Source organism: Pinus tabuliformis, chromosome 6 (assembly GCF_031772625.1).
Source record: "Pinus tabuliformis cultivar Carrire ecotype Pingquan chromosome 6, CPIR1, whole genome shotgun sequence".
NCBI lineage: Eukaryota > Viridiplantae > Streptophyta > Pinopsida > Pinales > Pinaceae > Pinus > Pinus tabuliformis.
In genome coordinates, this window is record NC_142292.1 from 1,848,635,423 (window position 1) to 1,848,707,511 (window position 72,089).

Consider the following 72,089-nt stretch of genomic DNA (forward strand, 5'->3'; position numbering starts at 1 on the left):
CTGTTTATACTACTTTGAACCTGGAAGTCACCTTTGAAGAAAGCTTTTATAGACACTTGATGTACTCAGTCTTTCTGTGGCCTTAATACAAAATAGAGGATTCTGAATATGGTTTTACACAGTTTTGTGTTACACTGTAAGTTTTTTCAGTTATCAATCATTGTGTTATTTCTTCATATGGTTATGATTTGCAGAGAAATCTAGGTAGAAACAATTAGAGTATCAATTGATTCCTATAAGCTCCTGAAGTGATCATCTATTAAGAGATTGGATTAGTGCAACTTTCTGTGTAGCTAATCCCCTCTAAGCAGAAATTCTCAGCATCTTGTGTAAGCTTAAGTATACTTCCTTGAATCTTTTGAACATAGTTCAGAAGGTTTTCTTACTTATGATTATTCTGTTTTATAGTATGGAAACTGTGATAATCATATTTTTGTTGTCTTCTACTCACCACTATTTTGACCTATATCATTGTGTAAAGTCTTATAGCAGCCCTCTGCTGAGATATTAATATATCCCAAAGGATTAATTACATTAATTCTACATCTCTCTTCTTTCATTGGTCTTCCAAAATTAAAACCAAAAACCCCCAAAACAATTATTTTAGATGCTCTGGCATTGGTAGATTGACCAACTACTATCTCAGAGGTAGAACATTGGACTGGCGTCGTTGCCAGGGAGTGAAGTAACAAATATCTTTCTCTCGGGAATGATAAAGTTTAGATTTATTTCTTGCTGGTGAATAAGGAATAAGCATTTCTATTGGTTGCATTATTTTCAACTGCCTTTACTGCTATGCAATGTTCATTGACACTTGAAATCAGCAGTATATGTCTCTTCCTCTCAGCCATGGTCAAGAATCTAAAATGTCTACAAAGGATGCAACTTTTAAAGTACACTTGTGAGTATAAGTTTTCCTCAGGAATTCATGTTCATATTGCATATATTCTTCAGATTTTCAGCTACTAGAAACTTGGTTTGTCAATAAATCTACTTCACACTTGGTTACATTGGAAAGCATATTACACCTAACAATGTAAAGTTTTTCAGTTCACCTAGATAGAGGTGTGGGAGTGATTAGCTACTTTCAGTTTCAGGGTGCAGTAGATTTACAATTGTTTCATTTATATTTCAAGATTACAGTATTAAGTTTGGTTTGGTTGAGTGCAATGACTTCCAAGGGATTAACTGATTAAATCCATAGCCCATGGATTAGGCACTCTTGTGCTTATTTCCTCTTACATTGTCAGTTGTTTCACTTCAGCAGTTTTCAAGTTTCAGATTTCAGTGTGAAAGAGTATTGAATTAGTGCAGGCATATGGTTGCATTTTACAGTTGTAGGTTGCAGTATGAAATAGAAGAGTATTGAAATTACAACATTGATCCATGGGGATTGGTTATATTTTTACATAAGATGACAAACCAATGGTTGGTTGTTTTATGGCATGAATACATGCCCAATACTAAAGGCAACTAGTCTACTAGTTCTCTGCATTCTACAGGAGAAAGCAGTCCCTAGATGGAGCCAATGTTGTAGCATTTTTTGGTTTTGATTAAATAGAATATTTGAAATGTTTCTATGCTCATAAGGAAATTATACAAGGCAAATGAAGGTCTACAGATCTATTAATTATCTTCCTATTAATATCCATTTATTCATTTATTTACTAAATTCCCCTTCATATATCCATATTCATTCATTTTCCATAAAAATCCCTTCTTACCATATAATTCCCCTTTTCACATAAAATTTTCCCATTTTCATTAGAAACTATGCATTATATAAAATATTGCATTGCAAATCGGTGAAGCCGTAGGCCTTTAAAATATGCATATATCATAGTTTTACTTAAAAAACTATGTATTTCATATATATCGCATCGGCGAGATCAATGAACCCTTTGAACGTGTATACACCCCGCATTACGATATGCGATGGCAAACCTGGACTTGATGCATAAATATATATATCACAATCTATTGTAATATCGCGTACGCCCCTCCTTTGCAGTCCCGTTAAAGTGATAAACCTCTACCTCTTGCAATTCCCGACTATGATAGAGATATAGACCTGACCCATATATATATTGCAATTAATGCCACATCACATCTGCCTCATCGCAACTCCCCAATGAAACAATACAACTCCGCCATTTGCGATCACCAATATGCAATAAGGGGCCCAGACCTGACCCAATATATAATACGGTTCAATTCTATGTCATGTCCGGCCCCTATTGCATTCCTTTGTAATAGACCTACCCCTGCCTACTCCGATTTTGATAGCCAATATGCGACATTCAACCGGACCCGATATCATTATCCACCCGATTCCATTAAATTTCAAGTCCTTCTTATTGAGTTTTACATAGGATTTCTTTGTAAAATAGCTCTGCACTGCCTTTTTACTCTACCACTGTGCCTTTTGCCCAATAGTTAAAAAAATTAACTATTTCTCCATCAAACGCATAAAAGGCCATTTTTGCCCTGTTCTGCCTATTTTACACAGTGCAGCCTCCACTTTGCCTCTGCGGCCATTTAAACCATCATTATTCCCTCTGATATGCCCCAGACTCCTCCGATAGCCTTTGAAAGCTAAGCAGAGCCATCACGACCTCCTCTGTTATCATATTTCTCTTAATAAGTTCTGTGTTTTGCATGGAAGACTGCGATTTCAAGCTTACAAAGAAACAAAAGCCTACGTAACAGTTTGAAGACAATATGAAGATATATTATTAAAAACAACAGTAAAACCTGAAATGCGCAGTCAAAATGTTACTCAGCTAGAGTTACAGAGTTTAAAGAAGTCAAATAAAATGGTTAAATGAAGCAATCTGTCAGCGTAGAAGATACAAACAGAAAATTAGCTAAAAGGGAAAAATATCAGACAATAAAAGCAATGCACAACCTGAATAAAAGGGGATAGCAAGAAGCAATTCAATAGTTGCTCCTATCTTCTTGCCATCAAGATCTTTTCCTTTCTTTGAATAAATCTTAAATAGTTTTAAGATATTTGTAGTTTTATTATTGTATAAATAACTCTCTTTTTGAGATGTTATATGTTCGGAGTTGAAGATTCGTAAAAAATTGCTTGTAAAGTTGTGACTGTTCATACTGCCTTGAACTTGGAAGTCACCTTTGAAGGAGGTTTTTGTAAACACCTGATGTACTCAGTCTTTCTGGGGCCTTAATACAAAACAGAAGATTATGAATCTGTGTTTATTTCTTCATATGCTTATGACTTGCAGAGATATCTAGGTAGGAACAATTAGAGTATCAATTGATTCCTATAATCATAAATCCTCAGCATCTTGTGTAGGCTTAAGTATATTGCCTTGAATCTTTTGAATGTAGTTCAGAAGGTTTTCCTACTTATGATTGTTCTGTTTCAAAGTATGGAACCTGTGATAATCATATTTTTTGTTGTCTTCTACTCACCACTATTTTGACCTATATCACTATGTAAAGTCTTATAGCAACCCTCTTGTGAGATATTAGTATATCCCAAAGGATTAATTACATTAATTCTACATTTGTCTTCTTTCATTGGTCTTCCAAAATTAGAACCGAAAACCCCCAAAACAATTATTTTAGATGCTCTAGCATTGGTAGCCTGACCAACTACTATCTCAGAGGTACATCATATACTTGTTTTTGTTTTAGATTTTCTAATTTCTAATTAGATTAAAATGAATTTATATAACATCCTTTTCTTGACTAGACTTCTTATAATATTTTATATTAAATCATAAATTAAATTAAATTTAAATTAATATAATATTACACACATCAAAAAATAAATTTAAACTAAATTTATAAATAAAAATACATAAATTCTTTCTAGTATCATTCCCAAAATACTTAATAATAACATTCCACAAAGTACTTAATAATAAATCATAACTTAAAATCAATGCATGCAACATTATGCAAAGTTGATTCAGAAACATTAAATAACTCGTCTAACCTTTGACTTTAAAAAATCAAAACAAAAGTCACCGTCACTTTAAAATTTAAGTTACTAAACAAGATTCTCTGTCTCTAAAAAAATTGGGAAGATAATGTTTGCGAAGTTAATATAAGGTCATCGTTTTGGCACTCAAACCATCTTAAGCTGGATAAGCAACACAGCCTCAATCATAAAAGCATTTTTTTTTTGCCTATATTGTTCTTATAATCGAAAGACATAACATTATTTCACTGCAGAATATAATTTTTTCTACATTATGAAATAGAACTATATCATAACTACTACATCCTAAATTAACAGTGGCTGCAGTTCCAAATCAAGACCCTAGCACAGAGAGGTACTATGCCATTCCAGGATTATAGACGGTTCATTGATCTTTGTGATTAAAGCACATTGGAGAATAGGGTTAAGATGTTTAAGTTCTACTTGCATAACATGGCCTTAATAGATCTGAATGTATGGGACCCTAATGCAAAACTAGGGGATTTACAGTTAATGGCTTTGGCATCATGAACGAACCATGAGGAAGAAAGGGCTACAGAAATGAAGAAGATAATTGCAAGGGAACAAATAGAGCCTCTCATGATAAGGACTGACCAGTCAAATCCAATTGTTGTCATCATCACAGATAATTTAATTACAAAAGATTCTCAACTTGCACCTAGGTATCTTGATCCCCAAGAGCAAGCAATTACACATTTTGAGGGTATGTTCAGGCTGTTAGGGGATGACAACATGCAATATTTCCAAAGGAGATGGAATACTTTTCCATACAGTTTGAAAATAAGACAATACCATTCTCCTCAAATAATGAGAAAAGCACTGAAGACGACACCCATGTACAAGAAAACCATCCAAAGGCTCAAAGCCAATTAGATTGGCTTGAGACCCTGTCCACGACTACTCTTGGGGATGTTAGAAGGTAGGAAGGAAGAGGAAGAAAGAAAGCAATGGGAGGAGATACAAAGGAAGACAGGATTCTATGCACAAGAAGAGGAAACCACAGCAAAATCATGGGATGTCAGGGAGGCCACAAGGGCAATGAAAAATATGGATATTGATTGAGTTGCTCAGAGGATGAGAAACACTTTCGGTAGGGGTGATGATGAGCCTCATCATTTGGTAACTATATGGACCTTAATTCACCTCCTTTCTTAGTCAAATCAACTCTTCTCACAATTTATTACATGTTTTGATTATATTTTGTTTAATGAGATGAGTCAAAGTGAGATATTATGCCTAGTGGACTAATGTGCATTGAATGCAAGTTTGTGAGAGAAAATCAAGGAATTTTGGCAATATTAAAGGTTGAAACTCGAATGGGACAAAGAAGAGAGATTGTAGGAAGTAAATCCTCCTCATTTATTCCTCTCTCATTCAAATATTCCTCCATCAATCACATTAGCTTATAAGAAACCAAGTCATGAAGATCAAAAGGTAGCCAAGCAAGTGACAGTTAAAGAGTTAGTTTATCTCGCGTTTGGGAGTCGAGCCTACCTAGACTTAAGGAATTCATTAGAGACTTCAATGTATAAATAAAGGGGCCTAGAGCCTCATTATCATTCGAATTTTTGCTGTAAAAACACTAGTTATTTTTGAGCTCCAAACTTGTGGAAGACATTACTATGTAATTTTCTTTTTTGATAATGAGAATAAGCTTTTTCTTGATCTAGTACTAAGTTAACTCAGAGGGCTGAAGCTCTTGGGTTACGGCCCAAACCTAACAACAAAGGCTCATCTTCTTGTATCTCTATGCTTAGATTAATTTCATAGATTCATGGTTAACTTTTCCTTAGAAGTATTTCATTGCAAGTAGTATAGATTTAATTAGTTGTTTATTAGTTTGCTTCCATTTGTGCTTTACTTCAATAGTAGTTTAGAAGGGATAAAGAACCATCAAAAAGCTGTCAATAAGTTTTTTGGCCTCACTTATCCCTTCACGGATCATGATTTGAGGAAAATACTCCTATGCAGCCCCAAAAAGACAAAGTTCTACTTTCTCATAGAATTTAGAGTTTTTTGTACTTAAGCTATCATTTGATCAAGTTGCAAGAGTAGAACCTAGTCATCATTTCTTCCATCTTCAGCCTTACAGTAGATCTCATCAATGATTCCATCTTATTCTGCAAGTTTTCCTCATGCATGAAATAGATAGCTAACTCATTAAACTTTGTTTTCCTAGCTTATTGAAATTCTCCTTTTTTTCATGATTTTTGGGCAAATATCAATGTTTGATGTAGTCCAGGTGTTTCAGAAGTAAAGAGAGATCTCATAGCCAACAACCTCCTTAAAAATTCATCCATCCATGATCATTCCTTGCTTTCACTAAGACCCTCACCAATTTCATCATTTTACAAGGAAACTTCTCTAAGCATGTTGAGAAAATCCAACCATCTCCGAACCTTGGTTTTGAGTTCTGAGTGGTCCTAGGAATTTTCTTGCTTCATTCCATCCACCAATCACCTTCCCTGAGCCTTCCATCAACTTCAGCACCCATCATTTTTCTCTCGACTGTATCCTGTAGAAATACAGGGAATCCTATAGGTTTTTAGGACATCCTGTAGGTTTTCCTGTAGTGGCCTGTTTTGAGGCCGAAATGAGGGAAAACCTCTAGGAAGGCAAACAAGGTCACCTAAGGGTCTCCCAAACCTTCCAACCATCTACCAGGATCCCTAAGACACCTGCCACATCGTCAAGAGAGATTGGCTTTCACTCTTCTCCATAAAAAGGAAAAAAGAAAAAAGAAAAAAACAGATTTATTTTCACCATTTACATGCACAGTAGTAGAATGTTGATTTTTTGAATTTACATGCTTAAGACAGTAACATTTCATACATGTTAATCTAGATTTCTTTCTAAAACATAGTCTCTTAGTAGTTAGGTAGGAAATGGTGTGTTTTAGCATTGGATTTCAGTCTTTTTGCTTATTGCAGTAGACAAGTTTTCTCTTTCCCTCATCAGTAATAAAACTTCTTCTGAATATATAGAAGTCTAGCTTGAAAAACCCTAGTGCTCTCTCGCTAGCTAAATAGTGACAAAAGGCATAACCATCATTGTTACTTGTGTATACAACACTGTCACCTCCAAGCTTGTACGAACCCCAGGTTTATAAAGTAAAGTTGGTAGCCCAAGAGTTGCAACATTCTTGCTGCAATACTGGTGCTCATCACCATGCAATCCTCGTTGAGATTTGTTGGTGTGAGCTATTCTTTAATGTCAGATGTGTCCAACAATGGTGGAAAGTATGGTCAAAGGCAATCTACAATGAACATTGGGTGCAGACCAAGGAATGGTGGGATGATGAGATCGAACACATTGTCACCGACAGCCTTGGTGATGATGTATGGCCCATATCAGAGTGGGCAAAGTTTTTGGTGGGATCCAGCCAGGTGCTCCTTTTGCAAATGTAGCCAAGCTTTTTCGCCCACCTGGAACTTGTGCGACACTCGATGCTGATCATGGCATTACTTGTACTTAGAATTGGCTCTGTCTAGTATATCATGGACCTGTTGGCAGATGTGATGAATGCACTCAATGAAGCTATCATCCCTTTAAGCTTTGGACTACACGTGAGCCGAATCACCTGAGTGGTTGCAAATGGTATGGCCACATCAGTGGTGCATAATGGTTGAAATCTGAGCCCTACCTAAAGGTGTTGTGGTCTCTTGCACTATGGATAGCTTTGTTGTAGTTGTGTTGGACATAGGGGATAATTCCATCCCATGTGCATGGATGCTTCGAGTTGTACATGTGCAAAATGTGTATGATCATCCTATTCACAACCTCTATTTGTTCATCAGTTTGGCGATGGAAAGTCATGGACTTAGTAAGTTTTGTATCCAACATCGACCAAAGACTTGACCAAAATGCACTCAGGAATATGTTGTCTTGATCCAAGATAATGGGCTGTGGGATTCCAAAGTGTACCCACACTCACTCAAAGAAGAGATTAGCAGTGGCCTCTATTGTGATAATATTCTTATAGGCCGCCATGATGGCCATCTTAGGTAATTTTTTGATGACCATGAAAACGCAATCATTGTCGTACTTAGTAGAAGGAAGGCCCAACATATAATCCATGGAGACAAATTCCCAAGGCAAACTAGTAGTAGGTAGAGGAGTATACATGCCTTTCTTCTTGATGGTTGGTTTCACTATGGCACAGGCGGTGCAGGATCCAATGTACTTCCCAACATCATGACGAAGTTTTGGCCAATAAAAATACTTTTGCAATATCAGCACTATTTTCTCTACTCCGAAATGTCCAGTGACCCGACTGTAGTGCGCCTCCCAAATCATCTTGGCGAGATCACTTGAAGGAAAGTAGATGTTGTTGGTCAATAATTTTCATTCATGAAATATATATATTGTTGAGCTCTCCTAGTAAATGTCACCATGAAGCTTTACATTTTCAAATGGGCTTATTCTCCATGAAGCCATTCTATCCTACCTCCAATTCTGCATTAATTTATGACCAGTCACATTAAAAGTGTTTCTCACTACTTTAGAGGCCACCTATCAATATGAGACCTTCACCATCTTAACGTGCATAATTTTTCCTTTCCAACGAGCTATTACTCAACCCGAAACTCCAAACGGCTTGTGATTTATGCATTTTACAAGTTAAAGTTATAAATTTGTCCTAGAGACGACCTTACCATGTCCTTCATGTCAGCGTGCCTATAGGGGACGTGTCCCTTTATTTTGAAAATGAAAATCACTATAAATATAGGACGCTTGACTTATTTTTGACACAAAGCTTGGACTCATAATCATAGAAAAGGTGAAGGAGGTTCACATCTCATGAACACTAATTATTAAGGGTTAAAAAGAGCATATAAATATAAATTTCAAACTAGGCTATTCTTCTACTCCTCAGACCTAAAAGTAATTGAAATAAACAGGGTCCTACACCTGAATAGAAGCTCATATTGAGGAAGCATCAGACTATAGTTTTTTTAATTTCCTAAATAGTGGTGCGAATCCCTTATTGTGTGGCTTTTAATTCACTAAACAGTGCTCAGACTTAGATGCCTGAAGTTTATGGTGATTGTGGCTCCTGTTTACCTCTGATCCCTGGGTCGGTGACTATGGCTTAACCTGGACACTTCTATGCAGTAGTTTGATGATAAACCTTCAAACATAATTGTGGATTCTTGACTATGCTAAAAACTCTATGGGTCAGATTAAGAGACAGAACTTCGGATTGTGGACCATCAGCTTACTTCTGTGATAAAATGACTTGGTTTCTAACTTGGATTGCTATATCTCGGGTTCCTTTCTAGATAGTGGACAATGGAACAGTGCCTTAGCTGGACAGTGGACATAAATAGTTAGTAGTAGACATAGACAGTGGAATAATGCCATTGCTAGATAATACATTAATGGAGTAAGTGAACTGAAGATTCCTCCACCTTAGTAAGTAGCCAAAAATGGCATAAGGAGTGATGGATTAAGTGAAGTAAAGTAAGAGTACACGTGAAGCTAATGTTAAAGATTGAAATCAACAAATAGAGTAAGGTGATCTCATTTATGTCAGTCAAGTAAGTACATTTTAAATTTTCAATTAAAAGAAGAAAATACAAACAGGATTGGTGTCCTTGGGGTAGGTGCCCCTAAAATCAAGGTTGAATCCTTGGTGAAGATAGGGTCGAAGCCCTAGAGGTTAGAGCCTCATCAAAACCAAGTTGGTGCTTGGGAATAATTATCATAGATTGTATTTATTCTTTTATACTCAATAAAATTATTCTTATATGTTTCTCTGATTAAATTGTGAAGAATCTAACTGGTAATAATAAAAATTGAAAGAAAATATTGATTCACCACCCTCTTTGTATTTCCAAGAATTGGTATTAGAGCCAACTTCTTCATAATCAGCCTAACAGCTGGAAGAAGGATTCTTACTCACAATGAAAAATCAAGAAGTGTTAGGAAGGCTTCCTTTGCTCGATGGCACAAATTTTGGTTTTTGGAAAAAAAGAATGTCCTATTACTTAATGTCCCATAGACCTGAAGTTTGGCATTCATTTTTGAATGGGTACACTACTCCTTCCACTCTTCCAACTCATCAAGATGAAAGGAAAGCTTATATTTCAAACGCAAAAGCCTTAAATTCCATCACTAGTGGAATCACTGATTCTGAATTTACAAAAGTCATGAATTGTGACTCGGCCAAAGAAGTATGGGATAAGCTAGTTAGCTTATATGATGGGGACTCCAAAGTTAAGAAGGAAAATCTTAAAACTCATAAAAGGAAATTCAAAAGTCTGAAAATGGATGATGAAGAAGACATTGCATCATACTTTCTCCGAGTAGCTGAAGTAGTCAACTCTCTTAAAGGATTGGGAGAAAAGATTGAAGAAAGTATTGTTGTTCAAAAGATATTAAGATCTCTCCCTAATAGATTTGACTCCAAAGTAAGTGCTATAGAAGAAATGAAGGACCTAGATACTCTCAACATGGATGAAATTCATGGAATCCTCATTGCCTATGAGATGAGAAAAGGAATCCCAAGTTCCAAAGATGAAACATTCAAGGCCTTAAAGTCAAAAAAAGGGAAAGGATGGAATACCAGTAGTGATGACTCCGTTGTTGAATCTGAATTGGTGCAATTTGTATGAATACTAAAGAAAGGATCCAAGCTAAAAGGTAAGTACCCCCTTATTTTTTTCAAATGTGGAAGAATAGGTCATTATGCTGCAAAATGTCTTCTTAAGCATGATAGTGATGATGAGGAGGATTCTAAATGTAGAAATTTTGAATAATATAACACTTATTCACAGAGATTATCTCAATTATACACTATTTGTAGAATGCATGCATAATACATAACCTCCTCTACATTGATCATCAATTTGCAGAATCAAAACATTCGCATGCACACATTGAAACACATCAATAACACATATCAACAAAGTATGTGACTGGGGAAAGCACGCAGCTGAAAAACCCCAACTATCTGTATATTATAATGATAGAGAACATGTAACAATACATAGTACAATACTCCTCACAAGTACTCAGTACTATCTCCACCTGCTACACATAAACTAGCTCAGATCTGAATCAAGTCACAGGTTCAAATCTCCTCCGTTGTCTACCTGCGTCTACTACACAATCTAAAGTAAGAATAGGAATGATCCAAGCTCATTTTCCTTGGCTTTTACTGCGCAATATTCATTGGCAATATCAATCACTGATTGTGCGAATCTCATGCACAACTATAGTCACAACTGATAGTAGTCTCCACCTCTAACACCTGTCTCTACTGAACTGTCCATGCACTGAGTTAACTAATGTATTCTTTAGTTGCTTTATGAGTTCATAATTAGTGAATTAATTAATAATTAATTCACATCACTCATCACTAGTGTATTCTACTATTAGACTAAATACAACTAGTTCAACTAAGTCAAACTGAACACAACTCGATCAACTCTTCAATCAACTCCACCAAACTCAAACTCTTGAGTTCTAACTGAAGTCCATCATGCAATAGCTCAACTGACCCATAAGAAAAGTGTATTTCCTTCTAGAAGTTGCATGTGCCACATCTGTAGCTCGAACTGAAGTGCTCCAAGAGGATAAGATAGTGTTTATAGCCCAAATATTATTAAGAGCTAATAATATTCGATTGTTCTATTTTTAGCCTGGCAGTCTAAAAATAGACTCCGCCCATATGTCTAAAAATAGAAGTCCATCTATCTTTACCAACATGACCAATCATCCACAAATAACATCCTGCAACTCATAGACCATGATCCATATGTCTAAAAATAGACTTTGCGCCAAAAATAGCCTGCAGGCCCACTTGGTGAAGGCGACTCCTTTCCACTAAGCTCCATCATCTTGTTGCATTTTCAACACTCCCTCTCAACAAGATATGGATTATCTGCAACCCCTATCCTGCCTCGGTGGTATTCGAATTTGCTCCTGGTGAGCACCTTCGTTAAGATATCAGCATCCTGATCCTTCGTTGGAATGTATAAAAGTAACATGATTATCTGTTGCACACAATCTCTGATATGATGATACCTAATCTTGATTTTCTTGGATCTATCATGAAATATTGGATTAGCCGAGAGTTTAATGCAACTCTGGTTATCAAAATAAATCACTGTAGGCTCCAAGTGTGACTCGAACAACCCAACCAGGATCTTTCTCATCCATATAGCCTCGCATGCAACCAAACTTACTGCCATATACTCGGCCTCTGCTGAACTAAGTGCCACAGATCTCTACTTCATGTTGTACCAAGAAACTGTTGTCGACCCGATACTGAAAATCCCACCAGATGTGCTCTTTCTGTCCGTTGGGCTACCTGCCCAATTTGCATCCGTGAAGCCACATAGCTTCACCTCATCCTCCTGTCTGTACCACAATCCATATCCCGATGTGCCTCTGAGATAATGCAATACATGCTTGCCTTCCTTCCAGAAGAGATTGGTTGGCTTAACCATAGCTTGTGAAAGTTGGTTAACAGCATAGCATAAATCGGGTCGTGTATTGACCAGATAGATAAGCGACCCCACCAACTGTCGATAGACAGTGGCATCCACTACCTCTGCTGAAGTAGCATCCTCCTTACTCCAACCACCAGGAAGAGGAGTATCAACAGGCTTGCAGCCATGCATGTTTAACTTCTCCAGTATCTCCCAGGCATACTTACCCTAAGAAACAAATAGTCCATCACTGCACTGCCAAATTTCCAATCCCAGGAAATAATGAAGGAGGCCCAAGTCCTTCATCTCAAACTCCCTAGCAAGATCATCCTTGCCTGAAAATATCAACAGCTCATCTCCTGTCAAAATCAAATCATCTACATAAAGTACAATGATAAGCAACTTACCCTCCACCACAATCTAGTATAGGTTAGGATCCACCTCACTCTTGGAGAATCCAGGTCTGATGAAATAACTGTCTATCTATGTGTACCAAGCACGTGGTACTTGTTTCAACCCATACAACGCTCTCTTGAGCCTGCACACATGCGACTCGCTGCTGAAGATCTTGAAACCTTCGGGCTACTCTATGTACACCTCCTCCTCAATGACTCCATTGAGGAACACAGTCTTCACATCCATCTGATGAATGTGCCACCCCATCTGCACTGAGAGAGCAAGAATCATCCGTATGGAAGAATACCTTGCGACAGGTGCAAAGGTCTCCTCATAATCGATCCCCTTTATCTGTGAAAAGCCTCAGGAAACAAATCTTGCCTTGTACTTCTCCACACTCCTGTCAGCTACCTGCTTCACTTTATAGATCCATCTCGAACCCACCATTGATTTCCCCTCCGGTCTTGGGACAATCTCCCATGCACTGTTTCTGACAATCGAATCATAATATTCCACCATGGCATTGACCCATGTGGGATCCTCCACAGCTTCCTCGAAAGAGGATGGCTCAGTCACAACACATTTTCTCACAAGAGCCATGTATCCAGTGTACCAATCAGGTGACTGTCTTTGTCTCAACTTCTATAGTGCGCTTTCGCCCTCTAATGGTTGGCGTTGCATGAGTGGTCTCTTCCACTCCATGAACTTCATCTTGTGGTTGATCCATGTCCTGAAGCTCATCCTTAGGAACTAATAACTCCTCATCTGCATGCAAGTGTGGCTCCCTCTCAAGCGAACACTTCATGGCTTTCTCGTCCTCAAATTTGATATCCCATCGCACAACAGTCTTGTGACTGTCTAGCAAATACACATGATAGTTGTGGGGCGTATCAGTGTACCCCAAAAATATCCCAACCTCTGTAGTCAGCTCCAGCTTCTTCTTGGCATCCTTCGTCACATGCATGTAAATGTTAGAACAAAAAATCCTCAAATGGGAAATATCAGGCCTCTTACCAGAATAAGCCTCCTCAAGTGTACTCATGCCAAGTATCTTGTGAGGACAATGGTTCCGCACATATACTGCAGTATTGCATGCCTCTGCCCACAAGTGAAGGGGTAGGCCCTAATCATGCAACATCACCCGTGCAACACCCATGATCGTTCTATTCTTCTGCTCAACAACCTCGTTCTGCTATGGGTTATGGGGAGCTATGAGCTCTCTTTGAATCCCTTCTGCGCTACAGAAATCCTTGAACTCACCAGAGATGAATTCACCACCATTGTCGCTCCTAATAGCCTTCACCTTCTTCCCCGATTCCTTCTCGACCAGTGCTTTGAACTCACGAAACTTTGAGTATGTCTCGCTCTTCTTCTGCATGAAGAAGATCCAGCACTTTCGAGAGAAATCATCAATAAAGATCACATAGTACCTGTGATTTGCTGTCGAAGCTACTGAGAAAGGTCCACACACGTCTGTGTGAATTCTCTCAAGGATCGTCGTGGTGTGACTATCCTTCTCGTGAAAGGTGGATTTCACAAATTTTCCCAAAGTACACCCCTTGCACTGATCTGACTGCACAAGAGTGCCTTTAAGAAGCCCAGTAGAAATCTGTTGCAGTATCTTCAAGGCTCCATGGTGAAGGTGGCCCAATCTCCTGTGCCACAGCTCGCCATCATCCTGGCTCACCAATCCTTCTACCTTGCATGCCATTGCTGTGCAGCCATCTACATGCAACTGATAAAGGTTCCTGACTTGAAACCCTATCTTCCGGGTTTCTACTGTTCTCTTACTGCGCAGGAAAGCCTTTCCCTCGCTGAAAACAACATCATATCCCTTGTCTTCTAACATCGCCACAGAGATAAGATTATTCTTCAATCCTGGAACTTGAATCACTTCCTTCAATACGAAGGGTTTACCAGACTCCCTCTCAAAGGAAATGGTAACGGTACCGATCACACTGTACCTACCATCATCGCCCATCTCAATGTGCACTCCAAGATCTTTCTCCTCCAGATCAGAAAACAAATCTTGATCTCCTGTCATGTGAAAAGACACACCACTGTCCAAGAACCATACTGATCCCATCACACTTGATACCAAACATGCGATCAACGAAAAATCCAGCTCAAGCTGTGAGGCTAAGGCCTCTCCTGCTACAGATCTAGCAGCTTGCTTATTTTTCTTCTTCTGTGGATAGTTTGTGGCATAATGTCCGTGCTGGTGACAGTGAAAGCACTTCACCTTGGACATGTCCTACGTCTTTCCTTTCACACCGGAATGAGAATTTTCTTGTTCTTCCCCTTCTTTGCTTTAGCAGCCAAAGCGCAATTTTCTCCATCAGGTGCCTTTGATGAAGATTCGTCCTTGGTATTTCGCTTGATCTCCTCCTGCACAAGATCTAACAAAATTCTCTCCCATCCTGCCAATTTCTACCGACCATTGACAGAGTCCTGATAGGAATGCCAACTCTTCGGAAGACCAAGTAGAACCAAGCTCACCAAGTCCTCATCATCGACATTCACCCCCACACTTCCCAGCTCATCCCGGCATTGAGTGAAATTCGTGAGATACTTAGGCATACTGTCTCCTTTCTCACACTTAATGTTTCTGAGTTTATCCTTGAGCACCAACTTCCTCCGGTCGATCTTGCTTTGGAATAAATCTATCAATTCTTTCCACATCAAGTATGGAGAAGCCTTTCCATGTAGGCTCGATACAATGTGATCCATCACGCTCTCCAACAGAATCCTTCGACACTTTGCTATCTTCTTTTGCCAAACCTCAAAGTGAGCAGCATCAGTAGGCTTTGGGACCTCAACCTCTATGAACTCCTTCAGCCCATTGTCATCTAACACCACCTCCATCTTATCTTTCCATGCAATATAATTCGAGCTGCCCTCAAGAGCATACTCCAATCGCAATCCGTTGAAAGACATTTCAACTTTGACACCAAGAAAACACTGCTGCAAATTCAAATTCCACCAGCTCAAAACTTAACCGCTTCTGATCTAAAATTCGTGAGAACAAAGTATTTCTCATACAGAGATTGACTATATGGGCTTTTACCGAATATCTCACCTTCCAAAGGAAGGATGAATCCAGAGGCTACCTGGCCCGATTACAAACTTTGCCTGAAGAAATAAAATGTAACCACTTTCTAAATAATAGATCTGATGATCAACTGTGCTCTGATACCATGTAGAAATTTTGAATAATATAACACTTATTCACAAATATTATCCTGATTATACACTATTTGCGGAATGCATGCATAATACATAACCTCCTCTACGTTGATCATCAATTTGCAGAATCAAAACATTCGCATGCGCACATTGAAACACATCAATAACACATATCAACAGAGTATGTAACCGGGGAAAGCATGCAGCTGAAAACCCCCAACTTTCTGTATATTATAATGATATAGAACATGTAACAATACATAGTACAATACTCCTCACAAGTACTCAGTACTATCTCCACCTGCTACACACAAACTAGCTCAGATCTGAATCAAGTCACAGGTTCAAATCTCCTCCGCTGTCTGCTTGCCTCTACTGCACAATCCAAAGTAAGAATAGGAATGATCCAAGCTCGTTTTCCTTGGCTTGTACTGCGCAATCCTCATTGGCAATCTCAATCACTGATTGTGCAAATCTCATGCACAGCTATAGTCACAACTGATAGTAGTCTCCACCTCTAACACCTGTCTCCACTGAACAGTCCATGCAATGATTTAACTGATGTATTCTTTAGTTGCTTTATGAGTTAATAATTATTGAATTAATTAATAATTAATTCACATCACTCATCACTAGTGTATTCTGCAATCAGATTAAATACAACTAGTTCAACTGAGTCAAATTAAACACAACTCCATGAACTCCTCAATCAACTCCATCAAACTCAAACTCTTGAGTTCTAACTGAAGTCCATCATCCAATAGCTCAACTGACCCATAAGAAAAGCTTATTTCCTTCTGGCAGTTGCATGTGCCACATCTGTAGCTCGAACTGAAGTGCTCCAAGAGGATAAGATAATGTTTATAGTCCAAATATTATTAAGAGCTAATAATATTCGACTGTTCTATTTTTAGCCTGGCAGTCTAAAAATAGACTCCGCCCATATGTCTAAAAATAGAAGTCTATCTATTTCTACCAACATGACCAAACATCCACAAATAGCATCCTGCAACTCATAGACCATGATCCATATGTCTAAAAATAGACATAGTCTAAAAATAGACTCTGCACCAAAAATAGCCTGCGGGCCCACTTAGTGAAGGCGACTCCTTTCCACTAAGCTCCATCATCTTTTTGCATTTTCAACACTAAAAGGATGGTATACAAAAAGAAAGGGTTCAATAAGAATAATTTCTTCTCTAATCAAGAAGAGTCTGATGAAGATGAATTTGTACTCAACTAAAAGAAAATCAACTAATCATTTCCCTCATCGCAAAGGAGGTAATGATGAATCAGATGAAGAAAGTGACTATCCTGGAAGCCAAGAAGTATTATTCATGGCATTCACAGATGATGATGATTCAGGGCTAGAAGGAAATGTAGATGAATTGTTAATGAGTGCCATTGAAGAAAATGAGAAATTACGAAATAAAATCATTTCTCTCAAGGTAGAAAAGGAGGAAGCAAAAAGAAGGGAATATCTCTTGAAAAATAAGCTAAAAGAAAAAGAAGAAATATGTGAAAATCATGAAGTTGAAATGATATCTTTGAAGAAGGAATTTGACCAAGTCAAAAAGAGCTGCGAAAGCTCTCAAAAACATGACATTATCCTAAATTCCCAAAAACCTCAATATGACAAATCTAGGATAGGATTTAAAGGAGAATCATCAAGTACTAAGGATAATGAGAAAATCTATGGCAACATACTTTCCAGCAACCCAAAAGAAGAAAAATCATTTCATCAAAGGCCCATCTCAAATCCAAAGAATGAAGAGAGAGTAACTCCAAGGAAGAATGTTGATTCAAATCATGGCTATTACAACAGGTACAAAACTATCTTTTTTGGGCATTGTTATTATTGTAAAAATTTTGGTCATCAAGCTAAACATTGCATGGCTCGTAAGAATGAAACACCAAAATTGAAGAATCAAATAGACAAACCATATGGTCTCAAAGGACAAGGACAAATCAAGACCTACAACTCTTTTGATCCCTTATCCAAATTTGATCCAATTTTCCCATTATGCAATGATAATGGACATAATGAAAAAAAATTCCCCCTCAAAAGAAGAGAAGAAAAAATGAGAATCCCAACATGGATAAATGTGGCCTAGCCCTATGTGCTCCTAGTGATGAAAATCATTGGTTTGTGGATAGTGGGTGCTCCACACATATGACAGGTGACAAAAGGAAGTTTGTCTCATTGAAAAAAGAAGAAGGAAATGTATCCTTTGGAAGTGGATCTGCCAAAATTGTTGGAAAAGGAACGATTACCCTTATTAATGGAAAAGGAAAGGCTCAAAATGCTTTGTTGGTAGACGGGCTCAAACACAATCTCTTGAGTGTTAGCCAAATCTGTGATCAACGACATAATGTTGTCTTTAGCACTAAAGATTGTGAAATAAGGAACTCTTCCTTAGGAGAACTTGTGGAAAAGGAGTTAGAACATCATATAACGTATACATTCTGAACAAAATTCAAGAAGATAAATGTTATCTAAGTCAAACAGATGAAATTTTGTTGTGGCACAAGTGACTGGGACATACAAGTTTCGATAACTTGATCAATATCAGCAAGATCAATGCAGTGTGAGACATCCCGAAGTTGCTCAAGCCAAATCGAGGTGTATGTGGTCCATGTCAACATGGAAAGCAAACTAGAACTAGCCACAAGACCAAGGAGTTCTTTACATCAAAACCTTTGGATATCATTCATGCTGATTTATGTGTACCAACTAGAACTCCAGTGCTCCAAGGAGAAAGGTACTTTGCGTTATTTTTTGATGACTATACTAGAATGGTGTGGGTATATTTCTTAAAATATAAATCTGAAGCATTTGAATGTCTTAAGAATCTTAAATCTCTTGTAGAAAATGAAAAGGATTCTAAGATTAAATGTCTTAGAATGGATAGAGGGGGAGAATTCACATCAAAAGAATTTGATGAATTCTGTGAAGTACATGGAATCGAAAGAGAACCCTCTGCTTCTATAACACCCAAGTGGAATGGGGTAGTTGAAACAAGAAACTGAACTTTTCAAGAAATGGCAAGAACAATGTCACTAGCAGCTGACTTGCAGCCAAAATTTTGGAGAGAAGCAATGAGGAGAGTTGTTTATACCTTGAATCGAACTCAACTAAGACCAAATAATGAGAAGACTCCTTATGAATTCTGGAAAGGAAGACCTTCTCTAGTAAAATACTTCAAGATTTTTGGAAGCAAGTGCTTCATAAAAATCAATGATGACTCACAAGGAAAATTTGATTCTAGGGATGATGAAGGAATATTCCTTGGATATTCTACAAGGAGCAAAGCCTACAAGTGCTACAATAATCAACTACGGAAAATAGTGGAAAGCATTGATGTGAAGATTGATGAAGACCTTCCAAAAAAATAAATTGAAGATCATGAATTTGACCCTCCCATTGAAGAAAACGAAGAAGAACCTGAAAAAGTGGAAAAATATCATGAAAAACAAAAGGAAAAAGAACCATATCAAACCCCTTCAAAGGTGAAGTTCCTCCAAAAACATCACTGGGAAGAGTAGATTATTGGCAATCTAGACGAGGGGATGCAAACCCGAAGAAGGATGACAAGTACACCAAGGAAAAAAGATGTTGCTCTCCTATCTATGATAGAACTAGAAACATTTACTCAAGCAAGTAAGCATCCTCATTGGGTAAAATCCATGGAAGAAGAAATGTCTCAAATCAAGAAGAATGAGACATGGGAGCTGGTACCTCGACCAAAGGATAAAAATATAATTGGAACCAAGTGGGTGTTCAAGTTAAAATGAATGAAGATGGACAAATCATGAGAAATAAGGCAAGGCTTGTATGTAAAGGTTATTCACAAATTGAAGGAATCGACTTTGAGGAAACCTTTGCACCAGTAGCTCGCATGGAAGCTATAAGGATGTTCTTGGCATTTTCTTGCTCAAAAGGATTCAAAATCTATCAAATGGACATAAAATCAACATTTATGAATGGGGAACTAAAGGAAGAAGTCTACATGGAGAAGCCAGGAGAGTTTAATCTAGCAGAAGGAAAGGACTTTGTTTGTAAGTTGAAAAGGGCATTATATGGGTTGAAATAAGCTCCTAGAGCCTGGTACGCAAGATTGGATCACTATCTACAACAACAAGGCTTCAAGAAGGTGGTGGAAGGAAGTAATCTCTACATGAACATGGATAAGGATAGGTTACTAGTCACTCTTCTCTATGCTGATGATCTGATTTTTTGCTAGCAATAATGATGAGATGAGCCATATGTTTTCTCAAAATATGTCAAAAGAGTTCGAATTGTCAATGATAGGAGAATTGTCTTACTTCCTTGGACTACAAGTATCTCAAACCACAACAGAGATGTTGATATCTCAAGCAAAATATCTTAAAGACATGCTTAAAAAATATGGAATGGAAGATTGTGCACCCATGAGCACATGTATGGCCACAGATTGCAAATTAAGCAAAGATGATGACTCTCCGCCAATAGATGCAACTCATTACAGGTCAATAATTGAAGCCCTCCTATACTTAACTTCTATGAGACCTGACATTATGCAAGCAGTAGGAATGGTGGGAAGATTTCAATCATCTCCTAAACAATCCCATTTGTTAGCTGTAAAAAGAATTCTCAGATACTTGAAAGGAACTCCTCATTTTGGACTTTGGTACCCTAAGAGCTCAACTCTTACTGTGACTGCATACACCGATGATGATTGGGCTGGAAGTGTCAATGATCAAAAAAGTACTAGTGGAAATGCATTATTCTTGGGAGATTCGATAGTATCTTGGCTCAGCCAAAAAGCAAACATCTATATCACTATCTATAGCTGAAGCTGAGTATATAGCTGTTGCAGATTGTTGTACTCAAATATTATGGATGAAGGAAGCTTTGAAGGATGTCAACTTAGATACCAATCAACCAATCACCATATATTGTGATAACACAAGTGCTATCAGTCTCAACAAAAATCTAGTGATGCACTCAAAGACCAAACATATACCAATCAAGTATCATTTTCTCTGTGAATAGGGGGTTGAACAAAACATCAAGTTAGAGTATATTAATGCAAAGGAACAAATTGCAAATATCTTCACAAATCCTCTTCCACGAGAAGCATTTGAACATCTTCGCCAAAAGATGGGGGTTATTGCTCTTGCATCACATTAAATAATAATCTTCACAAGAGTAGGAGCAACATGTCAGGGGGAGTAGCATGACAAAGGAAACAATATGATAGGGGGAGTACCTGGGCACCCCATTTTCCATTGATGACAAAGGGGGAGAGAATGGTTAAATATTTCCACCGATGACAAAGGGGGAGATTGTTGTTCAATAATTGTCATTGATGAAATATATATATATATATATATGGTTGATCTCTCCTAGTAAATGTCACCATGAAGCTTTACTTTTTCAAATGGCGTTATTCTCCATGAAGCCATTCTGTCCTACCTCCAATTCTGCATTAATTGATGACCAGTCATATTAAAAAAGAATTTCACTATCTTAGAGGCAGCCTCTCAATCTGAGACCTTCAGTGTCTTAAAGTGCATAATTTTTCCTTTCCAATGAGCTATTACTCAGCCCAAAACTCGAAACGTTTTGGGAGATATGAATTTTACAAGTTAAAGTTATAAATCTATCCTAGAGCCGACCTTACCTTGTCCTTCATGTTAGCCTACCTATAGGGGACTTGTCCCTTCATTTGGAAAATTAAAATCACTATAAATATAGGATGCTTGACCTCATTTTTTACACATAACTTGGACACACAATCACAAAACAGGTGGAGGTTCACATCTCGTAAACACTAATTATTAAGGGTTAAAAAGAGCACAGAAATATAAATTTTGGATTGGGCTATTCTTCTACACCCCGAAACTCAAAATAACTAAAATAAACAAGGTCCTACACCTAAACAGAAGCTCGGATTGAGGAGGCATCGCACTATAGTTTTTTTAATTTACTAAATAGTGGTGTGGATCCCTTACTATGTGGCTTTTAATTCACTAAATAGTGCTCAGACTTAGATACCTGAAGATTACAGTGATTGTGGCTCCTGTTTACCTCTGATCTTTGGCTCGATGACTGTGGCTTAACCTGTACACTTCTATGCAGTAGTTTGATGATAAACATTCAAACATAATTGTGGATTCTTGACTGTGCTAAAAACTCTGTGGGTCAGATTAAGAGATAGAACCATCAGCTTACTTCTATGATAAAAGGACTTGGTTTCTAACTCAGATTTCTATATCTCAGGTTCCTTTCTAGACAGTGGAGAGTGGAATAGTGCCTTAGTTGGACAATGGACATAAACAATGAACAGTGGACATGGACAATGGAATAATGCCATTGTTGGATAGCACATTAATGGAGTAAGTGAAATGAAGATTCCTCCACCTCAGTACGCAACCAACAGTGGCATAAGCAGTGATGGATTAAGTGAAGTAAAGTAAGAGGACAAGTGAAGTTGATCTTGAAGATTGAATACAACAAACAGAGTAAAGTGATCTCATTTATCTCAGTCAAGTAAGAACATTTTGAATTTTCAATTAAAAGAAGAAAAGACAAACATGATTGGTGTCCTTGGGGTAGGTGCCCCTAAACTCAAGGTTGGAACCTTGGTGAAGATAGGGTTGAAGCCCTAGAGGTAGGAGCCTCATCAAAACCAAGTTGGTGCTTGGGAATAATTATCATACATTGTATTTATTCTTTTATACTCAATAAAATTATTCTTATATGTTTCTCTGATTAAATTGTGAAGAATCTAACTGGTAATAATAACAATTGAAAGAAAATACTGATTCACCCCCCTCTCAGTATTTCCAACAGATGTGTCCCAAGTGGCATAACAATGCATCCTAAAGGTGAAAATTTGGAACTTGCTTCCCTTCCAAGAGTGTATGGTATATCCTGTCGAATTCTGAATCGCTCTTGTAAAGATGTCTCCACCCCGATGTTTCGTTCCCACAGGAGATGAGCACAGTGGTTAGCACCATGACCAGTGGTTGTTTAAGGCCATCAGTGACATTATTGGTTCTGCCCTACTTATACTTAATGTTAAAATGTAATTGTTGCATATAGGTGCACCATTTCTGATGGCGATCGTTCTGCAACTGACCTTATGTCTGTATGAACTGTAGAGGTCGGTGGTCTATGTGGATGACCAATTCCTTCCCTAGAATATAATGCTTCCATTGACCATTTTCTTTGGCGTAAGTGGGGTACATTCAGACTGTGTCTGAAAGTGTCTCACTGTGGTAAGTCACTAGATATCCATGCTGAGTAAGAAAAACACCAATAGTATAGTCCAAGGAGTCTACCTCAATCTCAAATGGTTATTGCAGGTCTAGTAATGAGAATTGGTGAAGAACAAAGGTGATTCTTCAACTCGAAGAAAGCTCGTTGTTGGGTTTCTGACCAAAAGAAATTTTCTTTCGCTCCACCCTTGGTGACTTGACTTAAAATCCAAGTGATATGAGAGAACCCCAACACGAACCTACGGTAGAAATTGGCAAGACCCAAAAAGCTAGGTAGATCTGTTAGAGTAGTTGGGGCTGGCCAATCCCGAATGGCTTGTATCTTATATGGTTCCATATGTACACCCTTCTCATCAATGATGTACTCCGGATATTGAACCTGGGTCAGGCCAAAGGTGCATTTCTCTAGGTTAGCACTCAACTTGTGTTGTCGAAGAGTTTGAAGGACCTGTCGAATACGGTGGAGGTGATCTTCCCAAGTCTGGATGAAGATCAAGATGTCATCTAAGTACACCATGAATGCATTGGTGAAAGGTCGCAAGATGTCGTCCATCAGTCTCATGAAGGTTGCAGGGGCATTCATCAATTTGAATGACATGACCAACCATTCGAAAAGGCCCTCCTTGGATTTGAAGGAAATTTTCCACACATCGGAGGGTTCGATAGGCACTAGTGATAACCGGACTTCAAGTCAATATTACTGAAATATTTGGCCCCCTTGAGATGGTCCAGAAAATCATCAATCCGAAAGATTGGGTAAGTATTCCAGACATTGATCTTGTTCAGCACTCAATAGTGAATACAGAGCCTCCAGGTCCCATCCTTGTTCTGTACCAATATAATCAGGCTCCCACAGGGTGATAAGGTTGGCCTAATGTGCCCTTTCTAGAGTAGTTCCTGAATTTGCCTCTTGTTCTCATCGTTCTCGAGATTAGAGCGTCGATAGATCATTCCATTGGGCAGTGGCATGCCCGGGGTCAAATCGATGGAGTGCTTGACCTGACAGTGTATAGGTACCCTTGTGGGTGAGGCGAAAATATCATTGTACTCTGCCATGACCTTGTCCATTGTTGCTGCTGTGCAAAGGAGCCCTACCTGGAAGTCGTTTCTACAACCTTCTTCTTTCCTTGGGGGAAAATCATAAGGAAAACAAATTTCCTGGTCTAGGAAATGATCTTACTGCATTTCTTTGTAGTAATCAAAGAGATGGTGGTAGGAGAGGCTACCTCCAGTATCCTGTAAACTTATTAACCAAAGTAATAATCACAGAGCAAGATCTAGACTCATACACAACATGTTGCTTCCACAAGTATGATTGTCTTAAGAATACATCAGAAACTTTAAGAGGAGCAATGTCACACAATACCTCAACTATGAAGGGCTTGATGCTGTAGGGAAGGTGACACCACTGGTTGAAGTGTAGATCTCGTCCGTGGTGAAGCCACCCAATGGTGTATGGTTGTGGATGTGTTGTAGTCTTTAGGCTCAATCGCTTCACGACCTCTACTAAAATAAGGTTCTTTTGGCTCTTGTTGTCGACAATTAATTGTAGGATAGAACCCTTCACCCACATCTGAGTGGAAGAGGCGTTCCCCCTCCTGTGGATCTTTAGGCTCAATTTTCTAGATCATTGTGGTGGCCATGGTGGTACTGGGCTCCGCATCAATGATCTGCTGCCCTTTGTCAGTTTCCTTATCTAGTTCTGATTCAAAGTCAGAATCTGCGTGTAATTCGAAAGCCTTCAGCTCAGCCACCAGTGACTGCCTAGCTTAACACTCACTTTTATTGTGAGTGGAGATCTTATGGAACTCACACCATTTTTCTATCTTGTTCTCAGTCTTCGTGGTGTTGTTCTTTTCTTGTAGCTTCAGCGCGTTGTCCTGGGTAGCCCCATCTTGGCTTGGTCCTTTGTTCTGTGGTTTGGGGGTGCATTTTCCTTGCTTTGGATTCGCAGATCCGAAGTCCTCCTTCTTCTTTTTAAACTTCTTCTCAATATTTACAACGTATCGATACACCATGCCCAGTGAGGAAATGTGCAGGAACTCCATCTTGTCCTAGATATACTTGTGTAGATAACCATAGTACTTGAGCACCAAACTCCTCTTAGTATCCTTGATACCCAACTTCGTGCGAAGGGTATGAAAGGTATTTGTGAACTCTGGCACATCTTGGTCCCTTCCCTATCGTAGAGTGGTCCACTTTATGTATTTATCTTCATATCTCCCAACATGGTAATAATGTTCCTTGATAACGTCTCGAAAGAATTCCAAGTGGGTGTGGCTGAAAACAATGAGGGTTCACTCTCATCCTTTTGTTCACAGTAGGTTTCCCACCAGTCCTTGACGTGTGGGGCGAATTTGAGAAGTGAAAAAGTAATATTTTCTTGATTGGAAAAAGCATGAACTGAAAAATATCCTTCCCATGTATTTAACCATTTATCTATGACGTCTGCATCTATTAGGCCTTCGAATGTGGGAAGATCGAAGTTAACGTGTACCTTAAAAGGAGTGGCGCCTCTAGAGTGGCTATTGGATGAAGATGCATTGCTTGTGGGTAGTCGTTGAAGGATCTCGACAAAGTTATCCACCATCACATACCTCTATTGCTCGAGGGCTTTCTTGAGCAACATTTTGAAAGGATCTCTTACCCCCTCATCTTTCTTTTCTTCCGCCATGGGAGGTCATAGGGTTTTGTGAGTAAATCCTACAATGGTTCAACTAGATCGAGCTCTAACTCCTTATACCCTAACCTCGTTGGAGACATGCAAATAAAAACAAAGAAAGAGAAGACCGTTCTAATATCACTAATCCGAACTTAATTAGGAACACAAAAAATTATAGATATAATCATAAACACAGAGATACAGCAAAAAACACTTCATTTAATTAATAGAAAAACACTGAACTATGCTTACAAATAGAATGGAAATAAGATAGCTCAAGAGATGGTAGCTTATCCCTGGGAAGAGATGTGGTCGCTACATGCCTCTGAATTGTTTTACAATGAGGCTCAAGGGCCTATTTATTATTGGAAACATGAGAAATCCCTAAACAACCAAAACCCTAACCCAAGAGATGTAACACCAAAAGTTTGTGGGTCGTGTTGGGGTTAGTTGGGCATCCAACTTCCCGGGTCGTAGCTTGGTCATATTATCTTCATCTGGTGCATAGGATACCTTGTTGGAAAGGTCTCGCCGAGTACTACATGTTTCCCTTCATGTTGCTGCCTATGACAACGGGCCTACCATAGACCCCAAAAAGCATTGTTTAGGGGGTCAAAACTCCTTCGAAAGCCTAAGACTCGAAAAATTGCTAAAAATAGTAAATGCTGAAATGAACAAGGAAACAAACGAAACTGACTAGGGGATCTAGGTGGAATAGGCGGGTGGACACCAATATCCACCTGGATCAAGCTGTCAAATGCTTATGAGGTTATGCTTCAAAGTAGGAACAAAGTAAACATTTGAGATGTACTTCTTATCCCCCTTCTTTGTTAGGATATTAAATCTTCCTTTGCCCATGACAGATACTTTGCGATCAGTCCCTAATGTCACTTCAGATTTGACACTTTCATCTAGATTGGAAAACATTTCTATGTTCTCTGACATGTGGTTGCTGCACCTTGAATCTAGATACCATACATCACTTTTTTTTCTTGTGCTACATTATAAGCTAAAAGTATGCTATCATGGTTCTAATTTTCCTTTGTGAAATTAACACTTGGTTTCTTACTAATGTCATATTTCTTCTTTATACATTCATTTGCATAATGACCATACTTCTTATAGTAATGACATTGGACTTTAGATTTATCATACCTCTGACCTTATGCTTGATTTTGGCTTGGCCTTGACTTGGATTTTGATTGTTGCCTCTTCCACTTCAGCTTCAACGACTTCTTCTTCCACCTCTGTGTGGGCTTCTTCTTCTTCGTCTAGCATATGATCTTCCTCTGCCTCCACCTTGCCCAAATGAAACTTGTGTCTTAAAGGCATGCTCCAATGACGAGCATGTTTCTCTATTCAATCTATGTTCATGAGAAATCAATGATGCATGAAGATCATCCACTGAGAACTATGAGAAATCCTTTGTCTCTTCTATGACCACAAAAATGGCATCAAAACTTACTAGCAAACTTCTTAAAACTTTCTCAACTATTATCCTTTCCTCAAGTGTCTCACTGTGAGACATGATTTGAGTAACCAGTCCAATTACATGTGTAGAAAACGAGTCTACGTTCTCACACTCTTTCATAAAATTGTTTCAAAGTCTCTTCTCAACATTTATAGTTTTGTTGTCTTGACTTTTTCCATGCCTTTGTAGGTTTTTTGGAGGGTGTCCCATGCTTGCTTGGACTTCGTTGTTGTTGTAATCCTTGGGAAAATACTTTTATCAACTGCTTGAAAAATGTATAAGAGGGATTTTGCATCCTTCTTCCAGTGTCCCTCAACAAATCCCTTTCTTCTTGAGACAAGGAATTGTATGTTGATGCATCTGCTGGTTCTTGAAAACCATTTTCCACCAAATCGCAAATATCTTGAGAAGAAAAAAGAGTCTTCATTGTTATAGCCCACTAGTCATAATTTTTGCCATTAAAGTGACGTATCTGAGGATTATTCAAGCTTTTGCTTGATGTTTTCATTTCTGAGTGTAAAAAAATTCTTTCTACCTACTGGTAGATACAATTAAAAAATTTGCCCTCAAAACAATTTGTAATTTGCTAGTAAAAGCATCGTTTTTACATTAACAAAGTTTATACCATGTTAGAAAATTTTACATGGGAAAAGGAGAGGAATTTGCTTCAAAAATCCATTGCTACAAGCAAATACCATGTTAGAAAATTTTACAGGGCAGACGAGAGGAGACAGAGGCTTAAATAAAACACATGAATTTACTCACGGCAAAATAGAGTAAAAGCAAAATGGTTGGGGTAAAGCTAGTCGTGAAAGTTTAAGACCATATCCCAACAAAACATACTTTGGATTATGTTTCAAAACATAGGAAAATACATTCGCATGATATTATATTTCGAAACATAGGAAAATACATTCACATGATAAATTAGAAGTTCCATGTAAAACAAAAATATCTTACTTAGGTTTATCGAAAACATACAACTCTGACTCATTAATGCATGACACGGAAAATACACACGGAAGGGGCGATTATACAAAATGAGGGATTTCAAAGGTACATCCACCAATGTGTAAAATCAAGACAGTGTATTTTCCATTGGAGAATAAACCTCACTATGAAACCCATAAGCTATAGCTGCAGCGGTGGGTTCATTAATAATTTTCACGGCGTAATACTGGCAACAGTAGCTGCGTCTCTAGGAGCCCTCCTCTGAGAATCGCTAAAGTAGGTTGTCACTGTGATCACAACATTCTTGACATCAGAGTTTAAGGTTGCTTCGGTTGTCGCTAAAGTAGGTTGTCACTGTGATCACAACATTCTTGACATCAGAGTTTAAGGTTGCTTCGGTTGTCGCCTTCGTTACTAATACCATAGAAGAGATCTACGATGGATATAATATGACCTAAGTAGATTGGATGACTAAGGCAAAGTCATACGTTCTTTATTTTCACCAGTTTAAGGGAATAATTTTCATCCACCACTTCGTCCAAATTACGACAATATGGAAAGCATGCCTTACGGTTGGGTTCAATGATCCATCTCATATAACAGGAAAGAAAGCATAGTAACTTGGGTATTGCTCTAGAGAGTTTGGATCCTATGTCGTCGTATCCCTGCTCCTGAAAGCTTTGGAGCTTGTCCAAAAATGATCCATTTTTGTCAGGAGATTCTTAAGGAGTTAGGGAACCTTTTGTGAACTTGAAACGATCAATTTCTGTTAGGAGATTCTTAAGGAATTTGGAAATCTTTTGTGAGTTTGTGGAAGCCTCATAATTATTTTAATATCTTGAATATGTTGAGAAATTTAACACTTGGTTATGTGAGGTTTAAGATAAAGTGTTAAAATCAATTATGCTATCATTTTTTTTATACCAAAATGTTAAAGCAGAAATCAATTAAACCTATCAATCATGTTATTTTTAACTACTTTAAGGCCATGTAAACAAAGAGAGCTCGCGTCCTCTGAATTAAGATACACAAGATTTGAAAACATCTAAATATTTCCAAAATGGGAAATGTGGCCTCCTTCAAAAGGAAATATAATCTGTCTGCATTCATAATTAATCTGTTAATATATATATATATATATATATATATATATATATATATTATATATATATATATAACATTTTAGAAGTAAAAACATGTTTAAATATTAGTTTTCATAAATGGTTTTATGATATAGAATTAAAAATTAGTCTTTACCAATGAAACAGTTATTCATACATGAATTTATATATACTGAAAATGAAATAAAATATGAGCTAAAACCAAGTATAATTATTTATGTGAATACAATTCACTTTTATCAACAAAAATAAAACAAAATACTTTGTTCAGAAAAACTAAAGCGCGAATGGGAAGAAAATGAACCTCCACTTCGGTTGCATCACTATCTATGTCAAAAATCCGCGAAAAAGGAATTTTTTTTTCAAATAAATAAAAAGTAACTTAATTAAATACCTGAAGTGAATAGAGATATATTGATTAGTGGTTATTTATGTGGCTTTTTCCATTTAAGGGTCCCATGCCTTTCTTGAGCACTTGGATGGGCCAATGGGCTCATATAGAGAAAAGAAAAAACACCAAAACAGAGTGTATTTGCATTGAAATGGAATGGATACACCACCAGTTGTACCATACAACATTTTCAAAAAGGGAAATGCGATACAATGTAACTAGTGGCATTTTCAAGTCATTTTGTACATATTACAATGATTCTGACTGTTTCAAAGTCATTTTGTACATATTACAATGATTCTGACTGTTTTAAGTACTGGTAAATGGGTTGGGGAATGTTTCCTGCAACCTAGGCTTTTAGTTATTTAGATTTATTCACACTCTAGGTATAAGATACCAATTTACTTATGTCAGTAAACTTGGTGAGTTTAAGGGGTTTTTGGTTGTTGCCAATATTACAAGGGATTTGGCCAGCTTTGTGTCAATAGAGTTTTTGTCAAATCACCTTAAATAAAACACTAATCTATATCAATATAAACAACATTCTTAAATTTAATCTCAGAATTTTTTGAAATTTGAAATGATTTATACATCTATAAATACTCAAATCACTTTAACAAAATTATACATGTCACAGAAATCTATCTATTAACTTAAATTAGAATTCATCTTCACTATAGTCATAGTTAAGTACAATAATCCATATACTTTTAAATATAATTATGTTAATGTTCATGCAAATGTATTTTGTTTAATAAAAATAACATAAATTCATTTTAATTCTAGATTTATAAAACATCCCCATATATATATACTTGTTTTTGTTTTAGCTTTTCTAATTAAATTAAAATGAATTTATACAACATCCCTTTATTGACTAGGCTTCTCATAATATTTGATATTAAATCATAAATTAAATTAAATTTAAATTAATATAATATTACACACATCAAACAAAATAAATTGAACTAAATTTATAAATAAAAATACATAAAAAGCTTTATAATATTATTCCCAAAATACTTAATAATAACATTCCACAAAGTACTTAATAATAAATCATAAGTTAAAATCAATGCCTGCAACATTATGCAAAGTTGATTCAGAAACATTAAACAACTCGTCTAACCTTTCACTTTAAAAATCAAAACAAAAGTCACTGTCACTTTAAAATTCAAGTTACTAAACATGATTCCCTGTCTCTAAAAAAATTCAGGAAAATAATGTTTGCCGAGTCAATATAAGGTCATTGTTCTGGCACTCAAACCATCTTAATTTGGATAAATAACACAGCCTCAATCATAAAAGCGAATTTTTTTTTGCCTATGTTCTAAAAAACGAAAGACATAGCATTATTTCACAGTGGAAGATAATGTTTACTGCATTATGAGATAGAACTATATCATAACTACTACATCCTAAATCAACCTGCAATGTAATTTTCAAAGCATTTCATTGTCAAATCTGTCAATTTCTCTTCCAACTCATAAAGATGTGCACACCGGTTCAAATTTAACCATTCTTCTACACCATTCAGCATTTGGACAATATCTTCTGCCATTCTGGCGTTCATCTTTCCCTGGATCTGGGCCTCTTTCACTCTGCTTCTCATGTTATAAACATAATTCTCCAATTTCGCTTTGGCAATACTCTTCTTCTTTACCTCTTCATCCTCCCTTCTGAATCTCTCGGCATCACCCATCATTCTCTCGATCTCCTCTTTGCTCAGCCGACCACCATCGTTCGTTATAGTAATGAAATTGCTTACCCCACTTCCCATCTCCCATGCTGACACCTTCAGAATTCCATCTGCGTCCACTTCAAAGACAACTGCAAGGCATGGCACTCCACAACGGGCTGCCGGAATTCCCCTCAACTGAAATCTACCCAGCAAATTGTTGTCCGCAGCCATTGCTCTCTCGCCTTCATAGACACTAAAAGGGACTTGTGTCTGATTGTCACGCGCCATAGAGTAATAAAGCGCCGTTCGAGCTGGAATAGGAGTATTTCTCGGAATGACTACAGACATGACACCCCCTGTAAGTTCGATTCCAAGGCTCAAAGGTGTGACGTCCTGAAGGACTAAGTAGATTCCTTCATTATTCAAGACAGCTGCCTGAACTGCAGCGCCATATGCAACAGCTTCATCAGGATTTATGCTTTTGCAAAGTTTCTTTCCATGGAAGAAATGTTGGAGGAGTTCCTGTACCTTTGGAATGCGAGTAGAACCTCCTACTAATACCACTTCGTTAATTTGCTCTTTGCTCATCCTGGCGTCTTGCAGACATTGGTGGAGGATTAGCATGCACTTATCGAAGAAATCAGTATTGAGCTCTTCGAACTTGGGTCTCGTAATCTGCATGTGAAAATCTAGACCTTCATAGAGACAGTCGATATCAATCACAGTCTCTACCACTGAAGACAAATTTCTTTTTGCCCTTTCGCATTCTGAGCGGAGTCTCCGAAGGGCTTTGGCGCTTGTGGTCATGTCCTTTTTGTATTTTCTGTTGAAATTATCAACACAGTATTTGAGCATCCGATTGTCAAAATCTTCGCCACCCAAATGCGTGTCCCCTCCGACAGCCTTCACCTCAAATTTACCTCTCTCAACAGTAACAATGGAAACATCAAAGGTACCTCCACCAAGGTCGAAAATCAAGATCGTCTTTCTTCCATGGGAGGAATAAACCTCCTTATGAAACCCATAAGCTATAGCTGCAGCGGTTGGTTCATTAATGATTTTCATGACGTTAAGACCGGCAATGGTAGCCGCGTCTCTAGTAGCCTTCCTCTGAGAATCGCTAAAATAGGCCGGCACTGTGATCACGGCATTCTTGACATCAGAGTTTAGGTATGCTTCGGCTGTCGTCTTCATTTTTACTAATACCATCGAAGAGATCTCTTCGGCTGCAAACATCCTCCTCTCGCCCTTGTATTCAACTTGGATAACAGGCTTTCCATTGTCTCCAGCGACAACAGTGAAGGGCCATAGATGAGCGTCACTCTGCACAGAGGAATCAGTGAATCGCCTTCCAATAAGTCTCTTGGCATCGAAGACGGTGTTGTGGGGATTATTTGCAATCTGATATTTGGCGGCATCTCCAACAAATCTCTCAGAGGGAGTGAAGGCAACAACGGAAGGAGTGGTTCGGTTTCCCTGATCATTAACAATAACCTCCACTCTATCATGCTGCCAAACTGCTACGCAGCTGTAAGTTGTTCCAAGATCAATGCCGATTGCCTTGCCTTTACTCATTGCACGCACCTATGGGATTCAGAGGTTTGTATTATACCGAAGAACAAGTAATAATGACAGTGTTATCCCAAGAAAGAAAAAATAGCAATTCTTCAAACTAAGTCCCTACACATTGGCAAAACAAAACCATGAATAACAGATTTAAGATGTTGATGAAGAAACCCTACCTAATAACTTCAGTGAAGATGTTTAACAGGGATATGAAGAAATCTCACGGAAGATATAGCAATCGGATCCCGGCCGGTTCCACTCCAATGAAGTCACCTGTTCCCTCTGGTGCCAACTCTAACTGAATCTGGAACGGGTATCGGGTTTACTGGTATCGGGTAATCATAGGAGTAAAACGTTTGAGCCAGAGACCTTACCGATTCCCCTTCTCTTTTACGAACCGAAAAAATACAAAAATAAAACTCCGAACCAACTTCATTGACAAATCATGGCCTCTATTATTTTTTTTTTAACAATTACCAGCGTTCACAAGAGGGCCAGCGATAAACACTCCGCAGAAACCTATAAGTCCCTGCCTGGCCCCAATAAATACCCGTGATTCCAAAAGCAGTTGTCTATAACGCGACTTTTGGAAAGTCTTTCCGACGGTTTTTCCGGTCGAAATCCGGCAGGAATTTATTGGAATCGCAAGTTTGATCGCTAGTTTATGCACAAAGAAAGCGTCACAGGGGTTTTCCAGGGTGTTGAATCCAAATATGCAGTTAAAAAACCATTTTAACTGCAACAAATCAAGATTTAACCTCAATTTCTTCCGCCGGATTCCGTCACCGGAATCTCTAAAAAATCACATTATAGACAACTCCATTCCAAAATGCTATTACAGATTTATGCATCATTCGCAGGGCAGGTGCTCCATATTCCATCGCGTATATACAATGATTGGGCGTTGTCCAGGTTGGAAATATTCATCTCAACCATCGCACGTTGACAAACACCATGCTTTTCGAGTCAGGTGAAAGCACTGAAGTCAGGAGGCAGAAGTACAGCCTAGTGCTGACCATTCTGCAACACAGCACAGCAGAAAGTTTAACGTAGTTAATGAAGTTTAGTAAATAAATATCGATTAACGTATTTAATGACGTTTAGTAAATAAATATCGATTAACGTACTTGATAAAGTTTAGTAAATAAATATGGGTAAAGCATTCAGTCCACTACCGTTCCCACACCAAATTCAGAGAACTATTTACTATGTAAAATTACCGCTCCATAACGCGTGCAAGTTCAGAAAACTATTTATTATGTAAAATCAACCACACTCCATAACACGTGCAAGTTCAGAAAACCATTTGCTATGTAAAATCACCCATGCTGCTTATTGCTATGTCATGTATTAATGTCAAATTTGTAGATTGAAATAATTAGCATTTGCACCAGATGTTTCAAAGAAAACGCCTTAAGGCAAAGTACGGAAATCCATTATCCATGTAGTGTGTGCATTATTCAACAAGGTGGATCTCTCTAAATTTGTTGCAAACATTTATGTTGTTGCATTGCTAATTTATTTAGAATCTACTAGTACCTCCTCTTCTTCTAATATTAAATTTCTTATCACCCCATGATGACAGAAGTAATTTGCCTTCATCTCTGAAACCTTCCAAGCATAGAGTGACTATTAGGTTATTTTTTCCTCAAAGTTGTTGTACTGAAGCCCACTAGCAAAGACAAAAAATAGGCTCTCTTACCATAATTGGACAATACTTACCAAGTGGAAAAGAAAATCATGTGACACTCCTTGGAAAAGTTGATATGTTTGTTGTGAATAGCTTTTGCTAGCTTCCATTACAATCTTTGAAGATATTGGACAATCCTAACTCAGAAATTAATCAACAAACAACATGCAGAGTGGGAGACATAGATGGCAAGGTATTTTTTTCAGGCACAAAATTGGACAATCATAGACCCCAGGAGAGAAATGGTAAGTTTAAAAGTCATGATGCAAAACTGAAACACCGGCTACATTGATTTGGAGTTTTGAAGCGTGGCAATGCAAGAAGAATTTGTGTCGAGGAGACACTCATGAAAAAATTGCAAGTGTGCTTGATATTGCAAGTTGAATGCCAAAATTGCAGTACTTCAGTTCTGACCTATGATAAGATTTGCGCCAAGAATCAATGATAGACACAATAGGAACCCACTCTAGCATGGAAATTAAACATGTGGTATTCAAGGTTGTGAAGAGTACTGTGATTGTACAAAATGTATGGAAAACCGTGGAAAAATGGATAAAGAAGCTTGAGTGGGAAGGTGTTGCATGCATGTCTATTGACCTGCTAATAGGAGAAGAGAAAAATTCATGTGCTATGGATTCCTAGAGTAGCTTGGAGGTGAGATTTTGAGGATAATTCTGAATAAAAGGGACACCAAGGAAGCTGGATGATCCGGATTTAGATAGGAACGCAACAAATTATAGAGATAACCATAAATACAGAGATGAGATAACCATAAATACTGAGATGCAGCAGAAATAATACTTCATTTCATTACTGTAAAATACTGAAATATGCTTACAAACAGAAATGGGAAGAAACCAGCTAGGGCGATGGTAGCTTATCTCTGAGAAGAGATGTGGCAGCTACATGCCTCTGAACTGTTCCGAACTGTATTACAATGAGGCTCGAAGGCCTATTTATTGTTGAGAAACAATGGAAAACCCTTCACATCCCGAAACCTAACCCTAGAAGATGAAATGCCAAATTGTGGGCCCCGTTTGGGTAAATTGGTACATCAATTTCCCGGGGTCGTAACTTTGGCATACAATCTCCGTTTGACGCGTACGATAGCTCGTTAGAAAGATCTATCCGAGTACTACCACTTTGGGAGCCAACATCGATCCATGGACCCATGTTGCCCCAAAATCCCAAAAAAACATCGTTTAGTACCTGAAAACGGCTCCGGAAGTTCAGGACCCGAAAAACTGCTAAAAATAGTAAACTATGCTACAATTTAGGAAACTAAAAACACTGAAAGAGACAGTTGTGGGGGTCCAAATGGGATAGGTGGGTGGCCACCAACATCCACCTGGATCATTCCTCCCCCCTTAGGAAGCAATGGTCCCCATTGCGTTGAGTTCCTCCATCTGCTGAACTTGTCCTGCAATCTTTGATGTGTCCAGTGATGTTGGGAAGCATGGTCGACGACGGTCCACATTGAACACTCGGTGCAAGCCAAGGAATGGAGGAATGTTGTGCTTCAAAGCATTGTTGCCCGTAGCCTTGGTAATGGTGTAAGGACCATGTTGGAGTTGCCTGAGTTTCTGATGGGTTCTGGTAAGGCGTTCTCTCTGCAGATGTAACCAAACTTTGTCGCCCACCTGAAACTTGTGTGGTACCCCTGTGGGTGAGGAGAAGGTGTTCCTATGTTCTGTCATGACCGTATCCCTTTGCTGCTGCTGCTGCATGGAGGAACCCTTTGCAGGGGTCATGGATGTAGCAACAATCTTCCCCTTACTTTGGGAGTGAACCAGACAAATGAATTTCCTGGTCTGTGATATGAGCTTGCTGCCTTTTTTAGTAGTGATCAAAGATGTGGCGGTAGGTGGGGCTACCTCCGGTATCCTGTATAATGAATTATTCAAAGAAATAATGACAGCACGAGGCCTGGACTCATACACAGCATGTCGCCTCCACAAGTATGGCTGGCCTAATAATACATCACAAACATCCAGAGGTGTAACATCACACAATACCTCGTCTGTGAAGGGTTTGATGTTGTAGGGAAGGTGGCACTGCTGGCGAACTTTCAGATCTCATCCTTCATGAAGCCACCCGATACTGTATGGCTGCGGGTGTGGTGTAGTCGGTAGGCCCAACCGCTTCACGACCTCTGCTGAAATGAGGTTCTTTTGGCTGCCACTGTCGACAATGAATTGCAGCGGCGAACCCTTCACCCACATCTGTGAGTGGAAAAGATGCTCCCCCTCTTCTGGATTTTCGGGCTCATCTTTATGGATCTTGGCGGTGGCAACAGTGGCGCTAGGATCCGCATCAATGATCTGCTTCCCTTTGCCATTCCCCTTGTCGGGTTCTGGCTCAGGGTCAGAACATGCATCTGATTCGGAAGCCTTCAACTCAGCCACCAGTGACTGCTTGGTCCGACACTCACTTGTGTTATGAGTGGGACTCTTGTGGAACTCACACCACTTCCCTGTGTCCTTCTTCGGCTTCATGGTGTTGTTCTTTTCTTGCGGCTTCGACGGGTTGTCTTGGGTCACCCCACCTTGGCTTTGTCCTTTGGGCTTCGGATTTGCAGATCCAAAGTCTCGCTTCTTCTGTTTGAACTTTTGCTCGATTTTGACAGCGTATCGGTATGCTGTGCCGAGTGAGGAGATGTTCAAGAACCCCATCTCTTCCTGGATGTATCTGTGTAGGCAGCCGCGGTATTTGAGTACCAGATGCAGCTCAGAATCTTTGATACCCAACTGTGTGCGAAGGGTATGAAAAATGTTTGTGAACTCCGGCACATCTTGGTCTCGTCCCTGCCACAGTGTGGTCCATTTGATGTATTTGTCCTCATAGCTTCCGACAAGGTAGTACTGCTCCTTGATGGCATCCCGAAAGTCATTCCAAGTGGGTGCGGCCGAAAATAGTGAGCCTGTACTTTCATCCTTCTGCTCGCAGTAGGTTTCCCACCAGTCCTTGACGTGGGGGGCTGCTTTGAGAAGAGCAAAAACAATCTTTTCCCGACTTGAAAATTCGTGAACAGAAAAATACCCATCTAGCAGATTTAACCATTTATCTACGGCATCTGCGTCTATTTGACCCTCGAAGATGGGGATTTCAAAATTAACTTGTACCTTGAAGGGTGTGGCATTTCCAAAGTCGCTGTTGGAAGCCGATGCGTCACCTCTGGGTAGCCGCTGAAGGATCTGCGCAAAGCTATCCATCATCGCGTTCCTTTGCCGCTCGAGCGCTTCTTCGAGCAAGATTTTGATAGGATCTCCTGCCCCCTTGTCTTTCTTCTCATCCGCCATGGGAGGCCGTCAGGATTTGCGAGGCTGGTCTTGCAAAGGTTCGACTAGTTCAAGCCCTAACTCCTTATATCCTGACCTCGTTGGGGACATGCAAAGAAAAACAGAGAAAAAACAGACCGCTCTGATACCACTGATCCGAATTTAGACAGGAACGCAACAAATTATAGAGATAACCATAAATACAGAGATGAGATAACCATAAATACTGAGATGCAACAGAAATAATACTTCATTTCATTACTGTAAAATACTGAAATATGCTTACAAACAGAAATGGGAAGAAACCAGCTAGGGCGATGGTAGCTTATCTCTGAGAAGAGATGTGGCGGCTACATGCCTCTGAACTGTTCCGAACTGTATTACAATGAGGCTCGAAGGCCTATTTATTGTTGAGAAACAATGGAAAACCCTTCACATCCCGAAACCTAACCCTAGAAGATGAAACGCCAAATTGTGGGCCCCGTTTGGGTAAATTGGTACATCAATTTCCCGGGGTCGTAACTTTGGCATACAATCTCCGTTTGACGCGTACGATAGCTCATTAGAAAGATCTATCCGAGTACTACCACTTTTGGAGGCAACATCGGTCCATGGACCCATGTTGCCCTAGAATCCCAAAAAAACGTCGTTTAGGGCCTCAAAACGGCTCCAGAAGTTCAGGACCCGAAAAACTGCTAAAAATAGTAAACTGTGCTACAATTTAGGAAACTAAAAAGACTGAAAGAGACAGTTGTGGGGGTCCAAATGGGATAGGTGGGTGGCCACCAACATCCACCTGGATCACTGGAATTGCAGAACTCCCAAAGTAGTTAATCTGAGGTTTTGATACTAACTGATATTAGTACAGTCAACAACAATGCAAAATACTTACAAATGTGAAAAAAAGAATGTGAGTTATAAAAGAATATCGTTGTAACTATGCATGATGTACACTCTATATTGTATTAGGTATTTATGAAAGCACAAAATTGGTGGAGAGTGATCATCTTTGGCCAAGATTCTCAGGGTCACAAAATAAAAATTATAGAGTTAGGTGAGTGATCATTGTTGACCAAGTCATACATGATATATTCACAATGAGGTGGGCGGGATACAAAATATAAAAATCCATTTCTATACATATTTGGTTTAAGTACACTGGGAATTAGTGACCAAGTCTCATCAGTACCCCCTTCTCTCTTTCCATTCAGGATTACCTCCAACAATAAGTTAAACATAGTGGAGATTAAGTTAAAAAATAATGGCATATGTGTGTCATGGATGTTATTAAAAATTATCCATAACAAAACTTAACAACTTCTGGTTCAAAGGGCAGGAATTCTTTAGTCTCATTCACCTTAATTTAACTAACACTCGGAAGTGTGAATTGGCTGTAACAACTCCACACATTTTCAGAGTCATGGGGAGATGTTTTATGTTGATTAATTTTTCTTGTGATTACAGTCATAAAGTTGGTGAAAAAATAGATATGGGAGTTGAAGGTACATCTTTTTCAAATGACTATGTATTAGCTGAAGGTACAGTAGCTAAACAAGGGAGATTGTGGAATCCATAAGAAACTCATAATATGCAAGCAATTGAAGGGCTATCTTTGTAAAAAAAATAAAAAACAACCATGCAGAAACAAATTGAACCATTTGACATCCTGATCACAAACTCAAACTAAACAATTTTTAGACCCGTGCCTTTTGTTAGTGGATATCACAATGAGACTTTTCAGAACATTAGACACCTCAGTGTCAGTGTCATAAACTTCTGTACTACAGTGTATTGCACTTGCAATCTTTGCAACCCTATCAATGACCTTAGGAGTATCCTGGAAAACAACAGTTCCTTCAGGCCAAGAATTCTATCCATTTCAATCATCAAATCAACAAGACTACATCTGTAAGCATAAAATCCAAAACCAATGAGTAAGTAACACATGAACTTTAACATGGAACTAAAAATGATGATTGAAGAATGCCTATCACAGAGGAGGAGAGATATCATTCTTTAGACCAAGGTTCATGAATATAAACAATATAAAGTGATAGGTTCAGGAATCTGAAGAAAACCCAAAAGACAAATGGAGGATCAGAAAGGCACCTATTTCCACCTCTACTCATATCTCTTATTAGAGATTTAATGCCAATTGCATGAATAAAATCATATGTTCGAGGGTAAGAAGAGAAGGCCTCACACCTGCCAAATCACATTTCTAGTCATAGAATATTCAATGATATTTCCATCATCACCATCCTATTAAACTTGTGCCCAGAGTCCCCTGATCTCTCTAGAAAATAGTTAAATATCATGTAAATCTGAAGATGCCCTAGTTCCCGGAGCACCTTGATAACGAGAGAGAATTCACCATAATGAAAGTGCACACTATTCAAATTGTATAGACGTGTTCTTGCTTGCACTCTCCCATCAAAAGATGAAACAAACCAAGGAAATCCATGGGCAGCAAATATTCCCATTTATGGTACTTGGATGTTGTTCCAAGAGCCAACCAAACTTAACTAGAACCTTGGTTTGAAATTAATCGTCACTTTTTGCAAAGGGTGAACTAGAGTATATTAATTAAAGCACTAAATTTTCCTCTTTTATGTAGGGAATCTCATTTCCATATTAAATTCCAGAGTATCTTCGACAGTTTATTGACTAAAAGCTAATATGAAATTTGATTTTAAGTCTAAGCAAATAGTAAGACAGAAAATGCAACATTAAAATCTCAGAAAACTGATAAGGATTTTCTTGGACAAGCTCCATAGGATAAGGAGCTTTGGGTGAAGCAAGATAAATATCAGAATTGCCATAAATTGACTTAACCAATTTAGGTGACAAACTATCACTGCATGTACATTCTAGTCTGTAACATCACTATCTGGTGTCATTGAAAAAGTTTGGAATATATTTGATCAAATTGCTACTCCCAGCATGACACATCCCATCTACTTCAAGCCACCAACTCTTGTTTCTCCTTAACATCATTACCTTGTTATGACTTTTAAAAGCCAACCACACATTGAAATCATAATCAAACAAGTAATCTTCACCTATTTCTTTCAGGTCAATTTCCCCGACTTTGTAATTACTTGCACCATCACCAACACTGGCCAACTAAGGCCAATTATTATTTCAATACCAATGCACATCATTTCATATTGGTTACTCTCCCTGTGATTCTACCAACATATAGAGAAACCAACAAGAATGCAGCAAAAAAGTTACCTTGGATCGAATTCAATTTGGTTTCTGTAACACTGTACTTTAATCACTACAACAGTGAGAGTCAACATTTGGTATTCTGCAACACATTAAATCATTATTACCATTAGCCATAAAATGTTGAGTGCCCCATCATTCATGTCAATAACAAAAGTAGTAGTTGAATAACATATTACATGCCACTCCTAACTTGGTTCATCATCCTCCATGCATCTGCATTTTCCTATCATTTTTTTAAAAACACTAATATCAGTGCTTCATTAGACTTCTCATCCTAAATTGTTCCTTAATAACCTTTTGACATTAATCATCTCTTGTCCAGAATGGTTATCCAAGGCATATTAATCCAAGCACTGAAATTTCTGATTTTATGTGGTAAATTTCACTTTGGAGGAATTGAAATTTCATATTCTCTTCCATTGCTAGAGAATATTCAGCATTTTAAAGACAAAAAGTTGGCATGCAAAGGAAAACAACAAAAATTGCAGTTAACAACATATTAAACACCAGTCCAAGTTTGTTCATCATCATCCATGCATTTGAATTTTCCTAATGTATTCTCAAACCCATTAATGTCAGTACTTCACTTAACTATTCCTCACACATTGTTTTGTTTTTCCATTAATCTAATGACCACTTCTCCACCAACTAGCTCAGAAATTTGTAAAATAATTTAGTCTTCTCCATTCAATATTACAGTATCCTAATATGCCAACATATCCATGTCAATAACAAAAGTGCTAATTAACAACATTTAACACACCACTCACTTTTTTTCATCATCCTCCATGTTTTTCTATTTTCCTATCATATTTTCAAACCCATTAATCAGCATTTCACTGAAATTCTGCTCCTAGCACATTGTTCAGTCATTACATTCTATCAGAATTTCCTATATTTCCATTAATATTCTCTTGTCCAAAACACCATTTGAAAACCAGCTATGCAATTAAAACAGTTAAATATTAATGGAAAGAGATCCTAAAAATTGCATGGGATTGAAGTATGGTCTTAAAAACAAGAACCAGGCTTTGAACTGGCCAACTATCTAACTGGGTTTCAAACAGGAAACGGAATCAATGAACCAGAGTTGCAAAAAATACATAAAATGATTAGTTTTTAATGAAAAAATCACATTAACATTTAATATGGAAAAACACTTGTCCTTGTGTCTGTCCTGAAGGAAAACTCAGACCACTTGTATGCATTCAGAAAATAGTTATTTTGGGTTCAAATTGGGTGTAAGTTTCCCAGGCAGCGTGAATACAGTATTACAGTATACCCCACTACTAAATTTTCAGCATATAAACAGATAAATATACAAATAATGCAAATCTAAATTGTGACATAAATTTCCTTGTGAGTCAATTGCATTAAAAGATGCCTTGGTTTCAGCAAATAAATGACACCTTTTCAAGTGCATGTAGCACAAACAACTGGCTGTAAAATTTCCAAGTCTTTTTGGTGTAAAAGTGATGGTTATGTTCTGAACTTAGAATACCTGTGTAAACAAAGATAGCAACTCAAATCTAAAGCACTATGACCAACATACAAGTACAGACATGAATGTTGTTATGTAGATGCAAAACAATTCTTTTAAGAATTTTGTCAATAGTTTTCATTCGAAGACATAACAACTTCAGAGATATAAATTTTGACTCTCGAGTCATAATTAAGAGAGGATTGTGATTTCCATGCATTAAGAAAACTTCACAACTGTTTACTATGCATCTATAGTCATCATCAAAATAATAAACCTAAGTCTGTTGTGCATGTACAAGAAAATTCATTCAGAAATTTCATAAAAATTTAAGTCTCCTGTCCAGTCAGTTAGGGGCAGTTTGTACTGGTTAGGTACTGGTTTGGTCAGCAGGCTGGTTCAATACCATGTCCAATCCAACAGGGCAATTTGAGCAGTTCCGATTTGGACAGGGCCTACATATGAAAAAGCATTCAAACAATTACATTGCTTTCTGATGTTGAATAATAAGACCCTAGTGCCTATTTCTACTCAGACAAACCAAAAGAACACTTGCACGATAAAGATAGGATTAACACCCAGGGGGGTCTATCAAAAATTCTCCAGACCTAAAGCTAAATTACTGGCACTTTTCGTTGTCTGAGACTGAGAAAGGGAAGCAAAAACACAGACTGGAATTTCAAATTGTAAACAATAAAAAAAATGGAAAGTTTTACTTCTACTGTCATTTCAGTGATCACTAAACAGCCTCCCTCAAGTTTGTCCAAGACTTTTTAGTGATTGTCCTGCCATATCTCTCAACATGGTTCTCAAAGGTAGAGTGCAATACTAATATGAAAATATGCATGGGTGATGAAATTTCTTGAAATAAAGATGCACATTCAGCACCCAAAAGCATTGGAACCCACAATGGCAACCTCACATATAGGGCAGAGATTTCCTTGTATGACTGGAACAAAGCATGCTGTACAATATGGACAGGACACATCCTTCTCACCGACCATGGTATATAGGTGTAAAAGTTGCTGCACCACCAACAAAAGGCTTTCTGAAGTCAAAGTCATAATTCGGTTTTTTGGCATCCTGCAGTTGCTTCTCAAATGCCTGCAGAACTTGTACCTTTGTTGAATGGTTTGCAGGGGTTCACTTTCCAATAGTCATCAAGAAAAGTTAGCTGTTGTACTGAAGCTCCCTCCTTTATAACAAACACCCATGGTATTCAGCAAAGCCAACCTCAAATGGAATTTTTGAAGGTTGCTATGACTAAAATAAACCGTGAGCTCTTTCTGTTGAACAGTATCATCCTTAACTTTCTTTCCCTTGACCTGCATCTGAAGACCTAGAACAAAACTGCAAGCTCACATATAGCAGATAGATTTCCCTTTATGATTGGAATAAAGTGTGGTGCACAATATGAAAAGGACACATACTTCTGACCACAATATGCAGGTGCAAAAGTTGCTGCAAAAACAACAAAAAGATTTCTGAAGTCATAATTTATTGTTTCTAGCATCTTGCAACTGCCTCCCACATGCCTGCAGAACTTCTTGTGCCTTTGTTGCATGGTTTGCAGCAGGCTCATTTGCCAGCAGTTATCAAACCAAGTTAGCAGCTGTACAAGTTCCCTGGAAAACACCTATGGCATTCGGCAAAGCCAACCTCAAATGGACTGTTTGAAGGTTGCAATGAGTAAAATAGGCTACAAGCTCTTGCTGTTCGACAGTATAATCCTTAACTTCCTCTTGACCTCCATTTGAAGACCCAGAACACATTCTTTAGCAATTCCAATCAATTTCTTCACCTTCTCAACTTCCTAAACGAAATCTAGATCAATAACTGGAATTGTGTGCAAGATGGTAAGAAATTTCTCTAAACTTCCCATTTGCTGTGGCTTTGTAAGCTAGTCTAAGTTTCTCATCTAATAATAAAAAGTTTAAATATCAAAGCTCATGGACCTCTGAAATTTGAGCTAGCAGTCTCACTCCAGCCTCCCTTTATTGCTAAGAAGACCACAGGGAAGAAACAAATGCAGGAAGGTACAATGATTGGGCGTTGTCTAGGTTGGAAATATTCATCTCAACCATCACACGTTGATAAACACCATGCTTTTTGAATCAGGTGAAGGCACTGAAGTTAGGAGGCAGAAGTACAGCCTAGCGCTGACCATTCTGCAACACAGCACAACAGAAAGCTTAATGTACTTAGTGAAGTTTAGTAAATAAATATCGATTAACGTACTTAATGAAGTTTAGTAAATAAATATCGATTAATGTACTTAATAAAGTTTAGTAAATAAATATCGGCAAAGCATTCACTCCACTACCGTTCCCACACCAAATTTAGAAAACCATTTACTATGTAAAATTGCCCACTCCATAATGCGTGCAAGTTCAGAAAACTATTTACTACGTAAAATCACCCACACTCCATAACACGTGCAAGTTCAGAAAACCATTTGCTATGTAAAATCACCCATGCTGCTTATTGCTATGTCATGTATTAATGTCAAATTTGTAGATTGAAATAAATATGGATGTAAAAATCATTTGTAAGGTAGGGAAGTTAGAAAGCGAGAGAGAGGTTGAAAGTCTCTGAGGTAGTGAGGAGAAAATGGTAGAGGAAATATTGGTGGGAACGTGAAAGCCAATTTTACCGAGTTTTATAGACATTTACTTTACGACCCAGAAATGCATAAATCGCAGTAAGTCTTGTGTTTTCACTTGGAGTTGTAGCCTCCATTTATCACGAGAATGTATTTTTGTATGTTTTATATAGTAATCAAAAGTATGTTATGTTGCAATGTGGTCTTAAGCCTTCATGAGTAGATTTACCGCAAGCATTTGCTTTTACTCTATTTTACTATGTGTCATGAGTGAATTCTATGCATTATTAAGTCTGTATAATTGCCATTTTCTTGCAGCAAGTGACTTTGCCGCAACCGATTTCTGCGCAAGACTCGTCTCCTTTGCCCCATAAAATAAATTTTTTCCAACATGGTATAAAAACAAGTGTTTTAATCACAAAAATTATGATTATTGGGCTATTACAATGAAGCCTCTATTTTCGTCTCAAGACATTTGGGATTTGGTGGAGAATGGTTTTCAAGAACCAACAGATGTAGCAACATACAATGACTTGTCTCAAGAAGAAAGAGATTTGTTAAGGGACAACAGGAAGAAGGATGCAAAAGCCCTCTTCTACATTTTTCAAGCACTTCATGAAAGTATTTTCCCAAGGATTGCAGCAGCAACGAAGTCTAAGCAAGCAGGGGACACCATCCAGACAGCCTACCAAGGCATGGCAAAAGTCAAGACAACAAAGCTACAAATGTTGAGAAGAGAATTTGAAACACTTTATATGAAAGAGTCTGAGAATGTGGACTCATTTTTTACACATGTAATTAGCTTGGTTACTCAAATCAGGTTTCATGGTGAGACACTTGAGGAAAGGAGAATAGTTGAGAAAGCCTTGAGAAGTTTGCCAGCTAGGTTTGATGCCATAGTTGTGGCCATAGAAGAGACAAAGGATCTCTCACAGTTCTCAGTGGATGAGCTTCATGTATCACTAATTTCTCATTAACATAGACTGAATAGAGCAACAAGATCCTCATTGGAGCATGCCTTCAAGACACAAGTTTCATTTGGTCAAGGTAGAGGTAGAGGAAGATCATATGCTAGAGGAAGAGGAAGAAGCCCACACAGAGGTGGAAGAAACAACCCTTCAAGCTCAAGTGGAAGGGGCAAAAATAAAAATCCAAGTCATGTCCCAAGCCAAAATCAAGCACAAGGTCAGAGGTATGATAAATTGCAAGTTCAATGTCATTACTGTAAGAAGTATAGTCATTATGCAAATGAATGTAGAAATAAGCAATATGACATTAGTGACAAACCAAGTGTAAATTTCACAAAAGAAAATCAAAACCATGATAGGATGTTTTTAGCTTGTAATGTAGCACAAAAAAAACAAAGTGATATATGGTATCTAGATTCAGGCTGTAGCAACCACATGTGAGGGAACATAGAAATGTTTTTCAATCTAGATAAAAGTGTGAAATCTGAAGTGACATTAGGGACTGATAGAAAAGTCTCTGTTATGGGAAAAGGAAGAGTTAATATCCTAAAAAAAGGGAGATAAGAAGTACATCTCAGATGTTTACTTTGTCCCCAGTCTGAAGCATAACCTCATAAGCATTGGACATCTCATGCAAATGGGCTACAATGTATTTTTCAAAAATGATGTGCGCACAATTTTGTATATGCCTCCATGAAGACAGCTGATTGCAAAGGTTTAGATGAAAAATAATAGAATGTTTCCCCTAAATATAAGATCAAATTTGAAAGAAAAAGGTGCACAAGCACAATGATCAATGAACTCACAAGAGGATGGAAGAAAAGATGTAGTTTTCACACAAGTAAACTATCAAGTAGAGGTCAAAGATGAAAATTGGTTACGACATTTGAAATGTGAACATCTCAACTTTGGAGGTTCAAAATTGCTGAATATGAAAGGCATGGTGAAGGGGTTGCCACTCATAGAAAACCGAAAATCCTATGTGAAAGATGTATCTTAGGCAAGCAACATAGAGAGACATTTCCAACAGGAAAGTCAGTAAGGGCAAACGCACCTTTGGAGATTGTCCACTCAGCTTTATGTGGACCAATGCAGACACCATCAATTGGTGGAAGCCACTATCTATTGACCTTCATAGATGACTACACAAGGAAGACATGGGTCTATCTCCTAAAACAAAAAAGTGAAGTGTTTGAGCATTTTCGCCAACACAAGGCTCTTGTTGAGAAGCAAAGCATGCACTACATCAAATTCCTAGGATTGACAGAGGTGGCGAATACATATCAAATGAGTTCCTTCGATTTTGTAGGGAGCATGGAATTCACAAGAAATTTACAACAAGATATACACTTCATCAAAATGGTGTGGAGGAAAGGAAGAATAGGACCATTATGGAATTGGCAAGGAGTATGTTGAAGGCAAAGAATTTGCCAAATGATTATTGGGCCGAAGCTGTCGCATGTGTAGCATATATCTTGAATAGATGTTCAACCAACAATGTCCAGAACTTAGTTCCTGAAGAAGCATGGAGTGGAAGAAAGCATAGTGTCACTCACATGAGATTCTTTGGTTGTGTGGCATATGCACATGTCGTGGATGAGTTGGGGTAGAAGTTGGATAGCAAGGGGGAGAAATGCATATTTATTGGATATAGTCATAAATCCAAAGCATACAATTTTTACAATCCATCAACCAAGAAGTTCATAATCAACAAAGATGTGCAGTTCATAAAAGGAGAAGAATGGGATGGAAGTTTAGAGAAGACAATCAATGTGAAAGCAAGTATACCACATGAGGACAAAGAGGAATTGACAACAACACGCAATTCCTCAACATTGACTCCCTCTATTCTTATTCAAGTGCAACAAAGCAGGCAACAAGTAACACCATCAACAAATAATAGGACAATGTTGCACAGGCAAGCAAGTGCTTCTCCAAGAATGCCGCAAAGCGCAACACCAAGTGACATGTCAAGTCCATCTTTAGCAAGCACAAGAAGACCAAAATTCAGAAATTTAAATGAGATTTATGAGCAAGATGAAGTTGATAGTAGCGTTGGTCTGAATTCCTTATTTGCATTATTTTGTCATGTAGATGGCCCAATCCAGTTTGAAGATGCAGTCAAAGAAGAAAAATATGTTGCGGCAATTGAGGAAGAAATAGAAGCAATAGAAAGGAACGACACATGGGAGTTAGTGAACCTTCCGAGAGGAAAACATGTCATTGGAATGAAGTGGGTCTATAAGACCAAGAGCAATGTCGATGACAAGATTGAAAGGCATAAAGAGAGGCTAGTTGTCAAAGGATACAAGCAATGGCATGGAAGAGATTATGAGGAGACATTCACACCAGTCACGAGGATGGAGATAATGCATATAGTTGTGGTGATTTCCACGCAACATAAATTAAAAGTGTATCAAATGGACGTAAAATCAGTGTTCTTGAATGGAGTGTTGAAAGAGGAAGTGTATGTTGCACAACGGCCTAGTTATGAGGTAGAAGGCCAGGAAGACAAAGTGTATCGGTTGAGGAAAGCTCTTTAAGGGTTGAAGCGAGTACCGCATGCATGGTATAGCAGAATAGATGCTTACTTGTTGGACAACAGTTTCGACAAATGTGATGGTGAACCTACTCTCTACATCAAGGAGAGCAGTGGTAAGATTCTTATTGTCATCCTATATGTAGATGATTTGATTTTTACAGGCAGTGATAATTTTCTCATCGTTGATTTCAAACAAGTCATGAAGAATGAATTTGAAATGAGTGACTTGGGGTTGTTAAGGTATTTTTTGGGCATAGAAATGAAGCAAACAGAAAATGGCATTTTTATCTCTCAAGCAAAGTATGTAGCAGACATTTTGGAGAGGTTTAAAATGCAGAACAATGAGCCCACACCAACTCCAACTGTCATGGGGCTGAAGTTGAACAAAGAAGATTGCAGCAGCAATGTCAATCCGACATTATACGAAAGCATGATACGTAGCTTAATGTATTTGACCACCAGTAGGCCAAATATAATGTATGTAGTGAGTTTGGTGTCAAGGTTCATGGAGACACCCAAGGAAACACATTGGAAAGCAACGAAAAGGATTATAAGGTATTTCAATGGGAAAAAATAGTATGGCATTTTGTACATTGAAACAGGTGATTTCAGGCTGGTTGGTTACACTAACAGTGATTGGGCAAGAATTGTTGATGACAGAAATAGCACATTAGTATATGTTTTTCATTTGGGTTTTGGAGCCATTTCATGAGCTTCCAAGAAGTAGCCAATAGTTTCATTGTCAATATCAGAACCTGAATATGTCACTGCAACAACAATAACGTGTCAGGTAGTTTGGATGAGAAGGATGTTGAGGGATCTTCACCACGACCAAGAGGGAATGACAACTATTTTCTATGACAACACATCAACAATTGCATTATCAAATAATTATGTCTTTCACAAGAGGACCAAGCCTATTGATGCTAAATATCATTTTAGCAGAAAGTTGATTAATAATGATGAAATTGTGCTGTAGCGCTGCAGGTCAGGGGAACAATTTGCTGATATTTTCACAAAGCCATTGGCACGTGAAAGTTTTGTTTATCTTACAGACTGTTTGGGAATTGTCAATGGCAGAAGTTTTGAATAAGGGGGAGTGTTGGAAATATTAATCCTAACCATCGCCTTAAGCACACTGACAAACACCATGCTTGCCCAATCAACTACTACACTGTTGCGATTTTGTTTTCAGGCAAAATGACTGAAGTCAGAGCAGAATTACAATGCTAACCATTCCACAACATAGTAGAGAGTTTAAGGCACTTAATGAAGTTTGGTAAATAAATATGGAAAAACATTCACTCCGCAATTTTTGCCCACACTCCACAACACCTGCAAGTTCAGAAAACCATTTACTATGTAAAATCACCCATGCTGCTTATTAATTATTCGTTTTGTCATGTATTAATGTCAAATTTGTAGGTTGATTGAAATATGGATGTAAAAGTCATTTGTAAGGTAGGGAAAGTTAGAGAGTGAGAGAGAGGGTGAAAGTCTCTGAGGTAGTGAGGAGAAAATCGTGGAGGAAATATTGGTGGGTGCATGAAAACCAGTTTTACTGAGTTTCACAGACATTTTTCCTATGTTTTATATTGTAATCAAAAGTATGTTATGTTGCTATGTGGTCTTAAGCCTTCATGAGTAGATTTACCGCAACCATTTGCTATTTAGCACAACCATTTGCTTTTACTCTTTTTTACTCTATTTTTCCGTAAGTGAATTTTGTGTTTTATTAAGCCTCTTTGTAGTTGTGACCTCTGCCCTCGAAAAACAATTTTTTTTCTAATAGTCCACAAAGCAGCAAATTTCTGCGATCCTTCAAAAATTGATAGTCTAACCAAACTGCGTTTTTCCCTGAAAATCATGGAAATTCATGGAAATTTCCACATTTTTTAAGTATGGGAATATGGCGAATTTTATCACAAAAAAATTTGATACTAAGAGTGATACTAAGAATGTTTGAATGTGGAAATGGTAGTACTATCAAAAGCCCTTCGACCACTTAAAATATTGAAACTAACTTGACACAAACAATTTCCCAAAGTTATTGCCAAATTTTATTAAAATCTTAAATTTTATCATGCACCCTCTAGAATTTCCATTATTTTTCAAGAGCTTAGCTAAACTATACTAATTAATGGTCCACCAATAAATATAAATAATTTTTATAATGTCTTTAAGAGTAATAACATTTTTCCATTATTTTCCGAGACCGTGGCTAAACTATAGTAATGAATAGGCCACCAATAAATATATATAATTTGGATAATGTCTTTAAGATTAATCACATATTTCCATTATTTTCCGAGAGCATGGCTAAACTATAGTAATGGATGAGCCAACCAATAAATATACATAATTTTGGTAATGTCTTAAGATTAATCACATCTTAAATTTCCATTCCACATTTCGAACCAATTAATGTGTTCATCCTCCACGCAAAATATAGATTCAATGACCTATCCATTCTTGAATGTGCAAGTGATCATTGTTTGATTGGTAACTTTTCATCATTTATTATATTAAATTTATACATCATTTATATATACACCAAATTTTTAATACATCTCTCTTTATACACACACACACACACACACACACACACACATATATAGTCTGACTTATAGACAAAATAGTTTTTTTTCACAAAAATTCACCAAAACCCGATAATAAAATTTCAATATTTTTTGTTCTCTAAAACACAATTTTGAATGCATAAATTTATTCAGCACCTGAAAAACCCGAGGCACTCCAATTATGCAGATTAAACAATCTAAACTCAAATCTTAAAAAATCTTCTTCATATTTTGATTAAAATGAACGAGAAAAATGGCCTTAAAGGTCATTTCCTCTATAAGTAAGATTAAAATATATTAATATATCTCTCAGTTCATGTATAAAAAGATTAAAATGTTGTGGATTTTTAATGTTGGTGAATATTTTCAATTTTGTTGTTCATATTGATAAATTTGTCTTATGCAGGTATTATGTAGTAGGGTTTATAAAATTTTAATTTAATTATCAATAATTATTTAGTGGATGTTGGGGATTTACCCTCTGTTGTACCTGTTTCCTGTATGCAGTCCTTGGCTGCAAAAACTATGCCAGGAAACCAACTCAACCAACCTTTAGGTTCAAGCTGGCCCTTGAACCAGAGGGGGTTCCCTCAGTTGTTACGAGGCTTTGTTTAACGCTATTCACCTGTCACTGAACAACAGCCTTTGAAGCACAATGGCCATATTTATGGTTTTAATTGGGGGTGGTTGGCAATCAATGACAATCATAATCATGATTAAAGGCCTCTCTCATAGGGTCCCTTCTGAAAGTTTCAGCTTCCAGCTTGACAAAATGACTTAGCCTTTTCAAGAACTATGGTAGAAGAATGTAAGGGGATTCCTAATAATTGAGCAGTCAAACTGACTACTTAACAACTAGGGAAATTTGGATGCATGTAGAAGATTTCTACATCCCAACAAAACATATTCAGAGTATTCAAGAAGACCAAACTGAAACCAATTCTAAGAGAAGCTATTTCAGATAGACAGTCGAATAAGATAATCTTTTTTAATGACTGTCAGAAAGCACAAAACAAAACTAGTTAAAGAGGAGTTATGATGAAAAAACAATCCAATAAAGAAATCTCTTTCCAAAGATAATGATTTTGCACACCTTCTTATAAACACTTTTATCATGTGTAGAAATAAGATATGAAAAACTAGATAAACATACTCGAAGGACAAAATTCTGTCAGAAATGCTTTCATTAGAAAAACTAAAACAAAAGCCTTATTATAGAGTGAAGAGTCTTGGCATCAAAAGCCAACACCAATTACTTCAATTGATGAACTATTTATACAAATTCTAAACTAAAATATCTTGAAAAAATATCAAGATTTGATTACAAATATCTTAAATTGTTTTATAGAAATAGAAATAAAATATAGGACATTCAAAACTAATGTATCTACTTGGAACTATCATTATGCATTTTTATTTACAAATAAGAGGAATTCGAATTGAATTGCAACTCTTATTTGATGAGGTGGCCTAACTGTCTTTGAGAAATTTCTTCCCAAAATCCTGGAAAATAGGGTCCAGTAATGCCTTTGTATACCTAAATCCGAGAAAGTTTTGTAAAAGGTGAGAGAGGTTATTGTAGATGAATATGTTATTGAGATAAACCACTTTCCGTTTCCCAAAATTTGGCTCCAGTTGTTCACAATACTTTCTACAAAAAGATGTCTAAAAAGGAATTTACTTTATTAGAAATCGAAGAACCCACAGTAAAAACCATTATTTCTATCAACGTTTCAAATCCCAACAGGGATCCATCATCAGGAGAACTATTGAGTGTTGATAGAAGAAGAGCTTGATAGGGAGATATCAATAGTTATGAGGAAAGCTGTTTTGATTTAAGGGAATTTTAAGAAATTGAAGGTCTGCAGCTCTTCTTGCTATCTTCACCCTAAATTTTTCGAGTAAAATGATTTCACTCCATGTATCCCCTCCGCATAGGGAAATGATTCTGGATTTAAGACCTCTGTGGTTAATATTTTCTTTGTTAGAAACCAGAGAACCCACTATTAGAAAATTATATATTATGGAGCAATGGAACACATAAAATATTGCAGAAATATAAACACAGAAAGCGCATAAAATAAGAGAGACACAGATATATGTGGTTCACCCAGTTTGGGCTACGTCCACCCCGAACAACCAGTCCTTCCTTTCTATTGTCTAGCAAAATGAAGAGACACAACCTACAGTAGATCCGCTGTGATATCCTCTGTTTTCTCTTACAGTCTCACCTCTCTATTTCCTGCTCACAGAATACACATCTATCACACAGCCTCAAATACAATGCCCTCATACAAAGAGAGGGGTTGCCTTATAGGGAAAAAACCCTAAATTAAACATAAGTTCTACTGTCAGATCATCTGCCTAATGAATGGCCCAGGTTGACTAGAAATTACTATACTTTTACAAGGCAACTTTACAGCTGTTTTTAGCTTCGGGGGCGCTGCCCCCGAAATCCCCCGCCAGGGGGGGCTCCCAAAGGTCGCAGCCCCCCCCCCCCTGGACCCCCTGCAGCGAATATTTTACGGGCAGTGTTGCCGCCCCCATTTCGAACTGGGGTCCAATGTGGCGATACCTTTGAATATAGAAGATAATCAGGCTCCACACCCAACAATCTCCCACTTGGAGACTGATTGTAGCAACTCCACCGCTGCTCCATTTGCTCGATAATGACTCCTCTTTGGACCTGGCTGTTTCTCATCTTCATCGTCATCCTTGAATACCAATTGAAACTGAGAATATTCTCAGTTTCTCCCCGGTTACAACTTTTGTTAGCATATCTGCAAGATTTTGGCTAGTGTGTATCTTTTCCAGCTTCAACTCTCCATCTTCCAACACTGATCGTATGAAATGGTACTTGAGCTGTATGTGTTTAGTCCTGGAATGAAATGTTGAGTTCTTTGCAACATGAATGACACTTTGTCTATCACTGTATAGCGTTCCCATATCATGCTCCTTACCCAGTTCACCCATAAACCTTTGTAACCAAATCATTTCTTTACTAGCCTCTGTAGTAGCAACATACTCTACTTCTGTTGTTGAAAGCGCAACAACACTTTGGATTTTTGAAACCCAACTGACAGTTGTTCCTCCAACAGTAAATACATATCCTATAGCGCTCCTCCTGTTATCTCTGTCACCTACCATATCTACATCAACATATCCTTGTAGGGAGATGTTTGAACCACCAAAGCATAATGCTTGATTTGTGGTACCTTTCAAATATCTGAGAATCCATTTCACTGCCATCCAATGTTCCTTTCCTGGATTGTTCATGTACCTGCTTATAACTCCCACTGCATGTGCAATATCAGGCCTTGTGCAGATCATTGCATACATTAAGCTTCCAACTACTGATGCATATGGAACTTTAGACATATAATCCATGTCTTCTTGGGTCTTTGGGCACATTTCCTTGCTAAGTTTGAAATGGCTAGCAAAAGGTGTACTAACTGGTTTTGCATTGTGCATGTTAAATCTTTTCAACACCTTTTGTATGTACTCATTCTGAGACAATGTTAATTTACGATTTTTCCTGTCTCTAGTTATTCTCATACCAAGGATTTGTTTTGCAGCTCCCAAATCCTTCATTGCAAATGAATTTTCCAATTTTCTTTTGAGCACATTTATTTCCTGCATGTTAGATCCTGCAACAAGCATGTCATCTACATACAATAACAATATAATATAGCTACCATCATTTTCCTTTTTCAAATAAACACAATGATCAGAGTGACATCTAGTATAACCTTGTTCAGACATAAACTTGTCAAATTTTAGATACCACTACCTTGGAGTCTGATTTAATCCATACAAGCTCTTCTTCAACCTGCACACTAGTTTCTCCTTCCCTTTCACCTCATATCCTTGTGGTTGCTGCATATATATCTCTTCCTCCAAATCCCCATGGAGAAAGGCTGTCTTTACATCTAACTGCTCAAGATGCAAATCTTCAGCTGCTACAAGACTTAAAATAGTTCTGATTGAAGTCATTTTAACAACAGGAGAAAATATTTCATCAAAATCAATACCTTTCATCTATGCAAACCCCTTCATCACAAGTCTAGCTTTATACCTCTGTTTTCCTCCATCTTCTTCCTTCAGCCTGTAAACCCATTTATTCTTCAATGTAGTTTTTCCTACAGGCAACCTGACTAAATCCCAAGTCTCGTTATGCATTAAGGAGTCCATCTCTTCTTCCATGGCTACCTCCCACTTCTTCCTGCTTTCAACCTGCATTGCTTCTTCATAACATTCGGGTTCACCGGAATCAGTCAACAATAAATAATATAATGAATGAGAGTATCGTTCAGGGGGTCTACTTATCCTGGTAGATCTTCTAACACCACTTTCAGGTGTTTGGGGTGCCTATTGTTGTTGTGGTTGTTGATTATTATTATTTTCAGGCACCTTTACTTTTTCAGTGATTTCATCAAGAACTGCGTATTCCTTGTTTTCCTTTTCCTGTTTCTTTTCCTGAAACTGATTCTTATACAAGACCTTTTCATTGAATATTACATCTCTTCTCCTAATGATTTTGTGATTTTCGTAATCATATAAGCGATAACCAAAATCATTAACACCACATCCAATAAAGGTACATTTCTTTGACTTTGCCTCAAGCTTTGTTCTATTTTCTTTATCAATATGGAAAAAGGCCTCACAACCAAAAGGCTTTAAAATAGAGTAGTTTACCTTTTTACCTTTCCATGCTTCCTCTAGAACACCACCATCCAAGGAACTTGAAGGCCCTCTGTTTATTAGATAAACAACAGTATCTACAACATCTGCGCAAAACTGTAAAGGCAATCCTACATGCAATCTCATGCACCTTGCGTGCTCCATGATTGTTCTATTCATCCTTTCTGACACACCACTTTCTTGTGGTGTTCTTGGAACTGTCTTCTCTCTATGAATTCCATGCTCTGAACAATACCTATCAAACTCTTTGCTGCAATATTCACCTCCATTATCTGATCTAAGACACTTCAATTTCTTTCCTGTCTCAATCTCAACCAAAGCTTTCCATTTCTTGAAAATATCAAATACATCAGATTTATTCTTAATATAATAAATCCAAGTTTTTCTAGTTGTATCATCAATAAAAGTAACATAATAATGAGAGCCACCGAGAGATGATACCTGAGCAGATCCCCATACATCCGTATGCACAAGCTCTAAATTTTTCATTCTTCTTTTCTTTCCCAACTCTGAGAAATCTGACTCTCTTCTGTTTTCCATATATGCAATTCTCACAGAAGTCCAAATCAACATTCTTCAAACCCGACAACAAATTCCTTGAGTGAAGAATCTTCATCCCCTTTTCACTCATGTGTCCGATCCTATGATGCCATAATGCTGCATCCTTTGGAAGTTAAAGCATTAACGGAGTTAGAAATACTATTGCATAAATGCAATGTACAAACCTTTTTGCCTTTTGCTATTACCAAGGCTCCTTTGGTGACCTTCCAAGCTTTATCTGTGAAAGTTGTCACACAACCTTCACCGCCTAACTGCCCTGTTGAAATTAGATTTTTCTTTAGATCTGGAACATGCCTTACCTCCTTTAATAGCCATTGGTTTCCATTTTACTGTTTTACAAGAACCTTACCCATTCCAACGATTTTACAGGGTTTATCATCACCCAGATGAACTTGTCCAAAATCTCCTTGAACATAGTTATGAAAGTATTTCTTATCAGGTGTGGCATGGAATGAAGCCCCTGAATCTACCACCCAGGAATGAGTAATATTTTCGAAATAAAGAATCAAAGCATCTTGTAACACCTCACCTATCACATTTGATTCATGATTGTTTTCTTGTTGTGCAACTCCTTCTTTTCCCTTCTGAGATCTACAGTCTTTCTTTAGGTGTCCTTTCTTTCCACATTTCCAGCACACTATCCCCCATCTGGACTTGGATCTGCCTTTCCTTGATTTACTGTGATATCCTGAGCTCTTTCCTCTCTCCATTTTTCTTCCTCTAGACTCTGCACTCAAAGCATTTCCCGATGTCTCACTGGAGCTTTTCCGTCGCATTTCCTCGCTAAGGATAGCACCGACAACATCATCAAAGTTTAAAGTACTAGATCCAGAAACGGAGTTACTAATGGCCATTACCAAACCAATCCAACTTTCTGGTAATGAGCACAAGAATAACAGAGCTCTAACTTCATCATCAAAGTTTACCCCTATAGAACTTAACTGACTTGTAACTGTATTAAAATCATTTAAATGGTCTGCAACAGATCCACCTTCCGACATCTTCATATTAAATAACCATTTCATAAGAAATACCTTGTTTGAGGTCGAGGGTTTTTCATATAGTTTTGACAACACCTGAATCAAACCCTCTGTCGTGGTTTCCTTCGAAATGTTGAAGGTGACTGACGCAGCAAGGCACAACCGTATTGTTCCGAGTGCCTTTCTATCGAGAAGGTTCCATTCTTCATCTGTCATACCTGTCGGCATCTTTGATTTTCCGCCCAATGGTAGGTATAGATCTTTCTGATACATATAATCTTCCATCTGCATCTTCCACAGTGAGAAGTTTTGGCCGTTAAATTTCTCGACCCTAAACTTACCATCTTCCACCATTGCTCCCACTCGAACCAGGAACCCTTCTTTCCTGCGAGTTTATCAGCCAAATAGACCTTCGGCTCTGATACCAGTTGTTAGAAAATTATATATTATGGAGCAATGGAACACATAAAATATTGTAGAAATATAAACACAGAAAGCGCATAAAACAAGAGAGACAAAGATATACGTGGTTCACCCAGTTTGGGCTACGTCCACCCCGAATAGCCAGTCCTTCCTTTCTATTATCTAGCAAAATGAAGAGACACAACCTACAGCAGATCCGCTGTAATATCCTCAGTTTTCTCTCACAGTCTCACCTCTCTATTTCCTGCTCACAGAATACACATCTATCACACAACCTCAAATACAATGCCCTCATACAAAGAGAGGGGTTGCCTTCTAGGGAAAAAACCCTAAACTAAACATAAGTTATACTGTCAGATCATTCGCCTAATGAACGGCCCAGATTGACTAGAAATTACTATACTTTTACAAGAAAATTTTACAACTATTTTTAGCTTTGGGGGCGCTGCCCCGGAAACCCCCCGCCAGGGGGGGCTCCCAAAGGTCGCAACCCCCCCCCCCCCCTGGACCCCCCCTACAGCGAATATTTTACGAGCAACGTTGCCGCCCCCATTTCGAACTAGGGTCCAATGTGGCGATACCTTTGAATATAGAAGATAATCGGGCTCCACACCCAACACCCACAGTAAAAACCATTATTTATGTCAATGTTTCAAATCCCAACAAGGATCCATCATCAGGACAACTATTGAGTGTTGGTAGAAGAAGAGCTTGATAGGGAGATATAAATAGTTATGAGGAAAGCTTAAGGGAATTTTAAGAAATTGAAGGTCTGCAGCTCTTCTTGCTATCTTCACCCTAAATTTTTTGAGTAAAATGATTTCAATCCATGTATCCCCTCGCATAGGGAAATGATTATGGATTTAAGACCTCTGTGGTTAATATCTTCTTTAATACAAACCAGAGAACCCACAATAAAAACCATTATTTCTGTCAACGTTTCAAATCCCAATAGGGATCCATCATCAGGACAATTAATGAGTGTTGATAGAAGAAGAGCTTGATAGGGAGATATAAATAGTTATGAGGAAAGCTTAAGGGAATTTTAAGAAATTGAAGGTCTGCAGCTCTTCTTGCTATATTCACCCTAAATTTTTCGAGTAAAATGATTTCACTCCATGTATCCCCTCCACATAGGGAAATGATTCTAGATTTAAGACCTATGTGGTTAATATCTTTTTTATTAGAAACTGGAGAACCCACAATAAAAACGATTATTTCTGTCAACGTTTCAAATACCAACACGGATCCATCATCAGGACAACTATTGAGTGTTGATAGAAGAAGAGCTTGATAGGGAGATATAAATAGTTATGAGGAAAGCTTAAGGGAATTTTAAGAAATTGAATGTCTACAGCTCTTCTTGCTATCTTCACCCTAAATTTTTCGAGTAAAATGATTTCATTCCATGTATCCCCTTCGCATAGGGAAATGATTATGGATTTAAGACCTATGTGCTTAATATCTTCTTTATTAGAAACCGGAGAACCCATAGTAAAAACCATTATTTCTGTCAACGTTTCAAATCCCAACAGGGATCCATCATTAGGACAACTATTGAGTGTTGATAGAAGAAGAGCATGATAGGGAGATATAAATAGTTATGAGGAAAGAAATTGAAGGTCTGCAGCTCTTCTTGCTATCTTCACCCTAAATTTTTCGAGTAAAATGATTTCACTCCATGTATCCCCTCCGCATAGGGAAATGATTCTGGATTTAAGACTTCTGTGGTTAATATCTTCTTTATTAGAAACCGGAGAACCCACAATGAAAACCATTATTTCTGTCAATGTTTCAAATCCCAACAGGGATCCATCATCACGACAACTATTGAGTGTCGATAGAAGAAGAGCTTGATAGGGAGATATAAATAGTTATGAGGAAAGCTTAAGGGAACTTTAAGAAATTGAAGGTCTGCAACTCTTCTTTCTATCTTCGCCCTAAATTTTTCGAGTAAAATGATTTCACTCCATGTATCCCCTCTGCATAGGGAAATGATTCTGGATTTAAGACCTATGTGGTTAATATCTTCTTTATTAGAAACCGGAGAACCCACAATGAAAAACATTATTTCTATCAACTTTTCAAATCCCAACAGGGATCCATCATCAGGACAACTATTGAGTGTTGATAGAAGAAGAGCTTGATAGGTAGATATAAGTAGTTATGAGGAAAGCTTAAGGGAATTTTAAGAAATTGAAGGTCTACAACTCTTCTTTCTATCTTCACCCTAAATTTTTCGAGTAAAATGATTTCACTCCATGTATCTCCTCCGCATAAGGAAATGATTCTGGATTTAAGACCCCTATGGTTATTATATTCTTTATTAGAAACCGGAGAACCCACATTAAAAACCATTATTTCTGTCAACGTTTCAAATCCCAAAATGGATTTTACACAGTCTAAAAAATATGTTGTAAATATGTACTTGTATCTCTGATTATGTAATAGTTGAGTAAAATATGAAGTAGGTTATTGTATTTGCACAGCTTGGGAACACAAACATCCTTTAGTTTTGCAAGAATCATCTCTGATTATCCACAATAGTTTCTTCAAAAGGGTGGCTTAAACAAGACCTTGCACAGTTGGAAAAATAGGCTAAACATGATGAGAGTTTATATACCAACCCCAGACACCTGTGTGAAAAGTGATATAGGTTTTTTTATCCTGGAATTGTATGAACCAAAAACTCTTCCAGTTTCCAAATATTCATCTTTGTTTAGTCACACTATCCTTTGCAAAAAGGTGACTAAAACAAGAAATTTCTGGAAAACGTTCATTCAAAGATGCATTTTCATCTCCCAATCCATAATAGTTGTTACAAAAACAAGAGATTTTTTTGTACGTGAGGATGTTATAAACAAAAACCTCTTTCATTTTTTCAAAAATCGTTCTTAGAGGTTTGTAAACCATGTTTGAATTTACTTTATTACGTCATTTTAATCATGTTTAAATGCATGATTAACTAAGTCAACTAGCTAATGAAACTTAAATTTACATTTTGAGGGCGCATTTACTCTTGCAGAACCATTTATTATTTCTAAACTACTAAAACCCATTATATCAGCAAATTTAAATTATCAAAACTAATCATGTTACAATATCAGCTCCAATGGGGACTGCTTCCCCCTGTGGGATGCAGAGAACTAGTAGACTAGTTGCCTTTAGTGTTGGGCATGGAGTCATACCATAAAACCACCAACCACATGTTTTCCATTTTAAGTAGAAATATAACCAATCCCCATGGAACAATGTTGTCATTTCAATACTCTACTACTGCACACTGCAACTTACAACTGTAAAATGCAACCATATGCCTGCACTAATCCGGATACTCTTTTACACTGAAATATGAAACTTGAAAATTGATGAAGTAAAACAACTGAAATGTAAGTGGAAATAAGCACAAGAGTGCCTAATTCACGGGCTATGGAGTTAATCGGTTAATCCCTTGGAAGTCATTGCACTCAACCAAACCAAACTTAATACTGCAATCTTTAAATATAACTGAAACAATTGTAGATCTACTGCACCCTGAATCTGAAAGTAGCTAATCAATCCCACACCTCTATCTAACTGAATTGAAAAACTTGACATTGTTAGGTGTAGTATATTTTCCAATGTAACCAAGTGCGGAGTGGATTTATTGACAAACCAAGTTTCCAGTAGCTGAAAATCTGAAGAATATATACAATATGAACATGAAATCCCATGGAAAACTTATACTCACAAGTGTACTTTAAAAGTTGCATCTTTCGTAGACATTTTGGATTTCTGACCATGGCTAAGAGGGAAAGACATATACTACTGATTGCAAGTATCAATGAACCTTGCATAGCAGTAAAGGCAACTGAAATTTCAAAACAAGAGTGGGATCGGTAATCTAGTGTAATCACCATCCGACAAAGTGGAGTCGCCAGGTGAAAATAATGCAACGAATAAAAATGCCTATTCCTTGTTCACGAGCAAGAAATACATCTAAAATTTATCATTCCCCAAAGAACGATCTTTGTTACTTCGCTCCCCAGCAACGACGCCAGTCTGATGTTGTACCTCTGAGATAGTAGTAGGTCAGCTACCAATGCTAGAGCATCTAAAATAATTATTGTGGGGTTTTTGGTTTTAGTTTTTGGAAGACCAATGAATGAATACTGATGTAGAATTGAAATACTTAATCCTTTGGATAATAGTAATATCTCAGCAGAGAGCTGCTATAAAGCTTTGCACAGTGATATAGATCAAATAGTGGTGAGAAGAAGACAAAAAATAGTATGGCTATCACAATTTCCAGACTGTAAAACAGAACAATCATAAGTATGAAAACCTTCTAAATTACGTTCCAAAGATTCAAGGAAATAACTTAAGCTTACAAAATATACTAATGATTTATTGATTAGAGGGGATTAGATAAACAAACAGTTCATTAATCCATTCTCTTAATAGATGTTCACTTCAAGAGCTTATAGGAATAAATTGAGAGACAATTATTCCTACCTAGATATCTCTATAAGTCATAATCATATGAAGAAAAAAATAATGATTAATAACTGGAAAAACTTAGAGGATAACACAAACTGTGTAAAACCAAATTCAGAATCCTCTGCTTTGTATTAAGGTTCCAGAAACACTGAGTACATCAAGTGTTTATAAAATCTTCCTTCAAAGGTGCAACTAGGTTCAAAGTAGAATGAACAGTCACTACTCAGTAAGCAATGAATAATGAACCCTGAACAATGAACCCTTAACAACTCGAGAAGAGAGTTATTTATACAATAATGAAACTAAGAAAATATCCTAAAACTGATTAAGATTTATTATAGGAAAGGAAAGATCTTTATGCAAGAATATAGGGGCATCTATTGAACTACTTCTTGCTGTCCCTTTTATTCAGGTTGTGCTAGCTTTGTTGTTTGATATTTTTCCCTTTAAGCTACTTGATTGTTTGTATCCTTTATGCTGGTTAATTCCTTCATTTGATCTTTCATCTGATACTCTTTAAACTCTGTGAATATCCTTTAACCCTACTGAGTAACCTTTACTGTGTTGCTTTTTATCTTTACTGTGCATTTCAGGGTTTTTGTTGTTTTTTTTGACAGTAAGATCTTCATGTTTGTCGTCAAACTGTATGCAGGCTTTTTTCTTTGTAAGCATGGAACATAATTTTTTACCTGCAAAAAACATAAATTGTTTAAGAAAAATATAGGTGACAGAAAAGGTCATCAATGGCTTTATTTTGCTTGAAACGATATTGGAAGGAGTCCAAAGCGCATCGGAAGGTAAAACAATGGTTTTATTGGTCACAGAAGCTTATGGGGGTTTCACTATGGAAACGGACGAAACAAAGCTAAAATGGTGATTTTTGCATTTAAACGGAAAAAAATCCTTCTTTTTGGAATATGGCGCAAAGTGAATAGTGGTCATTTTGTCGTTATGTGGGAGGTGGTTTTGGTTTTAATCGCACTGCTTATGAGGCACGGGCGGTTTTGGGAGGGGTCACCTGATACAATCTGAGCCTGACACATAGCAAGGGGAGGTCAGTGGAATACTGTTTTTCGGGCGGGTAATGCTCAGACAGAGAGCCAACCCGAAATCACTGAGGGTCATTATATTTGAATGTATTGGATTAGACGATGGTGGAGTGAAAAAGCAGCGTAGAGGGGCCCAATGATTAATAATGGTGGTATGGGTTTCATTATGGGTTAAAAACTGAGATTAGCGGGGTTTTATGGTTAAATGGAGGCTTAGGCTGACTCTTTGTTTAAATCATAAAAACATTTTAACAAAGAAATCCTTCGCAAAACATGGTATGGCGGACTTGAAATAATATGAATTTAGATGGATAAATGTCCTCAGGTTCGGGTTCCCATCGCATATTGCAATCATAGTTTAACGAAGGAAGGCCCATCGCAAAGGAATGCGATAGGGGCTGGACACGATGTGGAAAATAAATCATAGATAATACCGCGTCGGGTCCGGGTTCCGATCACATATCGGAGATCCCAATGGCGACAGGTATATGATCTAGCTGGGACTTTGTGATGAAGGGTGGATGCGAAATGGCATTGAATTATGAAATATATTGCATCGCGTCCATCGCACATCACATATCGCAATGCAGAGGAGTGTGCATTCATGTTGAAAGGCTTGCGATCCACTGATATGTGATGTTTTATTGAATACATAGTTTTATAATAAAACTAATGGTTTCGGGTTATTTAATAAAGGGATTTAATAATATATGGGAAAGGGAACTTTTAGGGGTTTAATACTATAAATTAGCATTAATATGAAATATGAGCGGAAAGGGGAAATACACTAAGTATAATGCTTTTCATGAGCTATTTTATTTTCACATATATACATTAATACTTAGGCTAAACATTGTTTTGTGGGTTTTTGGGTAAAAGGGGATTTAACATGGGGTTTTAATTTTTCCTAGGAAAAAGGATTTTCACCTTAGGAAAAGGGGTTTTTTATGGAAAATGAATGAATATGAATTGTATGAAGGTGGGAAGGGGAAATTAGTAAATATAGGGATGAATTGGGATGAGGGAAGTTAATTAATTGATCTTGTAGACCTTCATTTGCTTTGTGTAATTATCTCATGGACATAGAAGCATATGGTAAAACATGATAAATGTACATTTTGTCCAATGAATTATCATACTTCTACAACCTTTATTCTACTTACCCTTTTCTTATCCTATCATTTTTTCTTCCCTTAATGGGTGCATTTAAGCTATCAAACCCTTTTCCTTTCTTTTATTTTACAAAATCGAACTATCTAATTCTAACCTTATAATATCCAAGGGCTCAGATTAAACTGACTACTGATCTGCCAATATTAAAGAGTTTGGCGAGATCTTTATTCTCTAATTATAACATCAAATTTAAAGCATGAAGCAGTCAAGATTAAACTATTTGATTGTCATGGGTTGTGGCATTTATGACAAGCTGCACACAAGCATTATTTTGTAGAAAAAATAGTAGTGCCATTTAGACTTGCTCACTTTCAGAGTTTATTTGTTTTCTTTTCTTTCTAACCTAACATTTTCTTTTTGTCTTGATTTTTTAGGACATCTAACCTAACATTTTCTTTGATATGGACATCATCATCAAGATATTTTCAAAAACATTTTATTCAATATTGTTATGTCCATATCCTAACTTAACATTTTTCAAATATACTATCTTATCAAAACCAAAAAATGCTACAACACCCTCCATGTAATATCCATGGATATTATTAATAGTTTCACAAATAAAAAGTTGAAATTTATTTTTAGAATAGTAATCTCCTTTTTTATCTTTTAAACTTCACATGAATAGTTGTCATTGGGGCACTCTACAACCCAATATAGGATAGATGTGTAGCTGTAATGTAAGTATGTAAACAATTTTAAATGTAGACTTAGTTAAATAATGAAAAATTAAAAAAATAAAAGTGATACTTGGATGTGTGCAAACATTTAAATGTTGCCTCAATTAATAATAAAAAGTTAAAGCAATAAAAATAATAAACTTCAATTTGTTATATTTAGTTTTATTTGTTAACTTGTGAATATGTTTTGTTAAAATACCATAGGGCAATGTCATGGCTTATCAATACAACATGAAAAAAACCATAACTTATTTCACAACCAAAATATTTTATAAAAATATGACAAGATTCTTAACCATGGCTATTCACCCCCAATATTTTATAACAATATGACAAGATACTTAACCATGAATATTATTAACTTGTAAAAACTAGGCTTTGTTACAATACAATGGGTCAATACCATGGTTTATTAATACCACATGCAAAAAAGGACATAACTTATTTCACAATCAAAATATTTTATAACAATATGAAAATCTTCTTAACCATGGATATTCACCCCCACTTTACCGTGGATATTATTAACTCATAAATTGACTTTGTTACAATATCATGGGCCAATACCATGGCTTATCAATACCATATGCCAAAAAAAACATATTTTATTTCACAATCAAAATATTTTATAACAATATGAAAACATTCTTAACCATGGATATTCACCGCCACTTTGCCATTGACATTATGAACTTGTGAATAGGATTTGTTACAATACCATTTTCTAATACCATGGATTATCAATATCACATGCCAAAAAATCATAACTTATTTCACAATCAAAATATTTTGTAAAATCCCCAATGGGGGTGAAAATCCCAGAGCATGTGGCAAGTCGAGTCTCATGATTGCAAATAACTAGCGTGTGGGTGGAGCACTAGACTCCATATCCTCTCATTTGAACTAGTGTACTTGGGGGTATAGAGGCGTTCATGTGAAACATCTTAATGTCTCGATGAGTGTGGATGGAAAGGATCTAAGGAGCGAGATGGCTCATTGCTATGGCTTTTTTGTTAGCATTGCAATTCAGTGTTATGCTCTCGGTTGTTATTCTGCGAGCAAATGGAAGCAACAATGGTGGATTTTCAAAGCAGGGTTGTGAATTTTGAGCCTTCCCTCCGACTCTTGGAAGTGTAAAATTATCATTTTTCTTCTCCAAAGGCGACACTCGGTGCTTTTTTATGCATGCACAGTACAACCTAAGGTGGTTTGGGTAAGTTGGTCTTTCTAGTTACGTTGGAATTTAGAAGGTGTGAGTTACTGATCCACTAGAGGCTGTTGGAGGTGGTATAGTTGGTGGTGTTGTTGGGGGTGGGATACTTTGTCTCAAGCATTTGGTCCAAGAATTGGCGTGCCTTATGTTTCAATGGGTGTTTTCTTGTGTGTTGTGGGGATAACAGAATTTCCTCCCTGAAGGGCACTTTGGAGGTATGCTATTGTGGTTTGCGAGAGGACCTTTCGGGAGCTTCGGCTAGGGGTGAGATTAAGTCGTCCATTCTATCTCTATTTTCTCAAGTTCTCAATGCTTTGAAGCGGAGAAAACTTGGAGTGAACAATTGGTGGAGTAGCAGTAGTCAGGTTGCTACATGTGGTTACCTGTGGACTAATTTGGGTGACAGGAGGTCTGGGCTCTTAGTAAGGCGGTCTTGGTGATTTATAGTGGCTTGGGCTCTGAAGGTTGTCAATGGCTCCAAAACTCTTGAGCCAGGTATAGGTTGCAGTGCTGCTGGTTTGTTCAACATGTGGCCTTCCCCTCGGCGTGGGCATTCCTCCCTCCTTGCCAAGCTAGGCTTAGTGTGACATGAGGACTAGGACATGCCATTTCAATCTATGGAGCTCGGAATAGTGGCAACTGAGATGTACCAGGGTGGAAAGACTACTAGTCACTCCTAAAAGATAGGTGTTGGAGCACATGGTGGTTGTGGCAGTAGTGAGCAGGAAACCCATCGTGGAGGGAAATCTCAGCAACCTCAATGACATGGTGGTGTGCGACACGGTGGTAAGGTCATCTGAGGGTCTGGCGGATGTTCAACTCCCAGCCCATGTGTAATTCAACACTATTGTCTAGAGAATTGCCGTGAGTTAATTCAAACTTTGTTGGATCGGGTGGAGTCACCTGAAAGGATCTGAAGGGAGGAGAACATTGAGTTGGTGGTCACCCTGGATAGGATGCACTACTTTGAGTTCCAGGTTAAAGAGTGCGTGGTGGTGGTTTGGTGTGGCCAAAACCATCTTTCAGAAAAAGTGGAAAAACTAGAGACATGGATGGTGCACCTCGAAGGGCATGTCCAGTGCAACTTCCGCCCTCCACCTCCTCCAGGAACAACCTCGAATAACCCAACATCCATCATGTCAGATGACTAGCATGCCCTCAGGGTTTCTCTATGTGTTGATTGTCTTTTGGTATTTGGGGCTTTCCATTTTATGGACGATGTCCTTAGTCTCTTTTTTGTATTTTTGTCACATGCTGCAAACAATGGTCAACAAACCTGGTGAGGGTGAGACCACATGTTTTTTGTTACTCTGGATGTATATCTATTTTTCCAGATGAATAGACATTTGACTTATTTTTTTTTTTTTTATATAAAAATATGACAATATTCTTAACCATGGATATTCACCACCACTTTACCAAGGATATTATTAACTTGTAAATAGGCTTTGTTACAATACCATGACTTATCAATACCACATGCCCAAAAAACCGTAACTTATTTCACAATAAAAATATTTTATTTTTATTTAATTTTATAACATTTTTTAATTGAAGCTAAAAGGAAAAAGGTTATAAATACTTTTGAGATATATTTAATCCCTCTAAGGACTACTAAAAATATTCCCATAGAAATTAAATTAAGGTTTTAATAAAATTAGAAATGAGAATACTTTTATATTTAAAGTTGTGAAATGTATATAATATAAATAGTGTTATTTCTGCCCCAAGGGATAGCTCAGTTGGTCAAGTTCATGTTGCTAAGTACTTCTTCTATCAGGATGCCATGGGGTCAAATCTCCTTGATGCCCTTGGGGTTAGGCTTTTCTAGTTTGGATGGAAGTTAGATCCTTTCGTGTTGATCTACCTAGATTTTCCCATGGATATAGAAACCACTCAATCTTCGTGAACCACATTAAAAAAAAATAGTATTATTAAGAACCAACATAGATCCATCTTAAATAAGGATGTGTGAGGGAGATAGAGGGGGAAAAAGAGAAATATGGAGAGAGTGATGGGGGGGGAAGGAGAGAGAGGAAGGAAGAGAAAGAGGAGAAGGAGAGAGAGAGAGTGTTGGAGGGGGGGAGAGAGGGAAGAAAGGAAAAATACATAGAGGTAGAGGTGGAGAGAGAGAGGGAGTAACCAGGGATAGAATAAAGGAGGTGAGAGAGATAGGGAGATAAGGTTAAGAGAGAAAGAGGGAGACACAAAGATGGGTGGGAGAGAGAGAAGGGGATAGGGAGGGATATAGTGACAAAGTTGGAGGAAAGAGAGATACACAGAGAGATGGAGGGGAGAGACATAGGAAGGTGGGAGAGAAAGGGAGAGAGAGGAAGGAAGAGAGAGAAGGAGAAAGAGAGATGGAGTTGGAGGGGAGTGATAAGGAAGGAAGAAAAAATACATAGAGGGAGAAAGATGGATAGAGAGAGGGAGTGACAAGGGAGTGATGGAGAGAGAGTGGGGGAGAGATGAAGTGGGGCAAAAGAGAGAGAACAGGAGAGAAAGAGGAGGAGATAAGGGGAAGAAAGAGAGAGAGAAGGGGAAGAGAGAGAGGGAGAGGAAGAGTGAGGGAGAGAGATAGATAGATATCGAGTGTGTATGTTTGGGGGGTGACATAGAAAGAGGGAATAAGAAAGAGACTCATAGATACAAATATAGATACTATATAGTATTATATAACTAGCCTAGATCCATCTTAACCCTGGATTTATCAAGCACAGACAATGATCAAATCTCTTGAGGTGCAAACCTTTCCTCAAGTATTGCACTCAAAAAAGAGGTTTTCACCATGAGAGATTGGATTCCTCGCGAAACCTAATAGATACAGGGTTAAGATGGATCTAGGTTGGTATGAATTAATTTATGTTTTCTTGGACATGTTGTATTAATAAGCCATGAAATTGTAGGAAAACGTATTTAAGATTATGAATCTCCATGGTAAAGTAAGATAAATCTCCATAATTACGAATCGTGTTACATGTTTTTTTGAAAATGTATAAATGTTTAATTTATATATTAATTTTTTTAGAATTAATAATAATAATTTAAACTCCATTGGCTCATGATTGGGTGTGATGTTAAGACAATCCTAGATTTTAAGTTCCATTCCCCACCCTAATTGGGTGTTATTCTTGGACATGACCATGATGTAGCATCACAAATGTCAAACTTACAAAAAAAATACTAATAATTTAAGCAAAGTTATAATTTAATTAGTCTAGTTCATTTTTTTAATTTTTTATTTCTTATTTTAGATGTATCATAAGGAATTATTTTGACACTTTTCATAAATTGATAGCTATTGTCATTTACCATCCATTTAATTTAGATGGTTGTGCTAGTTATTCATAAACCAAATGCATAAGTTTTTTATATATTTTTCTTCCATTGAAAAAAATTATGAGTATTTTACTATTTATGTCAAAACCTCAACCTAGCAAGAGGAGCTCAAGCAAAGTTACCCTAGAAAGACTTTATGACCATTTCAATTCAATAGAAAAATATATAGAAGAAAGAAAAATGAAATTAGTTACAATGTTGAAAAACAAATTCAAATCATTATAAAATAAAATACTAGGATTCGTGTTATGAAACCAACTCAAGAAAAGATAGAAAAGATAGATCAACGCCTTAGAATTCAGCCTCTTCGAGGGGGCAACCTCCTTTCCATTACATAAATGAACAATTATTGGATGATTCAAATGAAAAGACCTCCTTTCTATATATAGGAGTCTAAGGGGTGATAACATAATCAGAGCCGACATAACAATAATAATGTAAGGGCACAATAGTAACAATAGTGGGCTTCTATGGGGCACAATAGTAACAATATGGGCACTACATGGGTACATCAATATAATAAGTGGGTTGTATTAAACAATAAGGGGTTACACTAGTAGTATAGGGCCTAATATGCCCCTCTCCTTCAAAAAGCGTTGTCCTCAATGCTTGAATAGTTCTTAATGCTTCTGTATAAAATTTTTGTCCTCCCATGTGGAATCCTCAGCGGGTAAGTTCTTCCACTTGATGAGATAATCTGAAATTGATCGATTTTATAGATGTCGGGTTCTTGTTTCTATGACTGTTCCAGGTTCCAATATGATTTTTCCTTCCTCTTCAATTTCTGGCAATATTGTTTGAATTGGGATCTCTCGCAACTTTTGAATAAGTGGCCATACTTCTTCGTCCTTCTTCCATTCATCCCTTGCTTCGTTTATCCAATCTAGTTGGATAATATAAATAGCACAAAACAATGCCTCCACATCCTCATCCTTGAAGAGTCTTCCTATTCGGTAAGGTCGCCATTTTTTAAGTGCATGTAGTATTGCCAACATTTCCTTCTCATAAATAGCTTGCTTGAGATGTAGCAGTAAAAATACCCAATCACCTACATCAAAACATTTTTCACTACGACGCTGATCTACCTGTTGTTTCGTTTGATTTTGCACCAAAGTGGCATTATCCCTTAAATGTTGGAGAACTTGTTGTTGATGCTCGATGTGATCTTTCACTGCTTGAACCTTTTTCTTCTTGATATGTCCTTCTACCTCTAGAGTTTGAGGAGTGGTAATTTCTTCCAATCCTTTACAAGATATGGTCGGATTCATTTCTTGATGCTCGATGTGATCTTTCATTTCTTGAACATTTTTCTTCTTGATATGTCCTTCTATCTTGATAGTTTGAGGAGTGGTAATTTCGAACAATGAATTACAAGATATGGTTGGATTAATTTCTTCTTTCTCGATGTGATCTTTCACTTCTTGCACCTTTTTCTTCTTGATATGTCCTTCTATCTTGAGAGTTTGAAGAGTGGTAATTCTTGCTAATGCTTTACAAGATATGGTCTGATTCATTTCTTCTTTCTCTGGGGTGGGGTCCTGGCATATATCTTCTTCTTTTAATGTTTCTTGATCCTTTTCTTCCTCCTCTTCATATTCTATGTAGAATAATTTCTTCTCAACACACTTATGACCTTTAGTGCATTTGCTATCACAATTGTTACAAAGCCCTTTTTCTCTTTTTTCTTCCAATTGTTGTGGTGTAACCCTTGTAATTTGTGGAAGGCTAGGAGAAACAACACTTCCATCTTTATAGTTGTGAGGGGTACACTTCCTAGTTTCCATAATTTTTCTTTCCACTATGTCACAAATCCCTTTTACTCTTTCCAATTGTTGTGGTGTTGCTCTTTTTATCCTCATAATGTGCTATCATTTCCTCCGTGAAAATTGACCACGTAACAAGTTTTTTACGAGGAAAAAGCCTCTTGTACCATAAAAATTGATCTGGTTCTAAATATGAACATGCAATACATACCTTTTCTAACAGTTGTACACCATGTAGATGAAAATATTGCTC

General features: G+C 37.5%; 1 protein-coding gene across 1 annotated transcript; it reads right to left on the reverse strand.

Moving 5' to 3' along the window:
- Positions 1 to 31,278: 31,278 nt before the first annotated feature.
- On the reverse strand, positions 31,279 to 33,111 carry LOC149266402 (heat shock cognate 70 kDa protein-like). Its single transcript, XM_089408108.1, has one exon. It carries the CDS (start codon positions 33,109 to 33,111, stop codon positions 31,279 to 31,281), a length of 1,833 nt encoding a protein of 610 aa, XP_089264234.1.
- Positions 33,112 to 72,089: the final 38,978 nt, after the last annotated feature.

Excerpts from the sequence above, each read along its gene's own strand:
- LOC149266402 (XM_089408108.1), bottom strand. The coding sequence starts at position 33,111 with ATGAGTAAAGGCAAGGCAATCGGCATTGATCTTGGAACAACTTACAGC.